Raw genomic sequence first — 61830 nt, forward strand, 5'->3', positions numbered from 1 at the left:
GGATCAGATTGTAAGTTGGTCTAGGCAAATATCTCTCTTTTTTATTTTTTTTTTTTTCGCACACCATCCTTCCCCCCCAGTTCAGGAGAAAATCTTAATGTCTCAAGTAAAAGTTTTTGGATATTTACTTAAAGGAAAAATTTCAGAATGGGTTCTTTCAGCAACAGATGGCAGTTCTGATTCTGCCTCTTAAATAAAAAGTATTCAGGTTTTCTTTCAGCAGTAATATCTTAAAATGTAGGTGTGTTCTCTGTTTTCCATGGCATATGATATCTGGGATTTTTGCTGAAGTATGTGCTTTGGTTTTGGTTCTTTTGGGGTTATCCCCACCATATGTTCTAGCTAGAAGATGCGTTAATAGAAAGACAAAGTCCTGAATGCAAAGGGAGAGAGGGGTTTGTTTAGTTGATACCAATGTTAAATATTTGTTTAAAGGGTATTAAAGGTTATAATAGTATTGGCCAGATCAGCTCATCCATACCTAACTGAAAAACATGCATGGGAGGAAGAAAAACGATGTACTAGTCTCACTGTGGGCACCCATGTTTAATTCTGTTTTCACAGTAAAGTTAAATAGTTTGTTCAGGAACAAATAGAGCATAGCGCAAAATACTATTCCTTTTGAAAAACAGTTGCTCATGAAGGAATTGGAAGGGAAAACCAGGATAATTCCTGAGCTACTACTGCTAGTCAGTTGGGGAAAATTTCCTGAGTAAAATTCCTTTTCTCAGCAGCTGCCCTTTTTCAAGCCTTAAAAGTAAGTATTATATTAATATTCTATAGGGAGTAAAAAAAAAAAAAGCTGTTATGCTTGGGGGAGGGGGTACCTTTTTCTTTTAGTTCTGTGATTTTCAAATGAGTGAGCAAAATGCAAGTACCAATTCTCAACTTCAGAAGACACAAAGATTAAACGCTGACTTTTATATGGCTTTAGAGGCTAAGATGCAGTAGTAGTATGGATACTTTTTTTTACTTTCAAATACATTTCTGTACTGTATTTTAAGTACAGTTACTTAAAATAAAGCATAATTCATAAATCATAGTGGTTGAGGTTATTTAAAGTGATAAGCTTTCAGAATAGCTTGCTGAATAATTTTATATATTATGTAATTTGCAAAAGATACCAATCATCTTTTTCCTTTTAAGAAGTACTTCTTAGCTTTCACGCAGTAGAAACTTGTAGAACTGATTGATTCAGGTGATCATGATGTATGTAAAAGGAGACAAGTGATAGTTGAGAAATTATTTCCCTGGAAACGTTTGACTTGTTCATACAAAGTAGGTGTATTTAAATATTCAGGGATTAATTTACATTGATTATTAAATCTAGGGCTCTTTGATTACCTCCCCCCTCTTCCTTTAGCTTAGGTCTGACATACCTTGAGAATACTGTTTAAATTTGGTGCATACATAGTGAAACCGTAGCCAAGTTAATACAAAGTGGTTTACGTTAACAAGTGCGACACCTTGATTTTTTTTTTATGGTTATTTTCAGTGATTATTTTAAATTAGTTTTCCACTTGTGCTTCTTTGTTCTTTTCCTAATTAAGTTGATTGAGTCCTGCTGGCCATTGACTAACTGTATATTAGGTTTACATTAATCTTGTTACCTTTTTTTTTTTTGCCAGAGGCATGAATTTTCTGCATGTGTATTTAACATAATGATAAAGTGCTTAAATAATTATTTTAAGCTGTATATATAATTATTTTAGCACTGCAAACCCAATTTATGTACAGGACATTTTTTTTCCTTCCCAGTTTGTGTTCAGTGGCATTTAAATGGAAGCACTGATTGAAAATTCATCTAAATAACCATAATTACATTTTAAGGTACAAATTAATATGTTTCCTTTTAGATAAGGATATAGAAGGCAATAATTCTAGATGTAAACCATATTTTGTTTGAGGTCTTATGGATTTATTTACAAAAGGGAATGTTGCATTTAATTTGTTAACTAATTTTTAATTTCAGTCACTCTAAGATGTTAAAATGAGTAAATTTCATACTTGCAAGTTTTTTTTTTTCTTTGAAAATATAAACAAAAATCTCTCCTAGCTTTTAACTTTATCTTCCTTGAATGTTTGTCAGATTGTAGTGAACCAGTATCTAAATAACATTATTGAGGGGGTAATCCTCTATGCTTGTAACAACTTATGTTACTTTAGGTATTTAGAATTTCAGATTCTGATTCCAGGTAGTTGTGAACAGCATCTGCCAATTTGGTGGTTTGAATTTGTTTAAAATTTTGGTGGCTAACAACATAGTTTGAATAATTTCTTAATTGAGTATAGGTTATCCTAACAGTAAATTGAGGTCTTGGTGTAAACTGATGTTACAATTTAAAAAAAAATATTTTTTTTTCCAATTTGAATATTAAAAAAAGTCATCAGAAGGATCGGAAGGGTAACTTTGTAATGTGGTGTGTGGTCAGTCAGAATATGACTTAGTTTGGATGTGCAGATCTGTTGGATTTTGTTTTTGCTGTTAGACAAATATGCCAAAGCAAACATTCTTTACTGCATTATATGTAATATAATAGTACAGCCAGGTAGCTAGGTAATTTAGATGAAGGAGTCAAATCATATGCAGGCTGATGGAGTAGCTTGCCAAAACTATTGATCAACTGGACTAATCACAGTGTAAGACATTCTTGAGGAAACCCAGACAGCACTGACTCAGAATTGAAAAGTTTATCAATGTTATCACTGCATGATTTCTGCCACTTGGAAACCATGCCATTAAACTGTTGCTTCTCTTAAATGTATTTCCTAGACTTGAGGAATTGTTACTTTTTCTCCCTCAGTTCCTCTGAAACTGAAAAGATGAGGCAGATGCGTTAGGTAGTACAGTTTTACAGTCAGAACATTTGAATGGGATTATATTCTCTTTTTAAAAACATTGCCATGTAAGACATCTTTTCACATGCTTAAGACTGAAATGGAAATAAGACTTTTTTTCCGTTTGTTTTTTAATTATTTGTTTCATCAAATCAATTGTTTTGGTTTGGAGTTTTATTTTTATGGCTAATTAGGAAGTGGAAAATCTGAACCTATTTTTATTCACAGATATTTTAGCATTGCTATTCTAGGACCTGATCCTTTTTCACACTGAAGTTAAGTGCAAAATTCTCCTTGACTTCAGGGAGAGCTGGATTAGTTTTACACAAAAGGACCAAATTGTCCTCAAGGATAAGTGGAGGCAATTCTATTGAAGCAGACTTCATTAGAGTATAAAATGAAGACAAAGAAGTGTTGCCTGCCTTTACAGGCAATGAAATTGGATCTGTTAGCTCAAACCACTAGGTTAATTTAGCAGTTGAATCAAAGACTTTCCGTTTTTTCGGTTAGATAGTACAGTTACACTAATTCACTGCATTGAGCAGTGAATAAGATGTTACTCATTTTTCACTACAAATATTTACAGGAGCCAGAATCTGTTTATAAACTCTTTTGTCTATGTGGCATAAGAATTATCATGAGAAAACTCAAAACACCTTGTAAACTGTTAGCAAGCAGTTCAAGCAGTTTATCTTTAAGTAGCTGAAAGGGATCCACGTATGGTTTAAATTTAATAGGCTTTATTTGACAAGTTGTCTGGGGCCTGGGGGGCTTTCTTTATATTTTCAGTATCAGGCTGGCATCCCGAGTGGCTTTCTGTGATCTTGTTGAGGTGGGAAGAGGGTAATTAATTTACACCAAGTGTTGCACTGGCTGTTATCCCTTGTGTTTGCCAGTGGTATCTGGAATAATCCCACCAGCCTCCACAATAAAGAGTGGCACCTTTGGCATCTTTTTTTTTTGAATGCTTTACACAACAGCATCTGTGTTCTGTACACAAACAATGAGTAGTAGTATTAGAAAAATGAACTCAATTATAGTGATTACATATGTAATACTCTGCTATACTGCTTGTAGAATGTATTGTCATGCTTGCGTATCAAGTTTTGCTTTCAGTGCTTCTGGTATCTGTTAGGATTGTGAATTAATTCAACAGTCTGTGTGATTATTTTGACCTAAGCACTGCATGGCTTTCTTGTACTTTCTCTTTGAAGTTTCACAAAGGGAAGGGAAGCCAGAACATTGTAATCTCCTTAGAAAAATTTGAGAATGAGTCCCTAATGCTGCTCTGTGTTTCCTTATTAACATTTCACATGCAAAATAAAATCCCCTCCCTGGGAAGAATGCAGATCCACAGAGCTCTTGGCCATTTAGCATAAATATCTCTGCAGGAAAACCCTCCACAAATAACTGCTGCTGCAACATTTAGCTGTTGTTAGGGGGTTAAGTAGTAAAATTAAGTTCTCTGAAGCACTGGAGATGCTAAACTTACAAAACAAGGCACGAGAACTGTTTTAAGATTAGTCATAGTTAAGAAGTTTTTTGAACCACCAGCATCTTCCCAGAAACAGCCTGTACATTTGTCTTCAGCTAGCTTCATCTATTCACAGCCTTAACTGCTTTTTGGTTTTTAGAAACTCTTGCTGCAACTTCTTTGTGACTATGGCGCATTGTCAGTCAGTCCAATCCTCCCCATGCCAGCCAACTGTCCCCTTAAAGCAGCAATTCACTTGGATGAATAGTGCTCATACTTAAGGAGACAATTGCCTACCAGAGAAAGTGCCAAGTTGATTTAACTTTGCACAAGTGTGAAAGAGTTTTTAAATGGATGCTGTCAATGAGTGTTGGCCCAGGGCTTCAAATGCCTGAAAATTGTTATAATCTGGTTGGGACTATGTCCAAATTTGTTTAAAATATTTTAGTCAATCACTTGGCTGCAGAGAGCGGTAGTACCCCAGAAACTGTTGTCAGATGATCCTCCTTGGTCCGTTGGAACTACAGCAGACGTGTCCTGGCCAAGTGTACAAGCCTGCTTTTAAAATGGACACTTTTTTGGCAGTATATCACTAATCGGTGAAAGAATACGGGCTTCGTGTTGTAATCCATTCTTCCAGTGCAGTTTAATGACACAGTATGTGTTTGAAACACTTAGTCAGATGTATAATACAGTGTAAAATCACAACTGTAGCCTGCAATTACTGTAAGACTTAGAGAGCTGAGCTACCATTTGGCCAAACCAGCTACTGGATTATCCACTACCTGGAAATGTTTAGAACTGGCCAGAATGTAGGAAACCTGTGTCGCTTCTTTGCTGGCCAAAAAGCTTTGATGCGTTTTACTATTGGTAGAGGTTGAAATGCTCCTTGCCTTTCTAGGTTAAATGCACAGGGTTTGGTGTTGTGCCTTTTTTCTTCCCCAATAAATAAGAACAGGCCTTTTCTTACTGTAGTTTGTGGTCTGATGTGTCTTCACTGCACTTCCAAAGGGAAGAGAGAAGGTGAGAAAAGTTAAGGAAAAAACATGTTAAGAAGATACTCCATGAAATTCCTGATGCCTTTGTTTCAAGGAGGCCAGGAAATCTGAGAAAAGGAGCTGCATCTGTCAAGAGCCTGACAGAATATGGGAATTACACTAGATGCATAGAAAGGATGCATCAACAAGATGTTCAGTTTAACGGACAGAAAAATTCTTGCAGTTGCAATGGTTGTACAGTATGCCTGGTTAACTTATATTTTCCCAACAGTAAGTTGTGAGTATATTTGGGGGCAGGGAGGAGGGTGTTTTCCTGCTCCTCTGACATCATTAGGCCATTACAGCTGCAACAACATTGCTACTAGTTTAGATACATTTGTGGAGAAAAAAAGAAGCATTGTTGTTTCAGTGCCTGGCTGGAATAAGTGGTTTGTTAATCAGTACTGTGTGATTGTTAGTTGTTTTAAGGACATTCCAATTAGTAGATGTGCAAATATTAATGAGTAAGTGCATTGTATACGTCGGAAAAAAAATATTTCAGTTGGAAAAGGTGACGAATAGGAGCTAGAACTTTCAAATATGAAAGGCTAAAAGTTGATTGGGAGCTGTCAGCATAGCATGGATTTGTGCAATGGAAATCACGCTTAACTGCCTTCCGTGATGAGACTGGGTGGGTGAGAGAAGAGCAGCAAATATTGTTATGATCTCTCATGGCATCCTCATAGACAAACTGATGAAGCCAGGTGAATGAACATTGGGAGCAACTGGAAACTGTTTGAACTGCCAGACTCAAAGGGTTGTCATGAGTGGCACAAAGTCCAGCTGGAGACCAGTCACTAGTGGTGTGCCCCAGGGCTCAATACCAGGGCTAGTCCTGTTTAACACCTTCACTGCTGACCTAGGTGGTCACACAGAGGTGTGCCCTCAGTGAGTTTGCAGGGGATACAAAACTGTGAGGAGTGTTTAATAGATTAGAGGGTTGTGCTGCCATCCAGAAGGACCTCAACAGGAGGAACAACCTCAGGCTTCGTTATATTGTAGGGTGCAACCAAGTGGGAAGCAACTTTGCAGAAAAGGACTTGGGGATCCTGGTAGAAAAGATGTATGTGAGTCAGTAATGTGCAGTTGAGGCAAGGAAGGACAGAGGTGTCTTGGATGCATGAGGAAAAGAGTTGCCAGAAGGTCAAGGAGAGGTGAACATTTTCCCTACTCAGCACTGATGAAGCCACACCTGGCATGCTGTGTCTGTGTCTGGGCTCCCCAGGACAAGAAAGATACATACTGGAGAGAGTCCAGCAAAGGGCCACTGAGGTGACTCAGGGTTTGGAGCATCTCTCCAATGAGGAAAGCCTGAGAGAGCTGGGAATGTTCAGCCTGGAGAAGAGAAGGTTCAGGAGGATCTTATGTGTATAATTACCTGATGGGGAGGAATAAAGAAGACAGTGCCAGACTCCTTTTGGTAGTGTCCACTGACAGGATAAGAGACAATGGGCACAAATTTTAATACAGGAAATTCCACTTAAATATAACAAAAACAAAATCAGAGCTTTTTTATTATAAGGGTGATGGAATGCTGAAAAGGTGGCCCAAAAACATTGTGGCATCTCCATGTTTGGCAACAACTCAAAATCCAACTGGATACAGCCCTGAGCAGCTTGATGTGGCTTTGAGCAGGGTGGGCTAGAGTAGGCTGTTCTATGACTTTCATGAAAGGATTTAAGAGGGCCACAACAGTAACTGTGGTAGTTGAAATGAAACAAAACACAGGTGCTGAAAGGCAGAGTAGTTTTATTTGTTTATTTTAGCAGCCAAAGGGTTTTGGTTTTTTTTTAATTTTTGTTTCTACCAGCTTCCTTATAACAGCTTGGGAAGAGGGGAGATAACTCTTTGCAACTGCATTTTTCTCTTGCATTTCTTAGCTTTCTGCTATTAATGTCAAGCCTACATATTGTTTTATTGTCTGCTGTGTCCTCTCCCCACTCCCATGGCAGCAGTGACAAGGACACTGTTCACTTCTCTGCTGCCTGGAAAAGACTGAGCAGCAGCAGGAGCTTTTAAGTCAAAGAAATGTTTTCATCTCATCTTTGGAAAGGTGTCTTTTTAACATCTGTTTTAGAATAATTTTTTTTCTTCTTAATGCAGTGAAAATTTAGGATGTGACTACTACACTTGTTCCAATGGTCTCTACCAGCGGTGATAAGGTAGTTTTTTTATTTCACTAAATATAATGAACTGATGAATTCATTGCTGTTGTTCTGTTGGTGTTTGAACTATGAACTTGTTAGACTAGTATGCAATATAGCGGTGAAAAAGGAGCTGAAAGAGTTGCATGTAGATTTAAACACACTGTTATGTTTAACTTTTTATCTTATCATTAGAAATATAGTCACCACATAACCCAGCATTTGAGCTTAAATCACAAAAGGCATCTGATGAGTTTAGTAAGATGGGGCTCGTTTTCAATTCTTTATCTTTGGACTTCAGTAAAAAAAAGGATGAAAGTCAATGCTATGCTGAAGAAAAGTAGGGTGAACTTTGATCTGTAATGTAGAGGGCACTTAAAACCTTGTGAAGCAGAACTGAAACTTCACATAATTGGTGAGGATAAAATTACTTGTGTAAATTGAGAATTAGCTTGATTTAGTCCTTGTCTCAGGTTGCTTGCTTGTTAGTTGTCATTTCTGAAGAATTTCTTGATTCTAGTCTCCAACTAAGATGTAAGAAGTTTATAGTTCTCTCTGAATGCTATCTCATTTGCAAATGAATAACTGTGTTTTCACAAGCTCATTTGTGTTTTGGTAATTGGGGCAGCTATTAAATAGTTGAATAGCTACTACTGCAGCATAGCATATATTTATGGAACTGTCATTTACAGACTGGAAAGCTAAGAGAGTTTTGATACAACTAAGTGTTTGTGGTATTACTGTTACGGCAAATCTTTATCATGTACTGGTCTTTGCAAAGATAGTACTTAAACCTTCTGTGGAAATAAACAAAAATCACTTATGTCTCTTTAGAGAGGCTTGCTTTTGCACTTAGAATAAACACAGCTTTCCAAATGGCAAGCAAGTAAGGATCATTGTACTGTAGCAACAAATGCAATATCTAGCTAAGATATAAATTCATTTATATATGATCTGTAGAACCAGAGATCAGTAAGCCTGACATCTGTAGTAAGGAAATCAGTCAAAAATAATAATGAAGGTAACATGGGTAAACATGCCGTGTTGAGGAAGAGTTAAGAGTCTGCTGTGAAGGGATGTCATGCCTTGCAAACTCACTGGAGATATTTTGAAGGCAAGCAAAGGAATAAGTAAGATCTGACAGAAATAGTTTACTTGGATATCCAACCGGGATTTGGCAAGGTCCCCCCAAGGAATTTTGGGGAGACGAAGCAGCTGTAGGATAGGGGAAAAGGATTCTGTGGTTAAATTAATGACTAAAATATAAGAAAGGGAGAGTTGGAGTAAATGGAGTAGAGTAGGGTCCCAGTTATGATTCTCCAGGGTTTTGTTAATGCAGAATGTTCAAGCTTACAAAGGATATACAAGAGAAGTGAGCTCACAGACTTTACTGTTGGGTAGCGGATGCAAAGGCAGACCCTAGCATCACACGACGTCTTAACATTGCTCAGCAACTGGACACTAAAATGGCAGATGAATTTTTTGACAAATTGCTTTGTGTAGTGTATTTGGAGATGGGGAGGAGCCAGTTTGCCTTCTCATCTTAAAAGACAAGCTCAAAGCCGACTGTTGCCACTAGAAATGATTAGGAAAGAAAGGGAGAACAATGATTATACCATTTTAAAAAAAGAAATTTTACAAAATTTAATTAGCTTATTTAGTTCTGTTCTGTCCACCTTTATCCTCTGTCCCTACCACCCCCCCATCCCTGTCATCACCTCAAAAAGAACACAGTTGAAATTTTAAGGAAGAGCAAATTTAAGATACGGAACAGTTTCTGTAAGAGGAGCAGGATGAATTAATTATGGTAGGAAAGGTGACCAAAAAAGTGGTGTGACAGAATCTTGTAAATTGTTCAGCTGCCAATGGGACATAAATAGAGAGTGTTTATTCAGTGTCTTTTTTTTTTTTTTCTACACACTAGGAGGTATCTAATGAAACTAGCAGCTGTTGAAGTGAAAACAGACAAAAGGAGGTAGTTCTCGGAGTGTGTAATTAAGCTATAGAATTTCTTGCCTCAGGAATTCAAGGAGGCTAAACATTACATCAGTGCAGAGGGAAACTGCTGTTTGGTGGAAGAAGAATCATCAAATGCAAATACCTATTCTTGTTCAGGAAATCCTGCTTCTGCAAACTGTTTCTGTTGGGGGCTCAGGGAGTATTCTGGGGAAGTGTTGCTGTGTATTTATTGTGTTCGTACATGCTTCACTCGGTATCTATTATTGGCTGCTGTTAGTGAGAGGATGTCTGAATGGAGATGGACCTTTGGGTCTTGCTGAGTACAGCCATTCTTTTGTTGTAAAGCCTGACTCCCTTTCTTTTTTTACTTCTCTGCTACTCTTTTTCCAGAATCCTTTCTAGCAGTAACACTCAATCTTTGGCCCAAAGTGAGGTGCTAATCTATTTAGGGGGGGCTTCACAGCCACTGGTTACATATTCTTTTATTTGTGTGACCTTGTGTGGGCCACCAAAATATAAAATCCCCATGATGCAAGGATCAAGTTCAGAGCAGGGGTAGGACCGCACGTACATGTCAGTCAATGGCTTAATTTCGTATGACTTTGTCTTCCTACAGCTGCATAGTACTTTTTTTGATCAGGTAATGGATGCACTTCCAATCGCATCTTTCTTGGGTGCTCCTCACAAAATAGAGGCCCTTTATGGAAAGAGATATTTTAAGGAAGAGAATGTTTTGAGGTGGGTATTGATCAAACAAATGCATTATCTGCGCTGTCTGTAGACTGGTTATTTCTGCTCTCCCTATGGACACCTTTGTGGTGATTTTGTTTGCCCTTCACTCCCCTAGATATGCTAAGCCGCTGTATCTCTCTGTTGTATGCGACCAACTTATTGATAAAAATATTCTTCTTTGTGTCTGTAGTGACTATTGAAATAAGCAAGGGATCTCACTATTTGTAAACAGAGAAGCAGTGTTTGGCTGGACAGAAGTACCGCATTTGAGAAGATGAACACTATTTGAAACAAGAGGCTTCTATTTAACATATCTGCCCCGTACCTTTTGTTCAGGTGGCAGCTGTGCAAAGCACAGGTGATTTTTACTCTTTGGTTCAATCTTAATATATTATTTTGATACTGTACTGCATCACTAATTTGTAATCCTAAATCCCTGCTTTCTGTAGGAACATTCTTAAAGATTAGACTGAGTTTAGGCAATTAGTAGACTTAATAATGTATTTTCATCTAGTTATGCATCGTTTTATGACAATATGGGCTTCTGGATAGCTTTCTATATGTGTTTGCGTTATTTTAAAATAGTTATTTCATGTTCAGCAGATGTTAAGATTCATACAAAGATGGCAGATGTATGGGGGTTCTATTAGAAAGGTGTGCTTATTTTTCCACAAGCAGACCTCTAACTCTTATGCAAGGGGAAAATAGTGGCAGCTAATGTGTACATGTAACTTAAGCTAATTCCGTATATTGGTATAAGGCAAGGCTGCTTGTCACCTTGTTGAGAGAAAAATTTTCTAGTCTAATTTTTTGTTTCAGTGATAGATGGTGACCATTAGGTATACTATGCAATGTAAACTTGAGCATTAGCTATCAGGAGACAGGTTGGTGAATACCAGCTTTGGCTGCCTATACATGAGCTAGCTCTGTAGCCTCCCTATGTAGCCAGTGGAGAGAAATAAGCACTTTCTCTGCATGATTCATCTCACCCCCAGATGGATGTCTAAATTTGGAAGATGAATTCCACCTGAAGCCCATTACCGAATATAACTGTCATTAGTCTAAACTAGGGACTTATTTAAAAGGACCCTAGTTTGACTGGCACAGCAATTGAGTAAAAGTCCTTTGTTTTCTTCCATGAATTTGTTTTCAGAGATTTAAAATCAGCATTCTGTAGCCTGTTGTTTTTTTTTTTTGTGGTGTTTGAAACTGTTCTGCTTTTATGGTCAATATAACCTACTTGTTACGTTTCATATTCACACTGCCTAATTCCTTAGCATCTGGCTCTGCAAGGCTATCTAGTCTTGTTGCCAGCTGGTTTAATTTTTTTGGGGGTGGGAGGTTGATGGCAGGGATTAACATAATGGGAAGAGCAGGGCATATAACACAATTTTCTTTCTGCTCTAAACTTTCATTAAATGTTAGGGATAAAGAAAAATATGTGTGTGTTTAGGTGTCCTTAAAATCATTGCTCCTCTAGAGGAGCCTGTGTTTCTCCACTGGCTGTACAGGAAGCCTGTGGAAGGTGATCTAGCCTTCAAATTTTCAGGACCGAAAGGTAGGTAGTGCTGCAGACACCTTCTTTAATTTTTGTTTCTGTTTCTCTGGAGCAGAATGGCTAGTATCCTTTTTAAATACTTTACATGCTGTGCCATGCTTGCTCACTCTGCCATGCTTGCAAACTCTATTTTTTCCCCTCCTCCTTTTTTTCCTGACTATAAGTCTTGATTCCTGTCAGTGGAAATCTACTGTTATTTTCACTTTCTTTTGGGAACATTGCTTTTTGTCATAATTTGTGGCACTTTACCCTGGTAATCACACTGATCAAGACCTGCCATCAGACTTTATCCTTATACCCGAATCAAAAATCAAAAATAAGAAATTATTACAATCCCGTTGGTATTGTACCACTTCCATTTTTTTCCTATTAATTCTACTAATGTTCTATATTATCTATTGAAGGCTGATGGATCTCTCAAGTTTGTTGTTTGCTTGGTTTTGGTTTTCAATCTTTGTTGTTGTTGGGTTTTGGTTGGGTTTTTTGTTTGTTTGTTTGGGGTTTTTTTACACATTAAAGTAAATATTTTTTTCATTTTCTACATAGAATCATAAAATGGTTTGAGTTGGAAGGCAACTTAAAGATCAATTTGCTTTACGGCTATTGTGTGGACTCCTTACTTGTACTAATATGTGAAACAGTTCATGGGTCTAACAAAAATAGCACAAGTCAGAATTCGGGGCTACAACTTGCTACAGGAAGATATGAGGATGGATGAAGTACATCACCAGCCTTTAACACTGCAAGTGCAGTTGTCAAATAGACATTGACAGGCACTCCTAGAAAAAAAAGTACCTTGCCTGCAAGAGGTGACATAAAAAAAAACCCCAAAACAGTAGTCTCTACCAGTTGGGAGTGCCTGGATAATTCTCCTCACCCCTAGTCTAGCAGTTTACTGCTGGCTGTTGTATGAGCAGGAAACGCAAGCCTGTCAGTTTGTATGATAAGGAACCGTTGCTGAGCTCTCTTGCTATCTTTTGATATCACGTAGGACTTTGCTTGTGAACAATATCCTTTCTTCATGTTGAGTTACAACCAGTATTAGGTAGAAATACAAAGTGCTACCTGCTCCTTCCCTATAGACTAGACTGTTGGAAGGAAGTTACTCCCTCCTTTTTTTAATTTCTTCTGTGTGTTTGGAATTTAGTGTTGTATTGTGCAGATCTTATCCATCTTTAGAACAATCACCAGTGAACTATGCCACTCCTCTGGTGGCTGAGGGTACACATATATACTATTTTTCATTCTGCTTAGCCTTGAAGTTATCACTCTTTGTATTATTCTTTGTGAATAGCAGTGGATTCTGGCAGCGAGCAGTCCGCAAATAATTCCAAACAGCAGAACCTGTTTTTCAGCAGATTCATTTTGTGTTTAGTCTAGAAGACAGCGTTTAAAAACATGCAAAATTGATTCTTAAAGCTGACCTGTGGGATGACAGTATTGCATTGCTTCCTGCTTGAAAGATGACACTTAGAAGCATTAAGTTTATGAAACTGCTGAGGATTTAAGGCATTTTTGAAGTTTAGAAAATTTTAGTCATAGCAAAGAAATCCTTTTACTGCTTTTTTTAGCTTGTGAAAAATACAGGTTTTTATGTATTTGTAAACCATGAGTTTAAATCAGCATAAGAACCACCAGATCACCAAAATGAATAATAAAATCACATAGAAGGACTTAAAATACCTCTCCCCTTCCCTCCAGGACAAACATGGGACAAGGCTTTCTTTGCTTTCTCTTGTTTTATGGGAATATAATAAAATAGGATTATTTAAAATATTTGCATGGGTTGGGTTTTTTTTTCAATAAAAACTTGGTTTTATTGAGATTTTCAGTTGGAGCATATCAAATCTACAGTAAGGTGTGTATGCTTTGAAGCATACTGCTTATTTTTGAAAATCAGAAGTTCTGTCATCACAGTGTTTCTGGCAGTATTAATTCTTTTTAAACATTGTTAATTTGTTATTTCTTACATTATTACTCATAACTGAAATTCTTCTGACCTGTGACTGAAATTTAACTAACTCAGGGAAGTTACTGAGGGATAAGTTGTTTGACATGCGTGCTTCTGTGGAATCCCTAGTGTCTCTCCCCATCCCCCACCCCCTTCAATGTTTCTACCTTTAACATTTAATTAAAATGAAAATTTTCCTTCCTTCTGGCAGTACTTTTGGAGTCAAAAGAGTATTGCTAAAAGCTCTGTTTACTGGTTAGGTGAAAGGAAAATTTGCTACTAAATAGTAGCTGTTTAGCCTGAAGAAAATCTTTAAATATATGTTGTGTACTCCTGAAAACAAGGTACCAGAGTGATTGAGTACAAAAAATGGCCAAGGCATTTTATTTACCTATTTAGAAGGCCATTATCTGAACCTGTTGATAAAAACTGGAGATGCCTTTGTACTGTGTTGTACACTACTGTAGGTTAACAGTATTTACCTACATTAAAAATATCAAAATTTTTTTCTGTTGCTCCTTTCTTTGTTCTTTGATTGCTAGTATTTTGTTCTGTTTTTAAAGAGAACTCATAGCCCTTCAATTGTTGCTCTAGCATCTCTTCTTCACAACTTTTTGTCATCTATTTCTGTTTTGGTTTGTATGCTGTACAGTGGCTAACTTATCAAAGTTGTGTTCACTGTGTTCCTTATAGTGGCCTTCTAGTACCTGAAGGGGGCCTGTAAGAAAGCTGGGGAGGAACTTTTTACAAGGATGAGTAGTGATAGGACAAGGGGGAATGGCTTTAAATTGGAAGGGGGAAGATTTAGATCAGATATTAGGAGGAAATTCTTCATAACGAGGGTGGTGAGGCACTGGCACTGGTTGCCCAGGGAAGTTACGGATGCCCCATCGCTGGAAGCATTCAATATCAGACTGGATGGGGCCTTGAGCAGCCTGATCTAGCGGGTGGCGTCCCTGCCCATGGCAGCAGTGTTGCCTGTATGATAGGGAGTAGTGTGAGCTGGAAAATGAGAGGGAAAGCCTGATATGAAAAATCTTTTAAAAAGATGAACAGAAAACTGATGTCGTCTTTAATTTATCCTTAGAGATGTCTGAAGACATCAACTACTTTTGAACTATATTTTGGTAAACCTCCCCATCACAAGAAATGCTGAGATGGTTCCCTGTTGTTTCATTCCATCAAATCAGAACACTCTCAGGAAAAGCTCGTCTTTGACATCTTTTTCAGAATTGCTTTTGTAAACTGTGTTTAAAGCCTTTTCAACAGTTATAAGTGGTAGAGGCAAAATCAGATGAATCTAAAGGAAAACCAATGAGGAATGGTAAGGAAATGCTATGTGGTTTTCCATTACATGCCATCATTGCATGCTTGGTACACCCTGTACATGTCACTCTAATTGCTAGTCTGGAGCTGGAAAGAGTTGAGGGCTTTGATTCCTTAAGCAAGTGAAACAACATGAACGTGAGGTAAAGTAACATCTTGGTTTTGAAAGCAAATAATTAAGCGGGCGGAGGTGGTATTATTTTTCATAGTGGGATCACAAAGTCACTAGCAAAATGCCCACATTTGGAACAAAACTTTTCTGTTGAGGATAGAGGATACACCTACTTTGTAGGGGGCAACCCTGTCCTAGGACAGGTGACTTCAGCCTACAGATAAGTCAGGTTTGTCTCCCAAGACAAGAAGAAAATGAGTACTACCTCAGTAAACACAGTGCAGAAATGTGTTTTTCTTGTGAAAGCAGATGATCTTGGAAGGTAGAGCTGCTGTGTGCCTGAGGTCTACATACATTGTAAAACGTAATGCCAGGTGCTCACAGGGCAGATGATAAATAGGACAGTGACTATTGGAAATAATTTGAAGAAGCGCTGATAGTGTAAGGATGAGATTCTTAACATGTCCAGTTGTCTCCATTTTGAGATGAGTGATAGATCGTTTTACAACACACACACAAAACTTGTCTCACAGCTCCACGACTGGATTAATCTGGATTAGCTGAAAGGCATACCTGTTTAACACAGCAAAATTATTATCGTACTTATAGCAGTAATGGATCTGCTAGATTAAGTCCAGAGGATGGCCACAAAAATGATCTGAGGGCTAGAGCACCTCTCCTCCAAGGATAGGCCGAGAGAGTTGGGGTTGTTCAGCCCAGACAAGAGAGGGCTCTGGGAAGACCTTATTACAACCTTTCAGTACTTAAAAGGGGCCTATAAGAAAGATAGGGACACACTTTTCACCAGGGTCTGTGGTAACAGGACAAGGGGTAACAGTCTTGAATTGAAAGAGGGTAGATTTATATTAGATATAAGGAAGAAATGTTTTACTGTGAGGGTGGTGATACCCTGCAACAGGTTTTCCAGGGAAGTTGTTGATGCCACATCATTGCAAGTGTTCAAGGTCAGTTTGGATGGGACTTGTAGCAACCTGCTGAGTGAAAGATGTTCCTGCCCATGATCATGTGGGCTCATTGGAAGTCCATTCCAACCCAAACCATTCTGTGATTCTATTAAAGAAGAATTAAGAAATATCCCTTACCTGGAATATTAACCCTTTGATGTTAATCCCTGTAAATGGGAGGAAGTTAAACTGAGGGACCTTGGAGAAAATGAGGTAGTTGTGTGACTGGAAAGCCACTTCCTAGACTGGAAGGGAATGGATGAAGAGAGCCATAGTCTGCTTAGTCAGGGAACAGAAACAGCATGGTGGTAGGGCTCCAAGGCAAAAGGGTAACAAGATTGCTGGCTGGATGTTGGTGTTAAATTCAGATGGGAAGTGCCACCTGTACTTTTAGTGGTTACTGTATTTAAAATTTAGGACTTGTCCAGTGTGTGTCAACTTGCTGTAACAGGAGTGAATACAAGCCTGTGCATACATTCAGAAACATAAAAAGAGAAATTAATTTAGGGCAACCCTGTAGCCTCTATTGTGCGAGGTGCCTGACAAGCTAATTATATTAATTTCTCCTGATCTTCTTGCCTCTGAACACTATTATATCTGTTAATATTGAAAGCAATAGAATAGCAGTAATGATGGCTGTTAGGGTAAAAATTCTTGTTTAGTTAAAACGTCATCCAGCTCTTCCCTTTTAATAAGGGTGTTATTTAGCAGATATCATCTTACTTTATTTTAATTGTACTCTTCATTTGCCTTTTTTGTACAAAGAAAAACACAAGCCATTGAATCGTGAAGAACAGTGTATGTGTGTGGTTATAACTGTTTATACGTACTTTTGGCTTTAGTCAAAAGGCTGGTATTTTTCAGCCGGCTTTTTGAAATCCCTGTTGCTCAGCAAAGAGCTAATTGCTGAAGGAGATCTGGGTATATGGCCCTTGAATACATGAGCAGCAACAGTTTGTCACCAATTGAATTAAAATACTTCAATTACTGATTTTTATTAACCTACTAATCATGTCAATTACATTCAGATAAAATAGTACTGAGAATAAAGGGGAATTTACTTTCCACTTAGGATGACATTTGGCAAACAGTAGCTAGGAGTATTCATCTCTACATGTGAAAATATTGAAGTAACAGTGTGTCAATCACACCCCAAATAAATTACATCTAAATTCCATGAGATTCCCTAGCAGTGTTCCTGTGTTACAGGCTAGGTGGATATCACAGTCATTTATTATAGAGTCTTTTATTTTGATTCATCTTTTAAATTCCTGTGACTGTTGCTTTCCTTTGTATTTCTAAGGTATGCTTTTTTTTTTTTAATTTTTCCAAGTAGGATTCAATGAAAACAAAATCTTTTTATTTATAAATTGGTTCTTAAATCTTGTCTGAAATGGGCTAGATAGCTTTGACAAGGTATCACATGCATTTTATTGTAATCTAGTCATTTGGCCAGACTTCTTGAATATATCGGACTTACAGTTTTTAAGTTAATTGTAATTATTTACGACTTAAGAAAAATAGATATTTCACTGAAAAAAAAGCCCAAACCCAGAATTCTCCTTTTCTGCTTGCATTTACTTATTGACTGTGTACTTAAATGTTCAAGACAATGGGGCAGCAGTAATGCTGTCTAGACAATATATTGGTTGTTTTGCTGTGGTATCATCTGTTGTCAGAGAAGACGCCTTTGTGTGGTAAAGGCTTGAAATTGTATGGCTAGACATTTTAACTCTAAATTTAAAAAATGGTCTTAGGTATACGTATTATATATTTCAGCACATAAAATTGCTTTTGCAATTCTGGTGTTTTAGTTAATCTCTCCCTTGTGATCTTGACTGCTGGAATAAAGAAAATTAATCCATCAGTATTGGGTATCAGTCAGTGTTGTGTATTTTACTTTGTCTGCCTTAGGTTTATTGGCAGTTTTTTGTTGGATATACAAAAGCACAAATTATCTTTCAGTCTCTCTGGATATGAACAGTATGGTGATGTCACTGAAAATTAAGAATAGATCCTGAAAACAAAACTCTTAAAATAGATGTTCTATTTAGCAGTTGGTAGTTTTTTAAAAAATAAGTTTAAACATTTAAATTTGACATATTTTCTCCACTCTACTGTGGAAGTTAGAAGCAGCTTCCTCTGGCTGTCAGTCAGGTACCCCCAGCTGGGCCTTGTGCCTACTGGAGGTGGATTTGGGGTGCTGGGTGTTTTTTTCTTTGTTTGTTTGTTTGTTTTTTCCCACACAACACCTTCTTTCTTTTGTGCTTTCTGTTGCCTCGTGCAGAGGGTAGGCAGTTTCCAGCTGAAGTGGAGATTGCTCCTGTGAGCAGATGGAAGACAACGAGGTTGATGGTGGGATGTGCTTTTTCAGATGCTGGAACAACTTTGAGGAAGCCTTGCTCAAGTGTATCAGACTAAAAGTGAGACTCTATAGTCGCAGTTGGAAGATCTTGTTTCAGGTCTTGGCTGTGACACGACCTCCTGTGGGTTTTCAGAAGTCTTGTCTAGAACAAGAAGTTATGTTAAATCTGTATCATTATAGTAGTAAGTATTTTTATCTTCTTGGACATGATTATTCTGTCTTAAACCAGCGGTGTAAAACAACTCAAGTAAAGACATCCTTATATGAGAATGCAAGTTCTGTGCAGATGTTGCGTCAGCATAGCTACAGTAGTTCAAATTCATAAGCTAGGTCATACCTGTAGGGAGGACTTTTCTCTTGTAGTTATGTCTTTTGTCTCCATCTGACTGTGGACTTGTTGAGCTAGGTTGGTGGAGGTTGGAGTAGTCTGTGCTGATCCTGTTTCTCACATCTTCCAAGTCATCTCCTGCTGATTACTCATTTATTTGTTGCCAGGGTCTGTGTCCAGGCCCATGGTGAAGGAATTTGTCCTTGTTAGAGGCAAAGGTCCCTGTTGAAGACAGCTTCCTATACTACATCCTCCTTTACCGTAATTTTAAAGATTTTTGTAATAGGCTTGCTTTTTTCCACCTCTAGTCTGTATGTCCTGACCACTTACTAGTGTAATTGGAAAAGCCACCTTTTCTTGCTATGCAACAGCTGGTCAGAGGAAACCTATGCTATGTTAGATATCTTAGTGTAGGTGAAACTCTGATTATAAATAAGCACAATTCTACGAGTGTGTATTTTGCAGGGCCAGCCACATGTCATCCATGACATGATCACTATCTCCAATATGCTCCTGCAGCCCTTCCCTGTCCTTAAAATGAAAGACCCGCTCTACAGATTCAGCTGTCCACATGCAGAGTAAGTGGATGGAGATGTCCTACGTGTTTGGTCCAGATAAAAGGAAGATGTGAGTGAGAGGGGAAAGCTGAGAGTGCTCACATCTCTTCTGACTTTGTCTCACTGATAATCCTTGATTCCACTTTTTTTTAGTTAGAACTTGTTGCAGTAGTTAATTTTTCTTTCAGCTTTGTAATCTGACATCCAATGGGCCATTACAGTCAGTCAGTAAGGCCTGGTGTAAATATTTCTAGAACAGAAATATTTAATATTTCCAGCAGCTTTCAATTCTGAAGAACAAAAAGTCTAACTAGGAAAGCAGCTTGATACTCATTGCTTTTATTCTCTTTGTACAGAGTCCTCTGCTATCCTTGGGTTGCGAGCTGTAGTTTTATTAGCAAACAAGCTGGGGTTTGTTCTGCTTCTATGAAATCAAAAGCATTACCGCAGTAGCCCCAGAATTTTTCCTTGGATGTGTTTGTATAGTCATGATAAAAGCAGGATTTGGTCTGTAGAAACATTAGGATCAAAACCTTCAGATTACATTAGTCAGTGATAAAAAGGATGTTTCTTTACTTTTAAGTATGTTTTATTGTATGGGCAACCTAAAGCCTAATATGCTGTTTTATAGTTATTTTTCTGTGTAGAACTTCACTAAGATGTGTGGTAAGCATTGAAATGCTGATAACCTAAACCCTTGTTTCTGTGTCTTTTTTTTTTTTTTTATGCTTCTTCCTTTATCTTCACTTTTTGTTCCTTATTAAGTCATTAATTACAAGATCATGTCAGTTGCATTTTAAATGCGTAATGATACAGACTCTCTAAGGTCTCGTTATACTAATGTTATTGCTAATTATAAAACTGAATCCAGTAGAAAATCATTCTTTGAAATGCCGTGGGTTGCTCATGGTAAAATAAGCAAAGTTTACAATTTATGACAGCTCATAGAAGATACATTATATCATGTGATTTAAAATGGCATCATGTTAAAAAAACTGAGTATGCTTTGCCAAGGGTAATTCTTTAGTTTGTTTTCCTTTACAATCATTGCGGGTTGCTTTGTAGACAAGGAGGCCCACCCATATTTTCATACCATAGCAGTGACCTGTGAAAGGTGGACTGAATTAGTTAGCTGTTATAGTATTGGTCAACGGGAGGTTTACCGTCTTTTCTGATTACCTTCATTTCTTTTGGCCTCTGTCACTTCTAAAAAGTGAGGGTTTGATACCACCAGCTGAAACCAGGTGTTTGGTGGATGCTCTGCGTTGTTTGCCTAGTGTACAAAAAGCTGATATATGTTGCATGTCTCCAGTGACGTATGGAGTCAGCCCTATACTTGTTTGAGCAAATAGCTGTCAGCTAATGGATCCATTAGTGAACTTTCTGCAGACTATCCTGCCTTCATCACTGCATGAAATTTTAATAACTTTAAATCATTACTTTAGTTGAAAGTTAAGGGGATCTTTTTCTAAGACATTTGTTTCACGTTTGAGAAGTGAACACATTTATTGATAGAAACTTTTTTTTTTTTTTGCTAACACTTAGCAATTTGTGAACCTCAAATGTAATTCGCTGTGATGTTATGTAGCATGGGAGAGTTGGTTTTTAGTTGAGTCTTTTTGTTTTGTTTTTAGGCAGAAGGATGTTTGCAGTCTTGCTTTTTCCTTCCTTTGACTTGCTTAGTCTTCTAATTTGGCTCTTTCTTCATAATGCAAAGTGACTTAGGTGCTCTTTTTGGCTGTATGAACAATTTCAGTAATCAAAAGGAGTGGAAGAAAGAAATGTAACTCAGAGGAAACTTAATTTTTCTAGTTGTTTGCTTTTTTTTTTCCCCTAGTGAATGGATTTTGTTATCAAACCCATTGCAGCAAGTGAAAAATATGAGGCTCTCCCAGCTTTTGATCCTTGAGGTTTCAGAGGCTAACATCTAGTCCTTGAAATCCTGATGCTGATGGGAGGGAAACAAATACGGTGTTTAGAGACATTTGCAGATCGTTTTGTTTATTTACCTGGATTAAAATTACCTCTTTCAAAGAAAGCTCTAGCATCTTCCTTCATACCAGCAGGAGACCTTTCTTTAAACACTTCCAAGGAGTTTGTGTCCCAAGGAACCAATGAGTAGGTAACTTCTGTAACTATCAACTGGAAAGAGCAAAGACATGTTGGATGAATGAGTGGTTCCCTTATAACACCTACATCTCCAGGCTGGATGGACAAGGCTGCAGATACACTAAGGGAATCATTTGTTGATGTCCCAGGATATGATGGCTCTTCAGGAAAAAACATGTTTGTTTGTTTTGGGGTTTTTTTGGTTGTTTGTTTTTTTTTTTTGACTGGTAGGTCATCATTCAGAAAGGAAGCAGAAAAAAAACCCCAAAGACTCTACTGGCCACACTTTTCAATTGTTGTTGGACAAAGCTTTTCTCTGATCCCAAACTCTGCTATAAAACAGAGCTTGGAAGATAAGAGGAGGCAGCATTGACTTTCTTGATGCTCTCTTGTTTGGCAAAGGGGTTATTAAGTGTCCTCTGTTACTCTCTGAGGTGTTTGTAGCATATTGACTGACAACAAACTTTTGCCCTTTGTATGACTTCACCAAAAAGCCCAAGTCAAATTAGATGTCACTAAAATCTCTTTTGATGACTCCTTCCTGGAGTACTCTCATTCTTCTATTGATTTTTGTGGGCATCCTGCTAACCTTCAGCTGTCCTTCCAGTAATCATTTTAGCTTGTTTCTTCTTAAAAAACTCTAACATAGGATTGTTTTCATCTAGAAAGCAGAACAAGACATCTGTGCTTTTAGTCCATGCCTTTCCTGACAGACCTCCAGCAAGCTGACTCCTAACCCTCCCCCACCAAACACATGGACAACGGGAGAGTATTTGTGTTCAAAAAAAGAACAAGCTGCTGAAGTTACTCAAGTATTTTTCATCAGACTCCAGTCTGGTCTAAAATAATGATTTAACTAATGGGAAGTCAATGGCTTGTGAAAAACTTTGGGCCATCATTTCTTTGATTAGATGGATTTTTACAGAGCAAACAGGAACTTCTTACCTGAATCTATTTCTAAAAGGAGTTCAGTGCTTCAGAAAGAGATCATGAATTTTATGACAGAAATGTATTCCTTAGTGTTTTGTTGCTGGTCAGGCACAGGGTGATTAAAAATAGCTATAAAGTTATTTCAGTTACATTTTTGGTAACAAATGCAGTACCAGCATAATCAAATCCAACATTGCGTGCCAGCTGCTTAGGGATTTTTTTCTTTATTCAGTAATTTATTACAAGACTAAACTGTAATAAGTCATTGGGTTTTTCTTCCTGTAGGGTGGGCAATCATTTTCCCTTCCCTACTACTCACTGTTGGTTTATATCATCTTCCTTCCTCTCATTCCTCTAATTCTGCCTCATAAATGTATGTGCAGTATTTTATAGTAATTTCCACCTATGTTTTTGACTTTTAAAAGCTAAGGAGTTTGCTTCCTTTATGTGGGCCTGCAGTTACAAAAGCAGAGCTTTTAAATTTTTGTCTGCTTATTTCTGAATGTTTTTCTCTTTGAAGTGCTGATGGAATCTGTTGTTAATCTCTTTAACCCCTGCAAGATTACCTTAACAGTGAAGTGGCTTGGGGAGGGGAGAAGCAAGGGAGAGGCCTACTGTTGTCTAGAACAAACTCAGGTCTTCAATAAAGAGTTGGGGGGATTTTTTGATTTGGTGTTTTGTTTGGGTTTTTTTTTACAGCACTCAAGTACACCAATGGTTACTTCTCCTGCTAACCACAGCTTATGTGGGTGAGCCTGTGCAGGCGATAGCACTTATAATTGCTGTATTAACTTAAGTGGTGTGCTGAGCTTTCAAGTTATGCATGATGCTTAACTTCCAGCTAAAGGCAAAGAATCGGTACTATTAGCAACTGCATTTTCACAAAGGCTATTGAACTTGTATTCAGTGCTAGCAAAAATTTTAGTTGCAATTTTTTAAAGCGAATCAAAGAAATGCATCTGAAAGTAAGGCAAGAATTCACGCTAGGCAGCCACGTGCCCCCCCACCCCCCAAGTGGTTCAAATTACAGCATCTGTTTGCTCTGGCAGAGAAATTTAAAAGGATGTGATTTGGTGTATGATTTATATCATGAATTAACAACTTGCTTTTTTACTGTAGATTGTCAGACTTAAGGTATTTAGATGCATTGCATTCTTCATGCATGTATGTGAGTCTTGATCTTTTAACATTAGTGCACAATTGATAAGTTGGTATCTGAAGTAAAAAAAATAAATGTATAAGGTGTGCTTTTGTGTTGATTCAGTGTTGCATGTAAAACTCTTTAGACAAGATTTGTAGCAATGCAGTTATTTGATGCTGTTGCTACTTGTTTCTGCACCAGTAATTGTATTACATTAGAGGGTTGGTGGCTGAAATGACAAGGCAAACATTCTTAATTTTATGAGCAGTAAATTTCATACGGTGTTTTACCAGCTACGGACTTTCTTCTTTCCAAGAACTTGTTCTCACAGTTCTTGAGGCAATTACAGTATCCTTAATACTGTAATGGTTAGTTATACAGAGAGAAGTAGTTTCTCTCAGTGTGACTGTATTAAGGCAGTATTTGATTAGTAGGGCTTACTTTGTTCCATATTTGTGTCTAATAGTTAACAAGATAAGAGAGAATTGAAAAGGAAAAAAATAGGCACAGAATGGAAAGCAGTTTCCTTAATTGTTAGAGCCCTTAAAACTGCTGTAGTTATCAAAAAATGTTTTTAATGCTTTCAGACTGCTGCTGTTTATTTTTTTAGCTGATCCATTAGAGTGCGTGGAGCAGCTGGTTTTTATTTCTATAGAGTTGTCTACTTTTGAAATTAAAGTAGCTTTTAGACTTTTTTTCCCCAAGCATATAGGCATTTTCATGTTGGAGTATTGCTGCATCTACTAGAGAATCCTGTTGTCTTCCTGATTTGTTTCCCAGCTGGAGTAAGCCAGAAAATGCCTGCTATCGGTTGTCACCACCTGATAAATGGCAGGTGGTGACTTCTTAAGATGCAGTCATTTTAATTGTTGGCGATACACAAGTCTCCTCTCTGATTACCTCCATCAGCAGGTAATAGGTGTCCCTGTAGGAAACGGCTTTGGCACAGTCTGCCTGTAGTGACAGCTGGTGGCAATCTTGGGCTGTCAGGGCTATAACTTGTCACCTGTCCAGTGCAGTTTAGTTTCTAAACTACTACAAATGTTGTAATTACTACTCTTTTTTTTTTTTTTTTCCCCAATTCTGGTTAGAATTGGCGCTTGACCCTGTCCTCTGGCTGTGAATATCCCAGGTTTGTTTGCGAGTTGTACTTTGTGGCCTGGTGATAGATGAAAACTGCTCTGCATTTTTAAAGATATTGGTTGTAGTACCACCAGTAGGTCAGGACTTTATTGCACTTAAAAAAGAAAGCAGGAATGCCCCACTTGTTTCCTTCATATGATTGCTTTGGATTTCCTTCTTAAAAATGGATCAGGATTTGTTACCTCTGTTTCTTTTTCCACCCTGCTATAGAAGACTTCAGTGTCTTTTCCTTATCTGTTGCCTGACTCCATCTTCTCTTTCTTTTTTCTTTTTCTTTTTTTATCACTTACAGTCCACCAGAGAACCAGAGTGAAGAATAATCCAAGTGTGCTGTTAGTATGTGTTGTTGTAAGGGAAAATAATGACATCTTCTCTAGACTACGAGTCACTTAAAATTTAATCCAGAACACTTTTTCATCAGAGTTTATAAACTGCACATAGGAGCAATTCCTGGGGGTTGTTTTAGGTTTTTTTTTAACTAGTAATAAATCAGCATTTTTAGTAACTTTTTGGGAATCTTCTTTGTTCGTTACTGAAAGACACAACATAGAGATGAACTTCTTCCTCTCGTTCTCACAGAAGCAACCATGGGGTGCATTAAAAGCAAAGAAGATAAAAGTCCCGCCATGAAATACAGAACTGATAATACTCCAGAACCTGTTATTTCCCACGTCAGCCATTATGGGTCAGACTCCAGCCAAGCAACACAGTCACCGTCGATAAAGGGATCAGCAGTTAATTTTAATAGTCATTCCATGACTCCTTTTGGAGGGCCCTCAGGAATGACGCCCTTTGGAGGAGCATCATCTTCGTTTTCAGCTGTGCCAAGTCCATATCCTAGTACTTTAACAGGTGAGTGTTACATAAAATGGCGCTGCTGTTGTTGTTGTTATGATTATTACTATTATTGCTTGACAGTAATATTTTATTTAAAAAAATACTATGACTCCTTGCCACACAGAATTAAATTGCAAATTTATTTTTTCTGGCCTTTTAGGATTTCTGATTTTCAGTATCTCTATTGCTCAGATAATAATTCAGCCCAAGATGACTAGTGACTGTAGATTGAGGGTTTGGTGTTTTGGTGTTTGGTTTTTGGTGGGTGATTTTAGGATCAGAGCACAGAGAAATTTGAGACCTATTAAAGGAAGTAACTGAAATAGTTGATAGAATTGTGTTAGCAGTTCTAAGCCACATCTACATGGGATATTGGCTTTCAACTTTTGGAATGAGATGCAAACTGAAAAACTTCACGTTCAGGAACTCAACAATTTAAACAGATTTTCAATCTTATTTGAATAGCTGTAAGTTAGTTATATTAATACAATGCTGAATCTGTTAATTTATAAGGCTAAACAGGATACGCAGTATATTCCATGTACTTTACTATATGAACAGTATATGTGAAACAAAAGAGCAGAGTTCTCATTGTCAGAGGTCACATTAAAACTGAAGTTGAAAATGTAAGAATAGAATTTACAAGGCGCAGAGACCTTGGCTGAGGTATAAAGTCTCTGAAGATACAGTAATACGGTTACTTGATGTCATAAACCCACCTTTATATCAAAATCTTAAAACTTTGTTACAAAAGCATTGATTTTGTGCACATGGCTAATTACAGTAGTTATGCTGGATACTTTACTATTTCTTTGAGAGAGAGAGGAAAGCATAATTTATTTGTTTAGAAGCTTTGCACAGGCAGGTCACAAAACAAGGTAAATAATTCCTTATTAATCTATTGATAGTTTTCCCACAAACCTCTCCTGTTAGCACAATCACAGTGATTAAATGTTTGCTGCTTTACAGTGGTATTTAAAGTCTCTTAAACATAAGATATTTGAGATCAATGGAAACCCGCTGTGTCCTTGACATTAAGGAATTCAGGAAACCAGATATGAATTGATAGTGGATGATCACCTCATATTCCCTTTCTTGGAATTCATTAAAAAAAAGCACAATTAAAATTAAAACAAAATTAAAATTAAAATTTCTGCCTCAAAGTGTCTGAGTCAGCTCTGAATCCCCTTTTTGGATGAACATAAGGAGAAATTAAGGACAGCATTTCTTTTTATTCATTAGCTCTACTAAGTAAAGTTAATCACCCTTAAAGAAATCTTCATCTCCTCTAAGAACCTCTGTGTATTTGTTCTTACTAGATCTGTTTTTTAATTTGTTTGGAAATCCCCAGCAGTGCATGTGGGCACTCCTAGGTATTAACAAGACATCAGGGATTTAGTCCCCCACCAAGTGCCACAAATCCTTTGCCTCCAAGTCCAGAAGGGATGTTCTCTTGCCAGTCCCTATTCCCGCTGGTAGTTAAGCATGTTGTATCTTGGATCAGAGTCAACAGGAGAGATCTCATCAAAAGATAGTCTTGAATCTCATCGGTGTGGATTCAGTTATCAGCAGGCAGACTGATTTGGATGAACATCCCCATTGTTTTGTGATCAGGTAAAATGATATTGTATAGTCGTCCTCGTCTTGTAAACCAGCCCATCCACAAGCAAATGCACTTTAAGAAAAAAATAAAAAAAAATGCACCAGCGATTGTTTGCTACATTCAGTACTGATTTTCAGATCAATCGAAATTGGATGTTTTTGTGAATGAACAAGATGACAAACTTCATCTGGCTGTAAGCTTTCTGTATTTGTGATGAGTAAAACACAGAATCATGTTCTGTGGCCCTTTGTTGTGCAAGAGAGGAGAATAGATGAGCTTGTGAAACAGGACATAACTGTCAGTAGTACTTACCCAGTCCATCCATGTTGTCTGACAAAAGGATGATATGGTTGTCATCGTGGCCTGCAGTGAGGCTGAGAAGATTTTAGCCGTCTTTTATTCCTCCAGAGCAGAACAGGAGAAGAAACTGAGTTAGTCACATTGCTCCTGTGTTACACATTCTCAGTCATCAAATACTTGGAATTCATAGAATCAGAACAGATAAATGGACTGCTGTTCTCTTGCCTTCATTAGTGCTCTGTAGTCCTCGTGGTGAATGGGGAAGTAAAGTTGTCTTTCCAAACCAGTCCTAAATTAGATGATGGGAATACTGAACTAATGAAAGTATAACCTGTAAGAGAAATGTTATGAACACAAATAGCTTGAACAGTGAAACTAGATCACCATATAGTGGTTTGGAAAGAGAACAGCTGCAAGAGTCCTCAAAAATTGTTTGAGTGGTATCTTTTCGTTTAAAACATTCTGTGCTGATGCTGTTCTCCTGAAATATATTATTGTTCTTTCCTATGAAATAAATAACACTTGTGAGAATAAAAAGAGCCTTTATGGTAACTGAAGTGTTGATATCAAAACTTTTTGAGGGTTATATAAGCTTTTCCAGTTCTTTAAAAAAAGATTACACAAATATTGATAATTATAGATAATTCTCTTATTGCATAGTTTATATTTGAATCCATTACTTTGACTAGTGCTACAATGTCTAGAAGAATTAATCTTTCTCATTCCCATGTTAGCATCTTTGTAGATTCACAGTTTATTTCAAAGTTCTTGGAATCTTCTAGTTTCCTTATATGCAGTTAAAAACTTCTGTAATACCCTGACTTGAGAGCATTGATTTTCATCATCTGCTGAAGAACTCTGGGGATGGTTTATTTCTGTAACATTTGGTTTCTGTTTGTGTGAATATGGTCTATACCCCCAAAATTTTCTTGCTCTGTGTAGCGGTTTGTGTCATCAAAATAATGTAGTAATGGAGGCAAAAATTGGTAGACCTGTGTTGATTTTTAAGTTAGGCCGGCAAGTGTTAACTTCTAGGGATTTTTCTAATTCACTTTCAGTTCATAAATCACACTTTTTTTAAAAAAAAAGCTCAATTACTCTAACCTCCTATGGGGATTTTTTGTTCTGTTTTTCCTAGAGGAACTGTAAATTCATTTCCAGCTGAGACCTGCTGAGATAATGTAATAACAGGAAGTCTCTAAATCAAATGAAAATATTTAAGTGATTAGGAGCTCTTATCTTAGAAATTATACATTGCAAAAGAATATTAGATGTAGACAATAACTGTTGCATTATGTATTCTTTGTTTCTGATCACTGTCATGTTAACTGTAAGATCTAAAATAAGATGCAACATGTTTCTGTTGGTCTTCCATATATACGCTGCTACATAAACGTGCATGTTAGAGGTGTAATATTATACATTTGAAAGTAAGTTGTTGCTTGGACTATCATTAGGCTTCCTAAATGCCCATTAGACTGTGAAATACCACTTCTAGAGTCTGGATTGCCCATCTGCAGTTTTGCCTTTTAATTTTCTCCTCATTGTGGTACTTCAGTCTTTATTTTTGCTTATAGCTTGTATGTCTCATATGATCTGTTCTTTCTTCCCTCTTTCAGTTTTCTAGATTAGTTCCTTTAAGCATGGAAGTTTTCCTACTGTAAGTACAGGAGCTTCTCTACCATCCATTTCTCACAAGTATCTTGCTTGTGGGAAGTGTTTGACAGTATGCCCTATACAGGATGTGGAAGGACATTCCTTAGGGTTTGTGGAGTGCAGCCACTGGTCCTGTGATATATCTCTGTCCTTGTTCTCTAGACTAATGGACTTGATAGATCATCCTCAGCAAGGGTCTGCTTCACTGACAGGAAGACTTTGTGGAATTAAAAAAAACATTAGTCCTAAAGCACAGAAATGCCTTTGTCCCCAACAGAATACTTTTTATTTCTGATTCAGTTCCTACAGTAGATATTAAATGTTTTCCAGCAAGTTGAGAAAACATCAGTTATTTATAGTGAAGTTCAACAAGAGACTAATTCTGTAAAAATTAGTGGCTGATGTTTCACTGTTGTGGTGGTGTAGATCTTCTAGAATTTTATTTCTTAACAGGGTGCCAGCTTTTTTTACTGCTTATGTGTTGTGCAGGTTTTTGTATATAAGTGCTCTAATTATTAAAGTACTCGCAGTGGTGTATCTAGCTGCTTCTTGTGGTGTGGAAGCCTATTTTTAGCTTGTCTGTTTACAGGCTTTACTCTGTCTTAATAAATGAGGTGATTATTGATCCAGCTTTCAAAATGAGATGCAACCCAGAGTGTTTAGTTGCTTCCAAATCGAAATTCATGTGTTTGTTTCATAGACGCATCCTTAAATCAAGTGTTACAGTGTCACTGCTGTATCATATGGATTTTTTTCCTTCTTCCTAAGGTGGCGTTACTGTATTTGTGGCCTTATACGATTATGAAGCTAGAACTACAGATGACCTTTCATTTAAGAAGGGTGAACGGTTCCAGATAATAAATAACACGTAAGTGTTCTTATTCACAGATTTCACTTGGTTGTTACTGAGAACAAACAGATAACTCAACTGTTCTTGAAATCTGTGTATCCTATTTCAATGACAAGGTTTATTTCTTGAATGTAAGCAATGTTCAACTAGCATGGGATTAAAATATTGACACTGATAAGACAATAACCTTTCAGGCAGAGGTCAGGGTTTGAATGCAGATGTAGAACTGTAGTGTCTGGGACAGTCCTAAGCCTTCTCCTCCTGGGCTGGCTGGATGTCATCCTTCCGCTCCCTGAGCGGAGGCACAGCTACCCACTGTGAGGCAGTAGGGGTGGAAATGCAGGCTGTCCAACCCTGGCCCAGGCAGTATGCCTTGCAGGTGCTCTCTGACAGGTTTCTATGCCTGACGGGGAGGTGGGAGCAGCTGGCAGCACTGCACTGCAAATGCCAGGGGCAAGCACCCTGGCTGTAGGCACGGAATTATGGCTGTGGAAGTAATCTAGCTAGCCTCTACAGCAAATCCACACTCGGGTATCTTAGAAGTAGTTTGATAGTCTAGTTTAATTGCAGTAGCATTACAGTATTATGGCCCGATTTCTAGAAGGCTAGTGGAAAGGAAATAATTTGTTTGCCATGGAGATGTGTTTACACACAGCTTCTGGCTGTGCTTTAATTCATACATGTACCAATTTTCATTCATTCAGTTCTCCAATAGTGTCACTCATTATCAGCATACAGGCAGAATAATCTGGGAGAGGCAGATGAAGACTAGAGAACTGGGAGGCTTATCCTATCCATCTCTGCCATAAAACATTTTGTTCCAGGTTTGCATTTTGAATGTATAGATAAAATCTTTTTACATTAAAAGTAAAGCAAACCAATGTTTAAAATATAGAATTCCACCAAGAAGCACTTGTTTTGCTTAAAACAAAAAGAAAAATACATTTAGGTGCAGTGCAAGCTATTTTCAATGCCTTTAATTAAAATAATGTTACCTAAATTTGACCTGCCTTTCATATGTGGGGTTGTTACAGGCTAGAGAATCATGTATTGTTTATATGTGGAAGTAACTGATGTTGTGTTGCAGGGAAGGAGACTGGTGGGAAGCAAGATCCATTGCTACGGGAAAAACAGGCTACATCCCCAGCAATTATGTAGCTCCTGCAGACTCCATTCAGGCAGAAGAGTAAGACATTGTATCCTGTCAATCTGGTTTTTATCCATTCTACACTTTGTGTCCCCTGGTGATACTATTTCTTTAATTCAGTGTCTGTAACATTAAAGGGTAAAGTAGGATAATACTAAAAATTAGAGAACAGCAATATATTTGGATGATGTCAGAGGGTATAAATACTAGTAAGTGTGAGGTGAACATTCGCGAAAATATTTTGTGCCTGCTTGCTATATGTACAGCTGAAGGAAAAATGATGGGAGAATGCAATGATGAAGGTAAGAATTGGGGGATGAACATTTCCTGTAAAACAAAAACGGTTATTTTTTAGTTAAGAGTTCACACAGCATCAGCTCTAGGTTTTTGTCCTTATTTTGCCAGACCTTAATTCAAGGTCAGCTATATCCTTGGTAGCAGCTAATTTTACAATCTAAAAAAACAGTTGTGTGAAAAGTTATTGCTAATCTTTTGATTTATAACAGGTTTTTTTGGTGACAGAGTTTTTAGTCACACTAAGAACTACTATGAATTGGGAAAATTGTGTTGTTTTGGGTACCAGTACTTCCTACAAAGATCTCAGAGCACTTACAGAATCACATGAAGTTATGGTAGTAACTGTGTGTTAAGATAGTTTCAGGTTATATCTCTTTCAAGGTATTAGTTATATTTGTTGTACTAGAAATACAAACCTCTACAGCTCTTGCTTTAGTATACAGGCATGGTACTGCCAATAAGCAATTCCCTGATGCGTGAGCTGTGCTTTTCTGTGTTTGCTACTGCACTTCTGGGGAAAGTACCCAGAAGACTTCAGCTTGTTGCTGCTCTTCTCACCTGGCTCTTACTGAAAAGTGATTGAATCAAAGACATGCTGTTATTTTATGTGCTTGAGTTTCAGCTGCTTTTAACATTTTTGTCTTCAGATTTTTTGAAAAAAGTTGAGGTTTTTTTTTTAACCTGTGCAATAGAAGTGTACTGTCATTACAGCAGCAGAGGTGGTATAATGAAAACGATGGCCCTTTGCAAACTAAGAATGCAGTACTTCTGAAAAGAAAGTAGTGCTCCTAAAGACTGGCAAACAGGGTGGTGGGATTTGTCGTAGGTTTATGTGATGATTGGAGGTGAGAGTGAGGGTTGATGAGTGAGGAAGCTTTTTTAAACTGACTATTTAAAAAAAAATAAGTGCTAATCTTCTTAAATATTACCACAGCATTTGGAATAGAGTACATTTGCTTTAGACTTCATTTGTTAGTCCTGGGCTTTGATAGCATTTATAGATTTTGTATTGTGATTGCAGTTAGAGTTACAATTTCAAAAGCAATACACAAACCTAGGTTGCTAAGATTTTCTTTAAGTGGTCTTTCCAAGCCTGAAGGTATTTATATCACAAACTCCTTATGGTGCGATACATATTATCAGTGTGCCTTTTCAGTGATGCCATGATATAAACGTTTACTGCTCATGAAAAGAACAAGTAAACCTTACTGTTGTTTTATAGGTAATGAAATAAAATAGCACTTTACAACGTAGTTTGTAAATTGTTGTAGTAGGCTGGAGAAGAGGCAATTTCATGTCAAGCAATTAACTAGCGTTCAAGTCTGCTTCAATAAGATTATAGGTTGTGTCCAAATTGTCTCAAGTATATGTACTCTCATATCCAACTCTAACTTTGCACATCTGCTTAAACAGTCAAACTGCAAATAAAAAGTAAGAATAAGTTTCAAATTCCCAACTGATTGTATAGGCCATTCTGTTTACAGGCAACAAAATGATGATCCCTCCTTACCTGTGTTTAGTTTTTGGGGTTTTTTTGCTCGCAAAATGTTGCACCCACAAAACCATTTTTTGTAGCAGTTTCCAATTCTACTTTTCTTCTCCCAACATTCTGAAGACAGATTTACTTGATGTTGTGATGGTTCCAAATGAAAATATTTGAAACTTAGACTCTGCATCAGTCTTTGGCTTCTGGGGCACACTATCAAAATGAAATGTAGTTATAAGTGTTATTCCAAAGTCTGGGGATTCATTAAGAGGCAGACCTTAAAAATATCACTGGCTCAGGACAGAGCTCTGTGCAGGCTGTTCATCAGGATAATCAGACTTTAGGAGCATAGAAGATGACATTCCTTTTGTGAAAGAACTTAAGGCAAAGAAGAAATGCAGGTGTTATAAAACATGTGTACTTTTTGGTATCAGAATGATGCAACAAAGATACTCATAGAGAAGTAAACGATACTTACTACAGAGTTGTTTCTCAATGATCAGTAGAAAGTGCTCCCTCTACTGCCTCCTGTCCTTCTCCACCTCAGTAGAAGTTGAAACAGGGGGAAGATTCCAGTTGGATGTAATAAACAACCCTTTTATCCTAAGAACAGCCAGGCAGAGACATAGATTACCCAGGTTGGCTGTGCAGGGTCTATCCTTCAAGGTGTTCAAGGCTGGAGTGGACAACAACCTCAGTACACAGATCTGATCTCACAGATGACCCTGCTTGTAGCAGCAGGCTGGACCAGAGACCTCCCAAGGGTCCCTTCCAACCCAAATGAACCTGTGACCCAAGGATATTTATGCACACCCTCTCTGCGTTAAATGTAGTTTTCTAACATGTAGTCAAAATTTGTTAGAGAATGTAGTTTCAGCTCCTGCCATGTTTTGTGTGTTAAGTGTGTAATCTGATTCAGCTCAACCTGTGAACTTCTTAAAAAGAAAAAAGCTATTACTTTCAGTGTTAAGTACGGCTGATGTCCATTGTTAAGCCATCAGAAATACACAGTATTTGCAGATAGAGGCCCCTCTCTATTGTTTGTAAAATACATGTAATTTAGTCATATAGATATAGGGAATTTTAATCATTTGATTATATGGGTGTCATTACTTCTGTTGATCTGTAACTGTTTTAGGATAGTAGTAGTCCAGAAAATGCTTAAGATTTCTAAGTCTTCTATTTATGTAATTAAAAAAGCATAGGAAGCTTTTACTTATGCCTATATCCTTGAACATTTTCTAGGTGGTATTTTGGTAAGATGGGAAGGAAGGATGCGGAAAGGCTGCTTTTAAATCCTGGGAACCAGCGTGGTATTTTCTTAGTAAGAGAGAGCGAAACCACTAAAGGTATGTGTATTTATGTATATCTCTTCTCCGCCATCTCACAGCCCCACTCCCGAGGTGGACATAATAACTGTTCTTATGTCTATCGCATTATATGTATGCATGTGCCTACATGTATGTGTAAAATGACAATAGGGGAGATATGTTAAATATGTTTTTAAATTTTGGATAAAGAAACAAGTATGGCTTGTTTCCTAGGTGCTTACTCCCTTTCCATACGTGACTGGGATGAGGTCAGAGGTGATAATGTGAAACACTACAAAATCAGAAAACTTGACAACGGTGGATACTATATCACAACCAGAGCACAATTTGAATCTCTACAGAAGTTAGTGAAACACTACAGAGGTGAGCTCAAATTCTAGTGTCCCAATGCTACCTTGTGACTATAATGAGGAAGAAAAATTGTGCATGTAGATTTTCCAGTCCTGTTCAATATCTTTATCAATGACCTGGATGAAGGCATTGAGTGCAGCCTTAGCAAGTTTGCAGATGACACTAAGCTGGGAGGAAATATTGATCTGCTTGAGGGTAGGGAGGCTCTGCAAAGGGATCTTAACAGGCTGGACCACTGGGCTGAGACCAATGGCATGAGGTTTAACAAGGCCAAATGCCGGGTCCTGCACTTGGGGCACAACAACCCTGTGCAGTGCTACAGACTAGGAGAAGTCTGTCTAGAAAGCTGCCTGGAGGAGAAGGACCTGGGGGTGTTGGTTGACAGCCGACTGAACATGAGCCAGCAGTGTGCCCAGGTGGCCAAGAAGGCCAATGGCATCTCGGCTTGTATCGGAAGCAGTGTGACCAGCAGGTCCAGGGAGGTAATTCTGCCCCTCTACTCGGCACTGGTGAGACCGCTCCTTGAATCCTGTGTTCAGTTCTGGGCCCCTCACCACAAGAAGGATGTTGAGGCTCTGGAACATGTCCAAAGAGTACTGACGAAGCTGGTGAAGGGGCTGGAGAACAGGCCTTATGAGGAATGGCTGAGAGAGCTGGGATTGTTTAGCCTGGAGAAGAGGAGGCTGAGGGGTGACCTAATTCTCTCTACAATGGCCTGAAAGGAGGTTGTAGAGAGGAGGGAGCTGGCCTCTTCTCCCAAGTGACAGGAGACAGGACAAGGGGGAATGGCCTCAAGCTGCGCCAGGGGAGGTTCAGATTAGATATCAGAAAGAAATTTTTCACATAAAGGGTTATCAGGCACTGGAACAGGCAGCTTAGGGAGGTGGCTGAGTCACCACCCCTGGAGGTATTTAAAAGACAAGTAGACAAGGTGCTCAGGAACATGGTTGAGTGGCAGATAGGAATGGTTGGACTCGATGATCCAAGAGGTCTTTTCCAACCTGGTGATTTTGTGATTCTATTCTTAAAATACACAATTATAAAATTTCTTTTTTATTTTGACAAAGAGTAAGTGGACTAATTCTTTTTGTTAGCATTAGGATTTTACTTTTTTTACAGTCTTAGCCCTGCTTACCTAGAAAGTTTATTTTTTCCATTTTGCAGAACATGCTGACGGGCTGTGTCATAAGCTAACAACTGTATGTCCCACTGTGAAACCACAAACACAAGGACTAGCAAAAGATGCCTGGGAAATTCCTAGAGAATCTTTGAGGCTGGAAGTTAAATTGGGCCAAGGATGTTTTGGCGAAGTATGGATGGGTAAGAACTTAATGTGACACCTTTCAGTTGTTCATGTGAATGTTTTTTAGTAGTATCTTAAGTAAATCAGTATTGCAGTCTGAAAATATAATCTGATAAAGAATTGAAGAGAAAAAGTACCAATTACAATCAGTCCCATAAAGGTAAAAGTAATATTCAATATCACTGTCATTTATAGTTATACTGTTGGATTACACAACAGAAGCAAACAGCTTCAGCAGAAAATCTGTCTCAGTATTATAGAGGTAAATAATATCCAATTTGTTTATCTAGGAACATGGAATGGAACCACAAAAGTAGCAATCAAGACACTAAAACCTGGTACTATGATGCCAGAAGCTTTCCTGCAGGAGGCTCAGATCATGAAGAAACTACGACATGACAAGCTTGTTCCACTATATGCCGTTGTTTCTGAGGAACCAATCTACATTGTCACTGAATTCATGACAAAAGGTGCGTGGCAGAATTGTTTGAAGATAGTTTAAGAGATTACTTAAGAACCCAGCAACGAATTAAATGTTTAATTAATGTTCGGTTTAAGCTGACTAGAGTAAAAGTGATAATTTTGATTAAATTAAAATGAGCAACTCCTGACCTACTTGAAGCAGTTCTGATTTAGATTGTGGGTGGAGGCATGAATTTTTTTGCACATCTGTGTCACCCTCGCTAATCTTCCAAGTACAGGATTGGAGTTTTTTTTCTGCTCATTTTTTAGTTTGTACTGCTAGTTACATTTAAATCGGATATTATAGCTGGGAATAGTAGTCTGAGAATATGTCTGCCTCTACGCAGATCATGTTCAGAATGATAGAATCAGTTTGGTTGGATTGTTTTAGCTTTTCATTTCCAGTAATGTAATAGTAAATTTTTAAAAAGGTTGAGGACTTTTGTTCAGATTCCTTCCTTTATCTTCTTGTTTTCATTCTTTCATCTTTTTTTCCATTGCACTATACCATTTCTCCCTCCCCCTGTTGCTAAAACAGAGATTTAGGGATTTATCCTGAATGTAGAAATTAATATCGTAAGCCTATTAGTGTTAAGAAGCAGCAAATTTTCAAGTTAGTTATTGTAGTTTTACACAACACAGACTTCTCTTCACCTCACAGAGAAATTTTGCTATCCTGGTAAGAAACAAAAACAATGCTAAAGTCTGGGAGAGTAGCTATTTGTGTTCAGGACTTTGCCACAAATACATGGGGTTTGGATTTTTTTCCTATTTGGACGCTTTCAAGTGTTGTGTAAGCTTTAAAAGCTGGAAGAACAGAAAACATAAGAAGTTCCTTCTGTGTTATTGTGGTTCCTAAGTAATATTAGGAAGGCTTTCTGTCAGATCTTAAACCTGCCATGCAAAGTCAGTTTTCATTGTTCTGAAATCAGGTTTTGGCAGGACAATCGGGATAACAAAATGCTTTATAGCATTTTACCAAAGAAAAAGTAAAGGTTAAAACCAGAACTGGGATGTTACCTTGCAAAAGCAGAAGTAAAGAAAGTAGTTGCATGTTCGTATTAAGTTATAGATTAAAAATGTCATCAGAAGCCTTTGTTTTCGTTTTAAAAACTCACATTTTACCAAAAACCATAAAACCACTTCGGTGGCTCATACTTGAAAATTAGTAGAGCAATTTTATTTTTTCATTTTCCATTGTCTTTTCGCAAGGAAAAGAGGTGGGTAATAACTGCACAGTACCCAGGTTTTTTTCCAATGTGGGCCAGTTACTAGAGGTCAGTATGAGATCTTTGCTGCTCACGGTCCTTTGAGCTCATGAACTAAGATGGGAAAAAGTCTGTGGAAACACACAGAGCAAACAGCAGCAGTGTGGATCTGGCCTGTCACACTTCTACCTTCAGTGCAAAGTACAGCTGCTGACCAAAACAACATTGGAGGTATCTAATTCATGGCTGCAGCCATAAATCCACTGCAAGATGTGGATTTCAGTTCAGTGGGTTTTTCCCCCACCATTTTGTCATTGTAATTTTGGCTGTGATGAGACTGATTTAGTTATCAGTCTTCACCGGTTTCTTTTAAGAAAGACATCACGTTCATAACACCTGTAGGGAAAGCTGTTATTTCAAAGACAGAATTTTACCATGTGTATAAACATCACAGTCTGGAACTGATTTCAATACTAGTCAAATTGTAATATTCTGGGCACAACTGCCTTATGTAAATGGGCAAAGATAATATATCATAAAGAATGGAAGATACTTTTGTTTTCCCTTATGCAGAAGAGAAAGCAACAAAAATAAAAGCAACAATTTCGGAGTAATTTATCTAGTATTTGATTGAAGCTGGCAGAAAAATTTAATAATGGGCAGGAGTTTTTTTGTTCTTTAATTATAAAATTCACTGTGGAAAAAAGTCTGACTAGGAAGGCCATTGATGGGAGAAATACTGGGAAAAATCCTCATGTATTGCCAAATAATCAAGAGGGCAGTCTGTTTTATTAGTGTTCAGTTATTTGAATTTTCAAAAGCGATTCCAAAGTACTTGGACAAAACTGTTTATCAGGGCAGAGTCACCTACAGGCATAGTCATTAAGTTATGTATTGTTAAATGTCAGTGTTTCAAACAGATTTTGGGAGGTGAATGTGTGAATATTTGTGTGTAGGAAAAAAAAAAAAATTTCGTTCATGTTTTTAGGTCAAATTAATGTTTTGGGTTTTTTGTCCCTTTCACCACCCTTCCCCAAATGTGTCATCTTTTACAGGCAGCTTGCTAGACTTCCTTAAAGAAGGAGAAGGGAAATACTTAAAACTCCCACAATTGGTCGACATGGCTGCTCAGGTACATTGTATAAACCAAGAAAACTTATTTTGTGCTTAGAGAAGAGATTTAAAACTAAATCAGATATTAACTAAATGTAAATATTGAATGTTCAGGCTATTGTAAGATGTTCTGTCTTACATATTCTGTTGTAAGGTTGTAATTTATTGAATAGTAACAGTCTAGTTCCCAATTAGCAGATACTGTATAGCCAGACAGACTCTTAATTAGTGCTGTCACAAGCTCTTGCTATGCTATACTTGCACAATGAGAACAAAGCTAAAATAAAGGGGTGCAGCTTAATGCTTGGGAGAAATGTATATAGCCATGAAAAATAATCTTTAATAAAACTTTATTTTTAAGATTGCTGATGGCATGGCTTACATTGAAAGAATGAACTACATCCACAGGGATCTCCGGGCAGCTAACATTCTTGTAGGAGACAATCTTGTGTGTAAAATAGCAGACTTTGGTTTAGCAAGGTTAATAGAAGATAATGAATACACTGCAAGACAAGGTAAGACCAATTTATTTGCTGAATAAATAAGACCATTTACCTTCAAATTACTTAGAACTATTACATTTAGCAGAATGTGTCTGTGTATTCTGTCTGCATGAATAAAGATTATGCATATAAGTGTTCTTTCACAGCTATGTTTAGGTGGCCCACTCGCCTAAGTGCAATTTTAGTAAATTTTTAAGTGCTCAAAGTTATCTGGCAGTTGCCTTATGTTTTAAAACATAATTTCTTATTGGGTAGAACTTGCTACAGTTTGAAGAGAGCTGAGATTCCAGTGAGGTTGCTTATCAGATTCTGAAGATATCTCACTTTTTGAAATATATTAATTTAAGAATCCCAGATGTCTTTTTTACTTCTAGAAATCGCAGCCAGTAGTTGCTGACCTAGTTTGAAACTGGTTTCCAGTTGGGAAATATTAAAATACTAAACAACCTCGATTTTGTAAACAAAACAAAATGTGAAAATATTCAAGTGCAGTATTCTTTTTAAATTATTTTTAAGTGTAAACAAATCGTGCATAAGCAAGGGAAAAGTATGTTTCTTTCCAATGTTTGTAGGAGCTAAATTTCCAATTAAATGGACTGCTCCAGAAGCAGCATTATATGGTCGGTTTACAATCAAGTCGGATGTGTGGTCATTTGGAATTTTACTGACAGAGCTGGTAACGAAGGGGAGAGTACCATATCCAGGTAAGAGGAAAATTGAGTAGATTTTTCTTTCTTCTGTTCTGTGCTTCTGAAGTTACCTTTTGTACTTTTTGCCTTCATTCAGAGCCCACACTTAGGCGGAGACAAAGACGTAGCCATGCTTCACTGGTTCCTTTGGTCACAAAGCTACTTTGTTTTATTTATAGATTAATTATTATGTCTTTTTTAAAGTATTTTAAGATAATAGCATTTGTAAATGTGATTAATAGTTCACATTGGATTAGTGAGTATCCTAATGTTTTCATATCTGTCTGTTCCTGAAATTTCTACTTCTGACATTTTCCTAGGCTACGGTGAGCATTGTTAGAGTGAACCTGCCTGACCAGTTTTTGAAACTAAACATATGTAACGCATTTTGTCAGATATTTTGCTGTGACTGGAATTTGTAAGGCAGTTCTGTTGGGTATGAAATCCCATTTTCTTGCCCTGATTTCAAATTAAGTGATCCTTAAATAGATCCTGAGGCAGGCAGAATGTTTTTGTGCTTGATTCTGCTTTTTAAAAGGACAGACCCAAGGCACTGGGAAAGCATGCAAATAGAAGAAGGACCAAGTACTGAGAAATTACCAGTGTAATGAAATAATTTGCAGAAAATGTATGTAAGACAAAATGTAAAAAATTAATTTATTATAAAATGCGCCTATTAAAGGTTCTGTAATGTGGTAGATGCTTGTGCATTGTGGCTGGAGAGACACCAGAAAAGCTTTGGGAAACTGTCTTTTGCATAATGTAATTCAGAGCTAACATGCTTTCTTTTTAGGGATGGTGAATCGAGAAGTTCTGGAACAAGTGGAACGTGGATATAGGATGCCTTGCCCACAAGGCTGCCCAGAGTCTCTCCATGAGTTAATGAAACTGTGTTGGAAGAAGGAACCTGATGAGAGACCAACGTTTGAATATATACAGTCTTTCTTGGAGGACTACTTTACTGCTACAGAACCACAGTACCAGCCTGGAGACAATTTATAAGCCAACAGTCTATATAACATGCACAAATCTGCCAAATATAAAAGACTTGCAAAGAATTCCTGACATCTATAAGGAATCAAAGGAAAGAAAATCTTCGCTACTTTGCATGCTCTTAATGGCAAACTGGAATTTCATAATGCAGTTGCACAAAACCACTTTTAAAGTGTTATAATCTAATTTACCAATGACATGTTTTTATTTTTTTCTTCTTTCTCAACTTATTTTCAGGGTCCAAAGGAAGCTTACTGAAAATATGTGGTACAAAAAGGAGTGGTGGTGTGAACAATAGCAGAAAAAACAATGTTTCAAATCCTTTATTTCCTCAACATTTGATAATCATTGTACTAAAGAGGGAATTGTCTGGAATTAAGGTGATCTTGGGGTAAGATATTTTTAAAGCAGAACAACTTTGTGGGACCAAGCAATTCTATTCCAGTTCTGTAAAACTCCCTGTGTTCAAAATTACATGTGTGTGCCCTCCACTTGCCCCTCAGAAGAGATGGTACAACTGTATTTGATAGTCTTGATCTTTAAGCATCCTCTTGCATCGACTTAATTAGGGTAGGCAGGTTAAAAGATAAGTTGGAGCAGTGAATGACAAACTTGATCTAAATGGTAGACCTCAATAATGAAATTAGAGAGCATAATGCACTGTGTTAATACTTGTATTAATATAACTGGAAAGTAGCATGAGAGATTTTTCTTTTTTCTTTCTGCATAAGTAATTACGAATAATGAAAGTAACTAGAAAATGAGGTAATATTTTATAAAATTGTATTGATAAGGTATGATGATATTTGAACTTGAAGCTATGTAATACAATCAGTGGGGGAAAGCGTTTAATCTTTTAAGCTCTAATCCAACAGCGAGCTTCTGTACAGGAAGATTACCTGAACAAAGCTCACCAGGAAAGCAAGACTGAAGCTGGTAAATACCTGCTTTTTAGTCCTTTTTCAGAGACAGGTTGAGACTGTTGTATGTGGCTTATGTATGTTAACAAGGGTGGGTGCCACAAGTGCTAGCTGTCACTAGTTCAGGGATATGATTGCACTTTTGCTTTTCTTGACTATTGAGACACACACAGTTGCTCTTCCGACTTCTGCCCTTCCTACAGAATTATTTAACTAAAAAATAAACAAAAGAAAATGTGAAAGTTTAAAAACTAAAGGGATAAAATATATTTACTATCCTCCGAATACAGTGACATTGAAATATGCTGGTTTTCAGCCCAGTTGACACTACATCTAGATTTATTTTCTTTGGCTACTGACATATCAAGCAATAACATCGTGTCTTTTACTCAACAGTTTGCATGAGGTTCTTGAATTTCTGATCAAGCTTATATACTTTAATTTTGAAACACTAAACTCTTACTTAGCTACCAGGCTGGAATTCATATTATCATTGTAAAGCTATCCAACAAATGAATTTCAGATGAGCTGGTAATATAGTTCTGGTACTAAACCTTACTTTCTTCATGGGTTTACACTACATTGAATGCAACTACCCAACAGGGGTAACTTTGTAAGAACAGTGCCATCATTTTTCATTTTCCCACATCATCTAGACATCTATGGTTATCAAATTTTAAAAGGGCTTTATGTAAGAAAAACAAAAATAAAACAAAAAAAACACACTCAAAAAAACCCAAAAAATACAATGAAATTTTAATTTTTCTAAATATTTTAAAATTAATAACACAATCATATGAGTTTATGTATTAATACAACTATAACAAAAAAATGCCAAAAATTACACTGGCATTGTTTGGATTTTTAATTATTGAATGGGACAGTTCATTGTAATAACACTTGTATAGTAAAGGAATAAAACACTAACTTAATGAACGTGCTCATTGTAAATGGTTGTGTATTATAAGACTTCTCCAAAAGAGTTTGTATGTTTATGGAAATTTGTTTCACCTGAAGACCTTGATGCGTTTCCTACCCTAACAGAGTTTAAAATTCACATTCACACTTTTTATATAAATAGTAATAAGTTTAATTATGTAACTAAGTATTTTTATAAAGTATGGCATTGTTGAACTGTTTTGCAGAATTGGTTCAAAATAAATTTCTCCTTGATTGCATCTGCTTATTTGAGGGGGGGGGGGCTGGGAGAGGAAGGTGGGAGGGGGGCAAAAACAGAGTAGCCTTCATGTTGAGGAGAAAAGGAGGGGAATAAAACCTTCATGACTTTTGGGTGTATTTTTATGTTCTGAAAACTATTTTAGTGTACTTTAATACAAGATGCTGAGTTCATGGTGCATTATCACTGTGAATCAGGAGACGTTTTCTAGAGCAGTTCAGAAGTCCTTGGCAGGAATGGGCTAGAAAAATTCTGATTGGACTTAAAACTAACCCCTGAGATAGAGAGACAGACTTCGGATTCTTGTGAGAGCAAGTCCATTGTAGACTCTCAGCTGGTGGTCACTGCCATGCTATAGAGAACACATTTCCATTCTCTTACTTTATCTGGTATTAGCATGAACTGTTGACTTCTGAGCGATTTTTCAAGGACTTTTATACGTTTGTTCTTGTGATAGCTCATGGTTTATCTCAACTTTATTGAATGTCACCAGTCTCAGTGACCAGTACAACTCAAACCACAAATCCTGATGTGTATACACAGTGCCACTGTAGATTAAGGAGCCGATAGTGTTTGAGTTGCAGTGATAACTAATACCGCATTGAAACCATTCTTCTTGCAGAGCCTACAAACTGCAGTTTACTGTATTTTTAGTGTTTCCTGTAGTGTAATTGATGTTTTACTATTTTTATTTACAACAATCTTGTAATTTCTGGTAATCTGTACTCTCCCCATTGTCCATCAGAACTTTTTGATACCTGTTCTGCATGCTAGGCCTGCAGATTGTTTCTGTCATGTATTGTTTCAAGCTGTAGTACTTTAAGAATATTTTCATAACTACTTTTGAGTAAACTTGCTAACAGAAAAATGTGTGTGATACTACTATTTAGAGAAAATACATCCCTACTGTAGCATAAAGCGTTATGAAAAGAACCTTCTGTGTTCTTATCCTTGCAACCACTGAACTGTAATTTCACAGGGCTTGTGAGTAGCTCTTCCCACTGAAAAGTAGCCTTGGAAAGATGATGTCTTTTCTTAAAAAAAGAAGTCTCCTAGAATTTGATGGGTAGAAACAAGCTGAAATGTGATCTTACCCATAGTCATTTATAGTACTGTTTATTCTAAAACATGTTATCTACCGCTAGAATGAGTATAAATTAATATAAATGACTAAACTCAATGAGAGCCCACTTCTGTTATTTATCTTGGTCTGATCAAGCCAATAAACTTGTCAGTTTTTAAGTTTTCTGTGAAGATTGTGTAGGTATTTCTGTTTGTGGCAGCTTCCCCCAACCCACAAGGCTTTGCTCAGAGCTACACCATCACGTCTGTTTTAAACCACAGGAGTATTCATGGTAAGCAGTACATCAAAAACAGGATGTTCAAATTCTCACACCTTGCTCAGAAATTTAAGGTTAAATTTGAAAAGCTGATTTGGACACCATAAACAGGCCTGGGTGGTTAACTGTTGAAGTCCAGAAGTGTGATTCATCCAACAGCTACTGTCTTGTGCAGCAGGTATTTGCACTCTATTTGTGAAAATGCCTGGGAAGCACATCTTGCACCTTCCTCAGCCTAATCTTAATGCAATAGGAGCAAGACTCCTAATGACCTTCCAGGCACTGCAGGAAGCTGGCTATCAGTGCAGGGCTGGGAACCCTCATCACGTGCATCTCTGGTAGTCACTTTTTCAAAACAGGGTGAAAAAAAGGATGATTGTACCCATTTTTTATATAATGGCCTTGAGTGGAAAGCCTGGGCTCTGATCTAGAGTTCTGGATTGTGACTGGATCTCATATAGTTGGTTGAGTGTGAGAGGCTGCTAGGTTGTTGAGAACAACCAGGTGCAGGACTTCAGCTGGAGGCTTAAGCGTTTTCTGTAGAACCATGTTCCTTTTTTCTCTGTACTCTTCCCAGCTAACACTTTGGGGAAGAATGTTAGCTGGAGAAATACCAACAGCATCCCTGCTTCACCTCCATCTTTCCATCTTGCTCTCTCCCTTGCTTTTTTGCCTATGCCAAGTTCTGAATTCCTTCCCAGGGCAGAGGGAAGCAGGTGATATCTGTTCTCTCTCTGTTGTATTTTCAAAAGGAGGTAGAAATGTGGGGGAACGGTAGAGCATCTGTTCCTTTTTGCACAACAGAAAGAGCAAGTCTCCTTCATATTAACGGAGAGTCCTTGTACAAGAGGAGCATCATTCTGTTGTTATTTTTAAGAGTGAGCCTTGCTCAGTTCTTGTTAAAAAGATGATAGTGAGATTCTAATGAAGCACCCAGATCCCAAATTGACAGGAATGCATGTCTCTGAAACTCAGCCCCACCATGATGGCATTTCAGACACTCTAGCAAGTAGCTTAGCATTTCTTTCCTTGTGGATGTAGGATTTTGGGTTATGTTCCCCTCCTCTCTGTGTGGGTACTAAATGCCTAGGAACTTAACAGAGTTCAGGTGTTTACCATGAGATCAGGTTTTTTTACTGGCCCTACTCTTTGAGCTTATTTTCCTTGAGGGTTCTCCATGTAAGTGTTTGTTTCTTCTACATCGCATTTTGGTTATATATTTTAACATTCTCTTTTAATTTAAAGGCATGGTTTTTGTCAAATTGTAATAGTCTTGTTGGGGAGAGTCCAAGCATTCATAGCACTTTCAAAGAACACAGTCCATCGCCTCATATTATTTCATTTACTTGAAGTGAGTAAAAACATGTATTGACCACTGTGTTGCTTTTGCTTTGTAGTTCTTAAAGGAGAGAGGACTTGAGAAACAGTGGAAATATAAAAGGGAAACCTGAATATAAGCACCCTTGAAGAACCAGTAATGCACCAACACTGAAGCTGGCTGCTATGAAAGCATTCCCTTTTTTTACAAGAAGAGCTACTCTCAGTAGCGGCACTTCACCACTCTCCTTCATGCCTCGCTGCTAGGTTTTTCAATCTGCAGCTGATAAGTACATACTGAGAAACTGGTAGATCTGTGCATCTTATATTTGGCCCCGAAAACGCAACCCATGTGTGCAAACAACTCACGTTTTTCCTGGACCTCAACAGGTACCAACTGCTGCATTCACCATTCATTCAAGAACCCCACATTTTTTCACATTTGGGGCAGCCTTCCATGGGCTCTGTGGCTGATGATTTTGGTGTTTCAAAGTGCCAGCACTGTATTTGCTGAGTAAGGAACAATTTCTGATCTTTAAAAAACAAAAGCATGAATCTCAGAGCAGCATGACTCCTGTGATAAAAGTGCCACAAATACGGCGAACATCTAATCATTTGACTGCTTCATCATGAAAACAGTGAGGATGGTTCCCTGCTCCTCCAGCAATTGTGTGATATGCCACTGATAGAGATGCTCAAGGTGTGCTGTTGAACAGTGAACGACCATGCCTAACTGGAGACCCTGTTCAGTCCTGGCAAGGAGGTCAAGGCTGTGGTTCTGCCTTTCTGAAGAGTTTCCAAGAAAAGGCTAGAGTATTGTCTCACATTTTGAAGAGTGGAAGCTGGCCACTAGATGACTTGCATCCCCCAGCCTCTCCCCACCTTCCTCTCCTCTCAGTTGTAGCCTAGGTGCTCGTTCTTCTTTACAGCTGACTGGCTTTTATTTCTCCATCATGTGGCTGTGCAGTAACAGCATGAACATATGGGAATTCACAGAATTAAAGATTAGAAGCCTTTAGCAGCCATATGTACCATCATTTTTTTCTTTTGATTTTTTTGGTTGGTTTTTGTTATTTTTTTTAATGGAAGATGCCTGTCAAATGGAGCAGACACCACTACAGGAAGATCAGATCCATATCACTTTCACTGGAGTTTTGATTTTGTTCTAATATTGCTCACTTAACTTCTGGAATTATTCTCTTTCAAATTGGCTTATGACTAGTATAAATTTGTATTGCTTGCTTTATGCTAAAAGACTGCAAGTACAATAGAAATAATTTCCATTTTTACATTTTAATTTACTGTTGCTTTTTAAGGTGACCGCATTAAAATCTGTGCATTTGGTCTTCTTGCCATGTTTACCAAAGGTATACCACTTGCAGGGGGAGATTTTTTTTCATTACGAAACTGAAGTTCAATCAATAGCTTCAGTGGCTTTAAGGTTATAATAAGTAGCTACTAATAGGCTAAACATAATCTCTGTCACCACTGTCATTATAAAGGCCCCAGACTTTCCAGACTGCTGCTAAGTGATTTGAAGAGCAAGCATGCGTATTCTTAGCAAAAGATATGCCTCCTGAGTTCAACTGATCATTACGGTAAGAAAGAATGACCCTCTCTGCAGCCTGGGGATGACAAATGGCATTCTGGAAGTTAGTGAGAAACATACACCTTTGACAGGCCAGCCTGCCTCATGCAAACGTTCTTGATTTATCAACTGAACAACACAACCCTCATTTGTTCTTCAGCCCAAGACCGGCACCATTATGCTAAACAATAGGTAGAAATCCATTGATGGGCAGCATCTCTCTTTGGCATTTCCAATGCATCTGCCATCTTACCCAACAACCACTATTGTCTGATGTACAGCATTTGTCATTCTCAAAACATGTCACAAATGAGATCAGTTTCATTATCTCCCGATGGCAAATTAAGCAAGGGGAGAAGTACTTTGACTCATCCAGGATCAAACTGAAGACAGTGACTGAGCAGCAGCCAGAATCTAGTGTTTGATCTACTGGGAGTTTTCTTTCAGATGGGCAGTATTTAGCATCTCCTACTAACCTTGAGCCTGGAGAGGTAATTTCCTAAGAAAAGCCTACAGTGATTTCCCATTATGCCCCACAACATAAACTTGAACTACTCTATAAGAAATAAAAAACCTAGGTTAAGCCTATAGGCCACAAACAACAATTTGGCTGCGACAACGACAATGTATCAATCGTGCAGATGTTGTGGAGCTTGTTGTGGAAAAACATGCCATCCCCTGGCCTCTCAGCTTTAGGAGGGCCTTCTTGTGTCCTTTCAGTCAGTTGGTGCCCTCAACCATAGAATGAGCAATTCCTTCTTTTCCACTCAAGTCTAGTGTTTCACTGACACTGCTGAATATGTCAAAACCCTCTAAGCAATCATCTGAACACCCACAAAACCTGTGACTTCACATTATCATGCCTTCTACCTGCTTCAATCTACCTTTTCAATTGTTTCTCACAGAAAAATGTCTACTTTTATTTGAAATCACTTAGCAATCTGGCAAGTGCATACTCAGTTATTTTTGGCTTCTTTTAAGCATTCACCATTATCTATAATCATCCTAAGTCTGAAGTCTGTGCATCACCTGGTCTGTTTTACTATAAGATGCTGAACACCCTTCTGTCGTCATGAGTGAAATGTGCTTGGTACAACCTGCCTGGATACATAAATTACTTCAGCCACTGTAGTACATGATTCATTATATCAAGGCAAGTGGGATTGGATGTTCTTCCCACGCTGTAGATAGGAATAGCAGAGAAACAGAGACAGAATCAAGAAAAGTGTCTTAGCCTGTATCAGAAAAAGGTTCTTAGAAAACCGAGGTTCACACACTGGATTCTCAGACCTCAAAAAAATACTCTGAACAGAGAAGATCTCACAGAATTGGACTCATTATCTCATATTTCTTAACATTCTCTTTATGCCATGCTGCTAAAGGAAATGATGTTTGGCATGAGGCTTCACACTATGTCTGTCCTTTCTCTGACACTCTGCAGTTTGCTAGACATGATTTGTGTGTGGTTTACCCTAACTAATACCCTTGCTGGGAATATTCGTTGGCATTCAGAAATGGTATCAAGATCTGGGAAAAAACAGTGTTCAGTCTCAACCCTGAGTCTTGGAAACTTGAAAGAGCTGGGCCACAACTGCCATTACCTCGCTGCCAGAAAAAGAAGGTCTCATGAGGAGATGCAAACTTGGACATGACTGCAAGTACCAAAACAACTCATGCATTTACTTGAAAGGGATGGTTTATAAAAGCTGTGTCATGTATAGTAACACTATTTTCCACAGAGGAGATGTGATCTGGTGGCCTCTGTCCTTCTAGAGGGTCCTAGACTGGCTGGATTTATGGGCTGAGGCCAATTGTATGAGATCCAACAAGGTCAGGTGCCAGGCTTTGCACTTCAATCACAACAGCCGCATGCAGCACTACAGGCTTGGGGAAGTGTGGCTGGAAATGTGCCCGACAGAAAAGGATCTGAGGGCACTGGCAGACAACTGGCTGAACATGAACCAGCAGTGTGCTCAAATAGCCAAGAGGGCCAACAGCACCTTGGTTTGTATCAAAAATGGCGTGGCCAGCAGGACTAGGGAAGTGATCATATCCCTGTACTTAGCACTGGCGAGGACACACCTTGTGTTCAGTTTTGGGCCTCTCAGTACAAGAAGGACACTGAGCTGCTGGAACATGTCCAGAGGAGGGCAACAAAGCCAGTGAAGGGGCTGGAGCACAAGTCTTATGAGCAGTGGCTGAGGGAACTCGGACTGTTTAGCCTGGAGAAGAGGAAGCTGAGAAGAGACTTTATCACTGTCTACAACTTAAACGAGGTCGTAGCAAGGTGGGTGTTAGTCTCTTCCCGCAAGTGATAGGTGATAGGATGAGAAGGAATGGCCTGAAGTTGCACTACGGGACATTCAGGTTAGACATTAGGAAAAATGTCTTTACAAAAAGAGACGTGAAGCATTGGAACAGGCTGCCCAGGGAAGTGGTGTAGTCACCATTTCTGGAGGTGTTCAGGAGCATGTAGACATGGCACTCTGAGGCATGGTTTAATAGGCATGGTGATTTTAGGCTGATGGTTGGACTTGACGATCTTACAAGTCTTTTCCAACCTTAATGATTCTATGATGCTATGATTTTAACAGTGTTCTGGGCTGTCAGTCTAGCGGGGCTGTTTTCTTCCTCTGTGGAGTCAGAGGTGATACAGGAGCAACTCTTCATTTTGAAAGCCTTTTGTAATTAATATTATTTTTAGGAAGGGATCAGCATCTGTGGAGACGTAAGTACAAAATGAAACGTGACCACGTAACTAAATTAACAGTGGCCATCCAGATCTGGGTGTAAAGTGAATGGCTCCATGCTGATATTTCAAGTTCATACACTGTCAAATAAAGGTTACTTCTTGAAGTATCAGCTGAGGAAAGGGCCCAGAATCATTCTGTTGCAGGTATTTGGCTGTAAATTCTGCTATGTTTTCATAGAATTATAGAGTGTCTTGAATTGGAAGGGACCCACAAGGATCATCAAGTCCAACTCCTGCCCCTGCATAGGACAACTCCAAAATTCATACCACGAGTCTGATGGAGTTGTCCAAATTCTTCTTGAATACTGTCAGTCTTAGTGCCATGACTACCTCTCTGGGTACACCATTCCCTGAGTGAAGAACCTTTTCCTAATATCCAGCCTAAACGTCCTTTGGCACATTTCATATGCGCTATCAATGTTTTCCCTATTTACATGGTCAACAGACACACAGAAGAAATTGTCAACAACTTTGGAGGCATCTATAGAGAACTTACCAGCAACAGGAAACCCTTCTGAGCAAGACACGGTGAGTGTGCCATCTTGAAGAGGAAAATAGAAAACATACGTTTCTGAGCTTTCACAAAATATTTCAGTTTTTATTCTTGGAAGTTGAGAACAGATCTGATGCTAAGGCAAGTTGGTGTGAAACCGACCCCTCAGATTATTCCAGGTAGGTATTTTATGTAAGTCACACCGTTCAGATTCTACTTCTTTCGTAATTTTTAAGCAATATATATATATCCCTCCTTTTTTTCAAGTATCAGTGACTTTTCCCCTTGCTGTGTTATCAACTTCGCTGTCTTTAAATCTTTGGTAAATAAAATATCATTGATCGCAAGCTGAGACATTGATGAGTATCAAACCACTGTGGATGACACTGATGTATGCACATTTGTTTGCTTAACGAGAGAATACTGCTGCACATCTGGCCACAGCTGCTGTCCTGGATGCTCTGTAGGCCAAGCAAGAGTGACAGGTAATGCTCATGGGATCTCAGCATAGGAATGCTCATTAATTCAGAGAGGTTTCCTGCTCCTGGTTGCCCTCATTTGCACATATGGTCTTGATTTTGCAGTAATTTATACATATGTTTAGCTTTAAGATACCAAATAAAGCACAGGTATCACCAAGTTTTTGGACACTCTGCACACGCTTAAATTTTGCAGGATGGAAAATTGTAGCAACTGCACAGTGCCTAGTGGCAGAACTGATCAGAACATTTCAGAATCATTTTGTTCAAGCTCTGTATTTCTGGAAGGATTTTGCCACACCCTGCTTATTAGAAGCTTCTCTGTATGCCCTTCTCTTCATTTCATCTTTCCTACCTGTGGATTTTAATCTATGATTTTAATCCTTTAGCCACTTCCCTACTGAATATTCTGTTGGTTTGGGAGTCCACTCTTGTACATTTAGCATGTTATTGAGCATTAAAGATAACCTATTTAGGCAGTGAAGTGAGCATCCATAAAGGCAGCCGAGATAGAAGGGGAAATTACTCAACAAATTATGTTGCCTGCTAAAAAATTCTGACAGAGAAAGGGCAGCCAGGCTGGAACAGCAAGCCTGGGGACTACACCTGTCAACCATAAAAACCCACCGCTGAAAAGTGCAGCTGGCCTCTTTGAAGTGCAGCCCGGGTACCTAGAAACCACAGACAAACTGAGCTATCATCAATAAGCACAACGCAAGGGACTGTAACAGCAATTCATAATCTGAGAAACTAGAAAACATTCTGGTAAAAAAAATTTGTTCTGAAAGAACACAAAACATCATTCAACCCTATTTTGGATTATTTCTGGAGGAGTGATGAAATCCAGATGAAATCTGGAGGGAGAGGAGTTGTTGTTTAGTGTATTGGATATTTATGCTTGTTTCCCTCTAGAAAACGAGGGAAAAGGAAAGGAGTGAGTTTAAACAGATATGTACCTGATGAAAACCATTACTATGCATCTCTTAGAGAATGGTTTGGAGACTGTGTGAGATGAAGACTTGTTTGCTAGCATTTTCTCATGTGTTACAGGAGTGCAAAGTCAGACATTTGGTTTGCGCTACATTGGTGACTTTTTGCCATGTGACTCCTTGTGTTGGGTTAACAAGGAGACTGTGCTGTCCTCTGCTTCTTCCAAGGATTTATCTGGTTTGCAGTTCTCTTGCAATGAAATAGCTAGGGAGAAGATGGAAGGGCTTATTCAGGAAAATTTATCTATTTAATTAAAAATATGGCTTTCAAGGAAAAATAGAAGTCAAAATACCTCCAATCCTTCAATTTCCCCAAAGAACTTTCTTTGCTACTCGGGCCAGCATTTAAAACAGATTTGAATGTTTGATCTCATAACAGTAAGATTTTAAATGGCACATGAAGTGGGGAAACGCTAGCAGGCAATGATCAATTCTCACTGCTTGCTCCTGAATTCTTGAAAGTTTTCCTGGGCTGAGTAAGACTGTAACAATTCAGATCCATTTTAGGAGGTAAAAAACAGGGCAAATGACATTTAAGTAATTTTCCCAGTAAGGCAGTGTGTTACAGTCCTGTCTATTATCAAGGCTATGCCCAAGGAATAGGAATATGAATATTGGGAATCTGGCATTAGGGTAGAAATGGAAGTCTCTTTATGTTGGTGTATTTTGTATAACAGTGAGTTTGCATGGCTGCAGTTATGTTGGTTTAAGCAAGAAACTTATGTGCATAGGGATACTCTGGAGATTGATATGAATAGTTTGCGGACGACACTAAGCTGGGTGGAAGTGTCGATCTGCTGGAGGGTAGAGAAGCTCTGCAAAGGGATCTGGACAGGCTGGACCGCTGGGCTGAGTCCAATGGCATGAGGTTTAACAAGGCCAAATGCCGGGTCCTGCACTTGGGGCACAACAACCCTGTGCAGTGCTACAGACTAGGAGAAGTCTGGCTAGAAAGCTGCCTGGAGGAGAAAGACCTGGGGGTGTTGGTTGACAACCGACTGAACATGAGCCAGCAGTGTGCCCAGGTGGCCAAGAAGGCCAATGGCATCTTGGCTTGTATCAGAAATGGTGTGACCAGCAGGTCCGGGGAGGTTATCCTCCCTCTGTACTCGGCACTGGTGAGTGTTCAGTTCTGGGCCCCTCACCACAAGAAGGATGTTGAGGCTCTGGAGTGAGTCCAGAGAAGAGCAACAAAGCTGGTGAAGGGTCTGGAGAACAGGCCTTATGAGGAGCGGCTGAGAGAGCTGGGGTTGTTTAGCCTGGAGAAGAGGAGGCTGAGGGGTGACCTCATTGCTCTCTACAACTACCTGAAAGGAGGTTGTAGAGAGGAGGGTGCTGGCCTCTTCTCCCAAGTGACAGGGGACAGGACAAGAGGGAATGGCCTCAAGCTCCGCCAGGGGAGGTTTAGGCTAGACATTAGGAAAAAATTCTTTACAGAAAGGGTCATTGGGCACTGGAACAGGCTGCCCAGGGAGGTGGTTGAGTCACCTTCCCTGGAGGTGTTTAAGGGACTGGTGGACGAGGTGCTGAGGGATATGGTTTAGTGTTTGATAGGAACGGTTGGACTCGATGATCCGGTGGGTCTCTTCCAACCTGGTTATTCTGTGATTCTGTGAATTAAACAAAGTGTGAGCAGTAAGAGTGCCAATGAAAACACAAAAATTCTTCAGAAGCACAGTGCCCTTAACCTGCAGAAACTTCACAGATGAGAAATGGGGATGTCTCTTTCACAGACAGCATGAACCTCAGAAGTCTGATAATTGCTGGTTTCTTCTAGAACTTCTGGTTTCCTTGACTTTGAGGGGTATTCTCAAACTGTCAGCAGCGGGAGGGACTTTATCTTCCTTCATAAAGCAGCATCCTATTGCCAGAGAGAGTTGCATATGCTTAGCTTCCTGTGAAATATTGTGAAAGCTTTGGACAGTTTATTGTTGTCAGATTTAGCTAAAACAGCCTGGATTTATCTTCTGGGAAATATATGCCTTGGTATATCTAGAAACAGTTTTGCCAAGACATGAGATGTTCATATGCGGATTAGAAAAATTTATCTCATATTACAGTTAGCTGAGGTGAGGAGTTTGGTTCAGCTTGATATTATTTGTATACTTTTTCTCATTTTCTGGTAGCTTTCTGCTACCTCCTAGGAAGAAATAAAAAGCTTATTGTTATTCTGAAAAGGTGTAAATTAATGTTATTCCAGATGAAATGTGGTAGAGTTATTTTGGGATGTATAATGTTGCTTACAGTTACACACGTAGGCCTTGAGAGAAAGCCGGACAAAATATTTGTATTGAGTGTTATACTTCTATATTTTGTGCTTTGAACAGATGCACCAGACCTAACCTAACTCTTCCAGGTCCATTATACAGGCAGTGATGATTTTGCTTCTACATCTTTCCCAGACACTTTCCTCTTCACTACTGCATAATGCTGCATTGCAGGAAAACGGTGGCGGTAAGGCAAAGCTGAGGGCTGATCACAAATTAAGATAAATTTGTTTCCACTGATTTATGAAAAAAAGCATTGCGGTTTTATTTTCAGAGTAGGATAAACTTACCCATGAGGGGAGAGATGTAATAAGAAAGTTCTTTCTGTAAGACAGTGATGCTGAAATTGTAAATTCTAGTTTATGGATACCAGTTTACTGCTGCATTAATCATCCAGAAGCAATCTATATCTTGTTCCAAATATGCATCTAGGGTCAAAATAAAGGTGGGTGCAGAATGGCAGGATATTTGCAGATGCACATTTTGTCATGGTTTAGCCCCACCTGGCAAAACTCGGCAGCTAAACCCATGCAGTTAAAACCATGCCTCCAACATCCCTTCCCCCCTCACACCCTGCAGGGAAAGGGGAGAGGGAAATGAGAGGGAAAAGACTTATAGGTTGGAGACTAAAACTACAGCTTTAATGAAAAGATGATAATAATGAAAATAATAAGAAAGTAATAAAATATATACAAATATATGAGATCATGCCCCCACCCCTCAATGACTGTACATCACCACAAGTGCTGCAGAGCAGGCACGAGGGAATGGGTCCACGGCTAGGAGGGAGCTGGACTCAGAAGCTGGATTCAGGAGCACAAAGATCTGAGATCAGAAGCAACCAGGCAAGCAAGGACCTCAGTGGATGCTGGCTATCATAGAAGAGCATGAGACCTTTGTGATCTCTCAATTTTATACCAAGTATGACATATATTGGATGAAATACTCTGTCGGTCAGTTTAGGGTCACTTGGCCTATCTGCCCCTTCCCGCAGGTGCAGCTACCTCCTGCCGGCTCGAGGCAGCCTTGGCTAAGTGTAGGCATTGGCCTTCCTGCAAACCAGTGCCCTGTGTTGTCACTTTAGAGAAGAACACTGTCTCACAAACATGCAGTTAGTTTTCAGAGAATGAAGTTACTTACAGCAACTGAGTTAAGAGTCAGAAGCCAATCCTACTTTAACTCAAACCACAACAAGATTTATATAAGAAAAGATTGGCCCAGAAAAAATAATGATGAATATTACTTTTTGCTACTATGTTGTGTTATTACCTATTAAAAACCATTAGATTAAATATATTTATTTATATACATTTCTTTTTTTTCTTCCTCCTTCTAATCCTGAATCATGGTAGAAAATCTCAATATATAGCAACACAGAGCAGTACTGGACATTACCAAAGTAGATGTACTACCAAGAGTTTTATCCTTCTGTGCCAGAAGTTCCATTCAGGTCTGCAGAGGTACCCCACTTCCAGGATTATCTTCTGGAAGATTGAAAGTGTCTTATATATCCAGGGAGGCTTCCAGAGAAAAGGCTGTTAATATTTTTTCACCAGTGTTTGGCCAAAAATAAACTGGAAAATTAGTTTTTCAAACTAAAATATTTGAATGAAAATAAGTAGTTAGATAGAAGTCACACATTTTGATTTGGAAATTTTCCTCCATTGACTGCTATGGACTGAATTATTTGCCCTGTGTGTTTCCTGACATGTCACATCTGCTGGCTTACTCTGGGTGCTGCAGTGCAGCACGGGGCTTTCACGGTATGTTATATATCATAAAATGCTCATCCAGGAACTCTGTGAATACAGGATGGCAAAGACCTGAAGAGGAACTGTGGTGTAATTTTCAGATATTCCACTTTTTTGTAGGGATTAAAATTCTCCCTTGTGTGGGAGAGAAGTGCTGCTTGAGAAACTCATCTTATTTAAACTACTGCATTTTTTCATCAAGAAGCATTTCTGCTGAAAAATTCAAGCAGCTAGGTCCATGTTTTGGGATGCTTTACTCAAGTATATGCTGCCAAGATATACTCATTCCCACAGACCAGACTGCTCTGCTTCCTATAGCTCCTGATCTACTTGATTCAAACCTAGTCTGGATGTTGCTATAGTCATTGTAACTCAGCGTAAGTATGGTCAAAAGTACAATATGGGAAGAATGGCAATTTCAGCTTTTCATTTCCTTTCTATTTCCTGAATTCCTACCACTTCATATCAGTTATTCAGCTCTCTTTATGAAAGTTTGACAGAAAAATAAATGTCAATAGAATCCTTCAATGTATTTGATTCTGAATTTCCTTATTCCCAGATTCTGGATGCAAACTGAAAATGAGAAATAAAGGAAGCAATAGAGTGTGTAACTAAACCAACTAAGTTTAAATTCTCATGGATTAAGGTGCCAACTTTTCCAAACATGCAACAGTTTCAAAGGTTGGAGAGGGTTTTTTTAGTTTCAATAATAATACACTGACTTCAGCTAGTACTGCATTGTAACGTTGATACCATTCCTTCACATATTCAGAGTTCAGGTTGAACTAGTTATTCAGAGTACCATTAAATACATTTGCTACAGGACCTTTACACACATTCTGCACCTGTATTCCCTTAAGTTTAAAGTTTGTTTCTAAAAAAAATACATAAAAGGACAGTAATGCTTGCATGAGGAAGGCAGCCAACATTTAGTATGAAATGTGAGTGGATTTTTTTAAAAAAAAAGTGTGGTTTCCAGTGAACTTGGAAGTTCAGTTCAGAATCTGTGTTCCCAACATGCTTTATTTAGCAGCGCTCTTAAAACCCCAGATGTACAGTATGCACATTTCTTTAGTGCTCTGCACACCCTGCTAGATAATTCTTTGGATTGCCTGTGGAGCAGAAAAAAAAATCAACAAGAAGTTTTACAAGGTGTGTTATATTTTCTATAAAATGAGTAGAAAACAGTATGCTTGATCAACTGTTATTCCACCCTTTATGCTACTGAGCAATTCAGTTGGGAATTAAAAACCAGAAACAAGTCTTGAATATTTGTTAGTTCCTTGCAAGCCTTAGCACCACTAGGAACTGATGTGAATTGGTATGGCAACCAGAGAACATGTAAGAGTATGTACAGGTTTTCTGGGCTTTTGTCTAATTGCTATCTGTTTAATGTGACTATGGCATAATCTTTGGAGCTGGTGCCAAATTCCTTTGCTTTTCTCACTAAAGTTAAACACTATAGTTGAAATTTACTTAGTAGTCATCTCAGCTATTCCCTACCAAGTTTGCTTCCTTTCACTTTGTCTGGTTCATTCTTCCCATACATGATTTATGTGAACTACCTGGAAATATCCAGAGTTTTATTATTATTGTTATAAGGGCAACCGCTCAAACTTCATGTTCTCACATCAGTGCGAAATATGAAAGAATGCATCCATGATCATAATTGCCTATATGAAAGGTAAAGCGAGCAAGGTCCATAGAACAAACTGCAACCATCTTTTTGCTGTGTTTTGACACCAGATCTATAGAGCCGAACAATGTGAATTAATAAATTCTTGGTTCTCTGCAGCAACTGGAGACAACAGCGACTGCGTTAGCATAGTTTCTCTGCTGCCAGTTTCTTATGCCAAGCTCTGCTATCAACATATTTCATTGTGGTTTTTGCTTTCAGCTGTTGTCTTCCAGTAGATAGGGCACTTAATTTGGGGAGGGAGGTGTTTTATAATGAACATCTATTAGGATGGGTTTGAATTAGCCATTAGTGTAGCCTTGCTTTACAAAGTAAAGGCTAGTCCTGAATACTGGCTTTAATTGATGGTCTGTGTAATCTTTTTCTTCTTTCCACCATAACATCTGAGAACCACATCAGCATTCAATGTATCTATCCCCAGAATTCCCCTAAGAATAAGGGGAGAACGATTACGTGTCCTACAAACACAGGAAATTAATGTGAGGGCTGAACTGACTGAACAACTTAGCCAAGCTCCAGGCAGGAAATCTGTAGGACAGCTAGAAATTGAATCCTGACTCTGGTCCAAGTGTATCTTGTCTACAAGGCCACCTCTCATCTGGCTGGACTGGTCTTCAGAAGAAGGAATGATTTCCTACAGCAGAATCACTGTTATATTCATGTTAGCTGTGTCAGAATGGAAATAGCTGCTCTTTCACATAGGCAAGGATGTCCCAAAGCTGTGTAGTCCTGAGCTTACTTAAGTGGGGCTGACACAGTCCATTCCCCAGGGTACCATATGTCCCTGCCTAGAGCCATGGTTGGGTAACCAGAGGGAGGTGAGTTGGCTCCCAAAAGAGACTTAATCCTGGAAAGATTTTGAGGTAGTTTGTGAGGTAATTATCTGGAGGAGCTGCCTTGTCAGTTCATGTGAGCATTGCATAGTGGTTTAGCTACAAACTCAGCTGCCTTTTAGTAGGTTAAGCCCTTGTCCTGGAATGGAAAAGCTATTTTCACTTGGCAATTTCACTTCTGCTCATGCAGTTCAACATTCGGTTAAGGGGCAGTAATTTCCAAACTCATTTCAGTATAACTGTGTGCTCTTTGGCACACAGTGGATTTTCAATGTACCTCAGTTCATCATGTCAAGTGTAGCGGTCTTAACATTACAAGTATAAGCTGATTATTTTTATAATTGGAAACATCCTTGAACTTAACTTCATCCCAATTTTCATGTGATCTCTCCTTTAAATTGAGTAATTGAAATAATTTGGATTTATTTAGACACACAGGAGGGATACCATACAAATGTTTTTGTATGAGTTGCCAGTAACCCTTGTAATATGTTAATTTGGGAGACTTGAGGCCTTAACTATTTTTTCCCATTACACTGCCATAACAGAGTGATATTTAAACAGCTTCTACAAACTAAGGCCTTGAGTTACGTCCAAATTGACAGCTGCAGGCTAGGAAGTGTGAATGAAAACTTGTCTATGCTGCTGATGGACGAAAAGTCCCAGTGTAAGGCTCTGCAAAATGCAGCAGCAACGAGGAAGTCTTTCTCTCCCCACTGCCCAAGCTAGTCTGATTAATTTCTTCAGCTGTCACATTTGTGATTTCTGAGCATAAGCTTGCATGTAATTTTCTTCATTTCACGTCAGCCTGTAGAGCCACACCAAAGGGCTTTTGATGTCTTGGTATTGGACACTTTCTCTAATAGAGACTTGGGAGTCTCTGTGAATTACTCAAACACATGGTAATATTTGATGATACGCCAGTATCTGAAAGCCTTGAAAGCAAGTTAATTTTACAAAATACTCTAGGAGCAACTGATTATAGTGATCATTCTTGTTCTCCTTAAAAAGGATGTTGCTACATGGTGGTCATACCATGCATTTGCCTTGTTACCCTACAAGCCCATGTACCTATGGGCTACGAAGGGAAGTTAGAAGTGCAGGTTAAACTTCAAGCAGGTGAAAGTGAACAGTTTGTGGTTTTGATTAAGGTACTTGAAACCTGGGCTGTATTTCATATTCAGATTCTTCACTGATGCCAGTTGCTAAGGTGGCAAACTCGCCACATCAGACTAATTAACCGACTGTTGGGTTTGATGACTGATAGGTAGGTATTTGCCTCAGAATTCATAGAATCATAGAATCATTATAGTTGGAAAAGACTTCTAAGATCATTCAGCCCAGCCTTCAGCCAAACACCACTGTGCCTACTAAACCATGTCCCTAAGTGCTATGTCTACATTTTTTTTGAACACCTCCACAGATAGATACTCCACTGCTTCCCTGGGCTTCCTCTTCCAGTGCTTCACCGCTCTTTCAGCAAAGAAATTTTTTTCTAACATCCAAACTAAACCTCACCTGGTGCAACTTGAAGCCAATTTCTTCTAGTCCTATCATGTTTCTTGGGAGAAGAGATCAACACCCACCTCACTACAACCTCCTTTCATGTAGTTGTAGAGGGTAAGGTCTCCCCTCAGTCTCTTCTTCTCCAAACAATCCTAGTTCCTTCATCTGTTCCTCATAAGACTTGTGCTCAGCACATTCAGAAACAGGTCTTTCTTTTCTGATATCTCATCTACCATGTCCACATAACTAATATTCTTTCTGATATTGCAGTAAGGCAAATTTTGCAACATTCCATAATACATCAGAAACAATGTGGGTTATGAAAGCTTATCTAAGAAGGTAGAACATACAGGGAGTTGGTATTTGAGCAAAATGGTAAGAAATCGCTGTCTCCAAGCTGATTGAACTGCCATTGGAAAGCAGGGAAATGATAAAAGGATGCATTCAGAGCAGGAATGACACAAGAGAGTAAAATCGTCAAGGCCAAATCATGAGGCAGAGTGAGTATGGCAGTCAGCAGGGCAAGTGGCAAAGACTCAGAAATGCTGTGGATATGTATAAGTGCTAAGGAACTGACTTCCAATGCCCCCCTATACCATTCTTTAAGCCATCTATAAGCTGGGAAGGGCAAGGAACAGGGAGCTGCTGAGACAGCTTACTCATACACAAGTCCAGGAATATCCCTTCTCCCAGCAGGCCTATGGGTTCCTTTTATAGCTTCCAAACAGATCTAACAATGGCCCATGTTTTGTCTAAGACTGCTCTGAATATAGCCCACAGTCATACTGATCTTCGCAGCAGTGAACAGCCTTCATATTCTGCAAATCAAAATTCCTTGAGTACCTCCTGTTTAAGTCCATATATTCAAATTCTTTGAATAGTCATGTTTTGCTTGAAATCATAGAAGTCATTCTATTAACTTAAAATGTGTATTTTCACATTTATTCACATTAAAGACTGCTGTATGAAGTCTGCTTTTTACCTTTCTGATCTTCTGAGTAGCAGAGACATTCTTGGACTTCAAGATACAAGCCTCATTTCAACAGCTGCTATTGGCAGTAAATTGTGCTAATAAAGGGGAACAGTGAAGTTGTAGCTAATTCCTATACTGAAAAGCAGTAGCTCTTCCAGAGCTCTTCCAGAGCTACATACATTGGTCTGTAAAAGTGTGCTATGTATGTTCATAACCCGATGTGCGAACAAAACATTTGTGATGTTTCACAAATGTAATAAAAGTTTTTTTAAACTCTTCCTCATGATGGAACTAACTCTTTTTTATTTTATGAAAGGAAGTAAATTATTCCCATTACAAATTCTTCTCTTAGCTGGCTATTACTGTACTGGTTAACTTCACTGAGACTGCTAATTCCCACTAGTCAGGCCCTGAGGCCAACATTCTGTTTCACAGCCTCTGTGACTATACTTGCTAAAATGCCCTGCAGATTCCACCTCATCTGATGCGTTACATAAAGCGGTTTCCAGCAAAAGCAACTTAACTTGCTAAGTGTAGCAGAACTGTTAAATGAATTTGCAACTTAAACTATTTTCCTGCATGTTAGAAGACTGAAAATACACTCAAGGACTTCTAGAGAATGGTAAAAAGTGGACAACCTAAAGCTGGGAGGTATTATTAATGCAGGTGACAGCTAGAATATCTGAACTAGATCACTTTAAATTATAAGATTGGTACAGCTAGTTTGTTACCCAACTGCCATGTCTTCATTGTTGCCTGAATGCCTGAAAAATCATATAATCATAAAATAGTTAGTGTTGGAAGGGACCTTAAAAATCATCTAGTACCCCTACTGCCAAGGCCTCATCCAAACTGGCCTTGAGCACCTCCAGCAATAGGGCATCCACAACTTCTCTGGGCAACCTGTTCCAGTGTCTCACCACTCTCATGGTGAAGAAATTCCTCCTTATT

General features: G+C 38.4%; 1 protein-coding gene across 1 annotated transcript; it reads left to right on the forward strand.

The window, feature by feature from the left end:
• The first annotated feature begins 736 nt into the window (after positions 1 to 736).
• Positions 737 to 42891, forward strand: YES1 (YES proto-oncogene 1, Src family tyrosine kinase). Its single transcript, XM_069853935.1, has 12 exons — positions 737 to 757; positions 25249 to 25521; positions 29834 to 29933; positions 31003 to 31101; positions 34091 to 34194; positions 34390 to 34539; positions 35692 to 35847; positions 36121 to 36300; positions 38556 to 38632; positions 38975 to 39128; positions 39689 to 39820; positions 40599 to 42891. Exons 2-12 carry the CDS (start codon positions 25257 to 25259, stop codon positions 40805 to 40807), a joined length of 1626 nt encoding a protein of 541 aa, XP_069710036.1. The 5' UTR covers positions 737 to 757; positions 25249 to 25256; the 3' UTR covers positions 40808 to 42891.
• Positions 42892 to 61830: the final 18939 nt, after the last annotated feature.

Source organism: Phaenicophaeus curvirostris, chromosome 3, assembly GCF_032191515.1.
Source record: "Phaenicophaeus curvirostris isolate KB17595 chromosome 3, BPBGC_Pcur_1.0, whole genome shotgun sequence".
Classification (NCBI taxonomy): Eukaryota; Metazoa; Chordata; class Aves; order Cuculiformes; family Cuculidae; genus Phaenicophaeus; species Phaenicophaeus curvirostris.

Bases quoted from the DNA above. Each gene is read 5' to 3' on its own strand.
- YES1 (XM_069853935.1), top strand. From the start codon at position 25,257: ATGGGGTGCATTAAAAGCAAAGAAGATAAAAGTCCCGCCATGAAATAC. The intron at 29,934-31,002 runs GTAAGTGTTCTT...GTTGTGTTGCAG, and splicing joins TTCCAGATAATAAATAACAC to GGAAGGAGACTGGTGGGAAG. The intron at 39,821-40,598 runs GTAAGAGGAAAA...CTTTCTTTTTAG, and splicing joins GGGGAGAGTACCATATCCAG to GGATGGTGAATCGAGAAGTT.